This window comes from Biomphalaria glabrata, chromosome 5 (assembly GCF_947242115.1).
Source record: "Biomphalaria glabrata chromosome 5, xgBioGlab47.1, whole genome shotgun sequence".
Lineage (NCBI taxonomy): Eukaryota > Metazoa > Mollusca > Gastropoda > Planorbidae > Biomphalaria > Biomphalaria glabrata.
In genome coordinates, this window is record NC_074715.1 from 31,414,388 (window position 1) to 31,469,825 (window position 55,438).

The 55,438-nt window shown below is 35.7% G+C and overlaps 1 protein-coding gene across 1 annotated transcript; it reads right to left on the reverse strand.

Annotated features, from left to right (window-relative positions):
* Positions 1-11,543: 11,543 nt before the first annotated feature.
* On the reverse strand, positions 11,544-52,586 carry LOC106052800 (atrial natriuretic peptide receptor 1-like). Its single transcript, XM_056028324.1, has 23 exons — positions 52,173-52,586; positions 46,577-46,832; positions 37,781-37,890; positions 37,001-37,167; positions 35,681-35,833; positions 32,739-32,895; positions 31,962-32,062; positions 31,313-31,454; positions 30,401-30,488; positions 29,139-29,253; positions 28,625-28,681; positions 28,183-28,260; positions 27,895-27,999; positions 26,050-26,121; positions 24,373-24,535; positions 23,636-23,782; positions 22,707-22,875; positions 22,010-22,162; positions 15,638-15,830; positions 14,852-15,026; positions 13,279-13,377; positions 13,077-13,168; positions 11,544-12,510 (listed from the first exon to the last, which is right to left on the reverse strand). The coding sequence occupies exons 1-23, from the start codon at positions 52,495-52,497 to the stop codon at positions 12,463-12,465; spliced, it is 3,165 nt and encodes a 1,054-aa protein (XP_055884299.1). The 5' UTR covers positions 52,498-52,586; the 3' UTR covers positions 11,544-12,462.
* Positions 52,587-55,438: the final 2,852 nt, after the last annotated feature.

Consider the following 55,438-nt stretch of genomic DNA (forward strand, 5'->3'; position numbering starts at 1 on the left):
AGAGGTTAAGCACATATATGTATACTATTTAGCCTGGCCCATTTTAGAGGTTAAGCACATATATGTATACTATTTAGCCTGGCCCATTTTAGAGGTTAAGCACATATATGTATACTATTTAGCCTGGCCCATTTTAGAGGTTAAGCACATATATGTATACTATTTAGCCTGGCCCATTTTAGAGGTTAAGCACATATATGTATACTATTTAGCCTGGCCCATTTTAGAAGTTAAGCACATATATGTATACTATTTAGCCTGGCCCATTTTAGAGGTTAAGCACATATATGTATACTATTTAGCCTGGCCCATTTTAGAGGTTAAGCACATATATGTATACTATTTAGCCTGGCCCATTTTAGAGGTTAAGCACATATATGTATACTATTTAGCCTGGCCCATTTTAGAAGTTAAGCACATATATGTATACTATTTAGCCTGGCCCATTTTAGATGTTAAGCACATATATGTATACTATTTAGCCTGGCCCATTTTAGATGTTAAGCACATATATGTATACTATTTAGCCTGGCCCATTTTAGATGTTAAGCACATATATGTATACTATTTAGCCTGGCCCATTTTAGCACATATATGTATACTATTTAGCCTGGCCCATTTGAGCAGATATATGTATACTATTTAGCCTGGCCCATTTTAGCACATATATGTATACTATTTAGCCTGGCCCATTTGAGCAGATATATGTATACTATTTAGCCTGGCCCATTTGAGCAGATATATGTATACTATTTAGCCTGGCCCATTTGAGCAGATATATGTATACTATTTAGCCTGGCCCATTTTAGCACATATATGTATACTATTTAGCCTGGCCCATTATAGAGGTTAAGCACATATATGTATACTATTTAGCCTGGCCCATTTGAGCAGATATATGTATACTATTTAGCCTGGCCCATTTGAGCAGATATATGTATACTATTTAGCCTGGCCCATTTTAGCAGATATATGCATACTATTTAGCCTGGCCCATTTTAGCAGATATATGCATACTATTTAGCCTGGCCCATTTTAGATGTTAAGCACATATATGTATACTATTTAGCCTGGCCCATTTTAGCACATATATGTATACTATTTAGCCTGGCCCATTTTAGCACATATATGTATACTATTTAGCCTGGCCCATTTTAGCACATATATGTATACTATTTAGCCTGGCCCATTTTAGAGGTTAAGCACATATATGTATACTATTTAGCCTGGCCCATTTTAGCACATATATGTATACTATTTAGCCTGGCCCATTTTAGCACATATATGTATACTATTTAGCCTGGCCCATTTTAGCACATATATGTATACTATTTAGCCTGGCCCATTTTAGAGGTTAAGCACATATATGTATACTATTTAGCCTGGCCCATTATAGAGGTTAAGCACATATATGTATACTATTTAGCCTGGCCCATTTTAGATGTTAAGCACATATATGTATACTATTTAGCCTGGCCCATTTTAGATGTTAAGCACATATATGTATACTATTTAGCCTGGCCCATTATAGAGGTTAAGCACATATATGCATACTATTTAGCCTGGCCCATTTTAGATGTTAAGCACATATATGTATACTATTTAGCCTGACCCATTTTAGATGTTAAGCACATATATGTATACTATTTAGCCTGGCCCATTTTAGAGGTTAAGCACATATATGTATACTATTTAGCCTGGCCCATTTTAGAGGTTAAGCACATATATGTATACTACAGTGGCGTAGCTACCAATGTGCGGGTGGTGCGGGCCGCACAGGGCACCAAGTGGAGAGGGGCACCAAAATTCCCCCAGTGTGTATTAATTTCCTATTTCCATGAGCGTTTCAGTAAAAAGGACTAATTGTATGGACACGAACAAACATAAACTACTGTATTTTAAACATGAACTAACGATTTATAAACTAGTTATGTCGCTATTTTGTTTCATCTCCCTGACTATTTCTTCCATACAATGTAAGCTATAGAACAGTTTGAATCAAATTTACTAGATTTATTTTGGACACACGGTACATGTTGTTACTACACTGATCAATGCTCTGTAATATAAAGAAGAAGAAGAAGATAGGCCAACCTTTTTTACTTCATTGTTTAGTCCACTGGTTTAATCTAGATATAGAGTTTACAAATATATTACTAAACTCTAGCTCTAAACAATTGCCTTAGTTTATTCATTTCTTTATGATTCTTTATAATTTAATTTTGGAAATAATTCTATTGTAATGTGAATATTTTTAAATAAGCTAACCTTTGTTTTCTACGAGTTTTTTTTTTAGACTAACTAGTTAATTGTAATACTGTAAAGTGAACAAAATAATGAACAGTGCTCAAGACAGACTAGTCTGGCTAGCTCCTCAAAACCATTTTAAGCTCAGACGGAGAAATCGGCATCTCTGATTGAATTGGCTGACGGCATGGATCAAAGAGTGACTTGGAGTTAGTAAAATTACTATCAAAATACGATCCACTCTTGAGGGAGCATGTGCTTCGAACTAAGCTTTGTTCCAGACCGAATACATACATGTCTCCACAAATACAAAATAAATTTATTACAATATTGGGGGATCACGTTAAAAAACAAATCATACAGCAAGTAAAACAAGCCAAATATTTATATATGATTTTTGACAGTAGGCCTACACCTGACATCTCAAAGTTGGATCAAACTTCCCAAATTTTACGGTGCGTTGTCATGGATAATGACGGGGTGCAGGTTCGTGAGTCTTTTATTGACTTCATCGACACAAAGGACAAGCATGCTGCTGGAATCGCTAAGATGATTCTAGAGAAACTGCGTTCGAATGGCTTAGACATAATGGACTGCAGGGGTCAAGGCTATGAAACTACGGTGTCCAAAAACGTATTCTAGAAGTAAATCCCAAAGCACTATTCATTGCCTGTTTAAACCATTCTCTTAATTTAGCAGGAATTCGAGCTGCTGAAGCTGAAATCAATTCGGTAACATTTTTTGGTACACTTTTCTCAACTTCAACACACCGCTGAGATATCCTCATCAATATAACCGGAACTAGCCTTAAACGTTTAGTTTTAAGCCGCTGGAGCGCCAGAGGAGAAGCCGTCAAGATGGTTAGGAATACATTTTCTAAAATTATAGAAACTCTGGAGACAATATCTAGAAGAGATGAAAATTCATCGACTAGATCTGAAGCAGATGGATTATTAGTTGCCATTCAGTCTTTTAATTTCCTCACCTATCTTGGATTTTGGGCTCCTGTTTTAACTGAAATTAATGATGCGCAATTCTACCTTCAAAACCAAGGATTGTCTATTCGAGACTGCTCACTCAAACTAAAAACATTAGAGACATTTTAAAGTAGTAATCGAGAGGACATCGCTGAAGCCAGCATTACCATTACCGAAAGCGTGTGCTCAGATCTGAGAATCAGTACAGAACCTCAAAAACGTATTGGCCATAAGAAAAAGATGCCTGGTGAGAAAAGTGACAAACTCTGTACTTACACACAAAGAAGAACTACGAAGGGAAATTTATTCTACCTTGGACAGGATTGTTCAAGAAATAATCACCCGATTCGAGCAACTTCATGATGTAGCAGATAGGTATGAATTTTTGTCGCCTTTCCAGCTATTAAATCCTCAGGTCGAAATCAATCTCGATTTTACTCCTAGCGACATTGATAAAAACGAATTTCTGCTGGAGCGAAAGAGGCTTCAACGGTTTGTTAGTTTCATCAGAAGCCTCCGAACTTCCAAAACAAGGACCTGTTGAGGTGTTGAAATTTATAAATAAATATCAGCTAGATGATTCAGTCCCGAATATCGTCCTCATGATTCGCATATTTTTGACTATTGCGGTAAACGTCGCTTAATGCGAGAGAAGTTTTTCCAAACTTAAACTGATCAAGAATTACTTGCGATCAACGATGACAAATTTACGACTCACTAATTTGGCCATTTTTTCCATTGAACAAGAGCTTGTGGAAAAAATTGATTTCGATAAAATTATTGATACTTTTGCCAGCAAAAAAGCTCGTAAAATTCACTTGTAGTATGTTTATGTAAAAATGATTTTTTGAATTAACAATATTTGATTAATTAATACATATTATTTTGAAAAAAAAAGTAAGGTTTTACTATGTTATTATTTAGTTAGCTTTTTTTTTTTTTGGGGGGGGGGCATCAAGATGAGGTCCCGCACCAGGTATCATATACTCTAGCTACGCCACTGGTATACTATTTAGCCTGGCCCATTATAGAGGTTAAGCACAAATATGTATACTATTTAGCCTGGCCCATTATAGAGGTTAAGCACATATATGTATACTATTTAGCCTGGCCCATTATAGAGGTTAAGCACATATATGTATACTATTTAGCCTGGCCCATTATAGAGGTTAAGCACATATATGTATACTATTTAGCCTGGCCCATTATAGAGGTTAAGCACATATATGTATACTATTTAGCCTGGCCCATTATAGAGGTTAAGCACATATATGTATACTATTTAGCCTGGCCCATTATAGAGGTTAAGCACATATATGTATACTATTTAGCCTGGCCCATTATAGAGGTTAAGCACAAATATGTATACTATTTAGCCTGGCCCATTTTAGAGGTTAAGCCAGGGGCGGACTGGCTATATGGGCAAACGGGCAAATGCCCGGTGGGCTGGTACCAAATGGGCCGGTCTGGTCGCGACCAAAGAAAAAAAAATTCAATGCAGACATCTTTTAAAAAAAAAGTGACAGCAGTAAGACACAAAGGCCCGAACGCGTTTTTTTTTTTAAATATATTTTTTATATTTTTATATCAATTAACTTTGTTTGAAATTCAACAAGAATATCAACAAAAAAATACACTATACACTGTACGTATTATCATTTGCAAAACGTTAGACCGTACTTGCTGGTATGCACGAGGGGCATTGACTGCTTTGATGTCTTCGAGATTGTGTTTGGCCTAATCATTTTGTTGGTCGGCATGGGCCTTTGATGGCACTCCCATTTTTTTTTTGCTCCTTCCCTTCCCCCGTCTTTTAATGGTTCCAATGAAATTTAACCAAAAAGAGGGATGAGAGAGGTTAAGTTAGAAAACATTGATATAACGCAGCAAAAAATAGGTGCGACAATTTGTTCTTTAACAATATTTATAGAAATTAACTTTAACACATACCCACAGCCGCGAAATTGCAAACCACCCAACTTATTCACAGCTCGATATGGGTATAAAGCACTACTTTCTTCGATTTGAAAAGAAAACGCAAGTTTCTTTTTGTTTATTTTTAATAACATAGATCTAAAAATACTACACTTAAGGATTACAAAAAAAATTTAATAAAAAAATAAATCTAGATCTAAATCAATTTTTATACTATTATAATTAATGGCAAACTTATGCTTAGTATGAAGTCATTAATGATGAAAATTCTTAACAATAATTACAATAATTTATATAGCGCTGTCACATCCGATATTTAATGAAAGGAGATTTATATTTTAAATAATGGGTCATGGTATATTCATATACTTCTTCTTCTTCTTCTTCTTCTAGCCAGCTTTATTGCTGCTGAGCTGTGAGCTCTTTTGCAGACTGTGCCAAGGAAAAAAAGTGTGCTGTTTTCTTCAGCTGTTCAGCACTGCCGTAAAGGGTGTTGGTTATGTTGGGCTGTAATGGAAGTAGGGTCTGCCTAAGGTGGATTAGAGGGGCATTCAAAGAGGATATGGTTTACGGTTTCAAAGGGGTGGGCGCAATGTCTGCAAAGGGGTAGTTATGTGGAGTTTATTTTGTTCAGGTGGTAATTTAATAGTGGTGTGTGTCCTGTTCTTAGTTGGAAGATTGTAGATTGTTCTTTGCGGGGGAGGAAGTTAATACTGTCCAGTTTGTTAGGCGTAGTCATTTCTCTGTACATGGCTGCCTGTGTTTCCTGATGCCCATTGGTTGAGCCACTCCTCTTTGTGATTGTTGACTAACATTGACCTTAGGGTGAGGTAGTTAACAGGTCTATCTGGTTGTTCCATAGATGAACCTGCCTTTGATAGCTTATCTGCCTTTTCATTTCCCATGATGCCAATGTGTCCAGGAATCCACTGTAGTGTAATATTGATATTTAATTTTGATATCATCTGGTGGATTATCACAATAAGTGTTGTCAACTCTCTTGGGCTGTTTGAGGTGCTGCTGTTAAGTGCTTGCAGAGTAGATTGGGAGTCTGTAAAGACAACAATATCTGATGGTGGTTGCACTCCTTCATATAATTTGTTTTCCACTGTCTGGAGTGCTATGGTAATTGCCTCAATTTCGGCTTGGAAGTTTGAGCAGTAATCACCACAGGGTGCGCTTATCTCAAAGTGTTTATTTTTAGGGAAGACCAGGAAGGCACCAAGACCAGCATTGATGGTAGCTTTGAAAGCCGATCCGTCTGTATAAATATGGATAGCTGTTTTTTGATAGCTTTCGATTGTTTCAAGCGTGCCTACTTTGAGCTCCAGTGGATTTGATTCTTTTGTTAAGGTGTTATTTAGTAAATGTGTTTTGATGGTTGGTTGTTTGTAGTTTAGTCCGGGTGTAATGTTTGAAAACCTGGTAATTTTTTCTCTGTTATTGGGTAGGTGGTGTTTTAGGGCTAGTTCGTCAGTAAGTTGGATAGATAGATAGATAGATAGATAGATAGATAGATAGATAGATAGATAGATAGATAGATAGATAGATAGATAGATAGATAGATAGATGGATGGATGGATAGATGGATGGGTGGATAGATGGAATTTTTAGATAGATAGATAGATAGATAGATAGATAGATAGATAGATAGATAGATAGATAGATAGATAGATAGATAGATAGATAGATAGATAGATAGATAGATAGATAGATAGATAGATAGATAGATAGATAGATGGATGGATGGATGGATAGATAGATATAGAAAGATAGATAGATAGATAGATAGATAGATAGATAGATAGATAGATAGATAGATAGATAGATAGATAGATGGATAGATAGATGGAAAGATAGATGGATAGATAGATAGATAGATGAATAGATAGATGGATAGATAGATAGATAGATAGATAGATAGATAGATAGATAGATAGATAGATAGATAGATAGATAGATAGATAGATAGATAGATAGATAGATAGATAGATAGATAGATAGATAGATGGATGGATAGATAGATGGGTTGATAGATAGATGGATAGATAGATAGATGGATAGATGGATAGATAGATAGATGGATAGCTAGATAGATAGATAGATAGATAGATAGATAGATAGATAGATAGATAGATAGATAGATAGATAGATAGATAGATAGATAGATAGATTCCACTGTCTGAAGTGCTATGGTAATTGCCTTAATTTCGGCTTGGAAGTTTGAGCAGTAATCACCACAGGGTGCGCTTATCTCAAAGTGTTTATTTTTAGGGAAGACCAGGAAGGCACCAAGACCAGCATTGATGGTAGCTTTGAAAGCCAATCTGTCTGTATAAATATGGATAGCTGTTTTTTGATAGCTTTCGTTTCAAGCGTGCCTACTTTGAGCTCCAGTGGATTTGATTCTTTTGTTAAGGTGTTATTTAGTAAATGTGTTTTGATGGTTGGTTGTTTGTAGTTTAGTCCGGGTGTAATGTTCGAAAACCTGGTAATTTTTTCTCTGTTGTTGGGTAGGTGGTGTTTTAGGGCTAGTTCGTCAGTAAGTTGGATCAGAGTCCTTTCCTTTTTTTGGTTGTTTTTCCTATTTCTCTGTGTTAGTAATTTATTTGGATGATCGTCCTCCAACCTTCTGTATCTCTCAATAGCTTCTAATGCCGCTCTGTTGCGCCTTAACTTAAGAGGTTCAATATTGGAGTCTATTTCACAGGCTGCTGTGGGAGTAGTTCTCTTACCTCCACTAATTAGCCGTAAGGCTTGGTTTTGGATTGTATCTAATGATGATTGATATGTTTTGTTGGCAGCTACTTGTATGGAGAGACAGTTATCCATTACAGATCTGACATATCCAGTGTATAACTGTCTTAAGGTTTTCTTTTCAGCTCCCCAGGATGTTCCTGCTAGGTGTTTTATTATGTTTAATCTTTGTGATGCCTTTTCTTTTAAATCTGCCATAAAGTGTTTTAGAGACAGTCTTTGGTCTAGTTTTACACCAAGATATGTTGGATTTTCTTCTTTATTTATTGGCTGAGAGTCTATTTTTAGGATGTAGTTTCTTTTTGCTGTTTTGTGGCTAAAGATTGAATAAACTGACTTTTCTTTGTTTATTTCCATTTTCCATAATTTTGAATATGTGGAGATAGTTGTGAGGGCTCTATTTAGTTTGGATCTAGTCAGCACTGGATATTTCTCTGTAGTCCAAATTAAAAGGTCGTCTGCATAAAGTGCCTTATTGACCGAAATGAGGTCCGGCAGGTCATTCATGAAGATTAGAAAGAGAGTGCAGCTAAGGGATGAACCTTGTGGTAGTCCTTCTTCCAAACTTTTTTTTACTAGAGATGGCACCTTCGAATCGGGTTTGGATTGTTCTATTTTTTTAAGAATGCCCTGATCCAGCTGTACATTTTTCCATGGATGCCCATTTTTTTCATCTTCAAAAATAGACCTTTTCTCCACACTCTGTCATAGGCTTGCTGCAAATCTATAAATACTGCTGTAGTGTGCTTGTTTTCATGAAACCCTTCATTTGTTATTTTATCGGGTCCAGGGGATTTTCTTGACTTGAGGCTTTTTAGGGCAGTATTGAGCTCATGTAGAGTGAAGTATATTCATATACAAATCACGTTTTTGAGAATGTACTAGGAGGAAGCAAGAGCTTTAACATTAATAAGTGCCTCTGTAACCATTCTGCTTTCTCTTATCTTTTAATGGAATGGGTTGCCTGAGTCAGCCAGGAAACCCATTGATTTAGCATATTTTAAGTCACAGATCAACATGCATGACTAGATTGACACATGAAATGCGTAAGACGTAACAATCTTATTTTTTTGAAGAAACGTCTGTAAACTATAAGTAATACCGAAAAAAGCTTCAAACTCATTAGGCTGCTATTGTATTGTTTATAGTTTTCACATGGGCGTAGCCGGGAGGGGAGTGTCTTCAAACCATCACTTGCCTCAGACCTCATTGTCTGAAAGGAAACTTTACTTACTGACCCAGTGCAGCCAACTTAAGCGAACTACAGTCACCAAATTTCATGAGCGTAGCCAAAAGGGGTTTTGTGGTTTCCCTTCCCCCTCCAATACAAAAACTAAAGCAAAACTATAGTTACCATTTTCTACCAGTCGCTGGACTCGATTGAATAGAAGATTTGGTTTTTGAATTTTTCTTAGCAGAAGAGTAGCAGGCTAATTGCACTGTAGATACCTCAGAATATGCATTTTTAAAGCTTAAAATAACGGAAATAATGCTTGGTTCCGGGGCTTCGCCCCGGTCACCCACTTGGGCGAGCTCACAGCGCTCCCCCGGACTCACAAGCTGCCCTTTGGCGGTGTGTACTGTCTTTCCACTAATTATAGGAAGAGAGTGTTCTAGGGTAGAAAAAACTTTGAAAGAATGAAAGATCAGAACGTAATGAAGATTAATTACATATTCACACACACACTAATATATATATATATATATATTTAAATTGCGAAGTGAAGTAAAAATCCCCCCCCCCCACCGAAAATATATGACATGCCATTTGTGGGCCGGTTTATATGGTAATGCCCAGGCCGATTTTGATACCCAGTCCGCCCCTGGGTTAAGCACATATAGGTATACTATTTAGCCTGGCCCATTTTAGAGGTTAAGCACATATAGGTTTACTATTTAGCCTGGCCCATTTTAGAGGTTAAGCACATATAGGTTTACTATTTAGCCTGGCCCATTTTAGAGGTTAAGCACATATAGGTTTACTATTTAGCCTGGCCCATTTTAGAGGTTAAGCACATATAGGTTTACTATTTAGCCTGGCCCATTTTAGAGGTTAAGCACATATAGATTTACTATTTAGCCTGGCCCATTTTAGAGGTTAAGCACATATATTTATACTGTCACCATGTTATTTTGGATGGACATTCGGTGACATTGGGTTCATATTATAATGTTCTATGTAGGTCAATGTGGGTCTATGTAGGTCTATGTAGGTCAATGTAGGTCTATGTAGGTCTATGTAGGTCTATGTAGGCATTATCAGGATGTAAACTTGCACGTTCATACCTCTCTCGTGTGTGAGGAAATAACTCTTGATGTAGTAGACACAAATACTATGTTTATATATATATATATAATAATAATACCACATTGGAAATATGATAGACAATCCAAGAATAATCAGTAATAATCCTTTATAGAACTACTTGACAAATAGTAATAACTTAGTAACTGGTACACATCTCAACTGCTTTACAATTGTTGCATAGGCCTACATCTATCTGGAAACATTACAATATGTTCACTGCCAGGGGAACGATTGTTGGAAATAAATACTTACACTTGTTTTAAAAAATTAATAACAAACTTTTCCGCCCATATCTCCAATGCCTTTTTTTTTTAAAAAAAGTTCAACTAATGTGATTCAAACACTTTTGTTTCCTGTGACAGATCCACTAAGTTCTTTGAGGTTAAAAAATGTTTTATAATCAATGTCAAAAGTATTGAACAAGCTTTCACTAATGTTCACCATGTCAAAACAGTCTGGAAATCTTGCTTGCATTTTCGAGAACCATTCGATTACTTGTCTCTGTGTGTTCATGTAATTTCAAATAAATAAGTAAAATAAAATATAGAAATAGAAGAAATGTATAAATGACAAGTAGGTGAGGACGTTTGCTAGAAAAAATAAAATGTAGACGTATACAATTTATACGTTTTGTTCATTAGAAATATGGTTTAAATAGTTCCGCATATTAAATAACGCAACAATGACGGTTTAAAAACATAGTGATTGAGCATGTTTTAAATATGTAAAACATTGACACATTTCAGATCATGTTTTAAATATGTAAAACATTGACACATTTCAGATCATGTTTCAAATATGTAAAACATTGACACATTTCAGATCATGTTTCAAATATGTAAAACATTGACACATTTCAGATCATGTTTCAAATGTGTAAAACATTGACACATTTCATATAATGTTTCAAATATGTAAAACATTGACACATTTCAGATCATGTTTCAAATATGTATAACATTGACACATTTCAGATCATGTTTCAAATGTGTAAAACATTGACACATTTCAGATCATGTTTCAAATGTGTAAAACATTGACACATTTCATATCATGTTTCAAATATGTAAAACATTGACACATTTCAGATTTTCCCAACAAAACAAAGATTATCACGCAAAGAGAATTTGATTAAATATCGTATTTCTTTGTCAATGTTAAGTGTCTGTAGGCTTTCAAAACATTTGTCACAAAAAAAAAGTTTTTTTTTACTGTCTACACCTTTTGTGTTTGTGTGTATCACTGCGTGTTTGTGTTTGTGTGTATCACTGCGTGTTTGTGTTTGTGTGTATCACTGCGTGTTTGTGTTTGTGTGTATCACTGTGTGTTTGTGTGTATCACTGTGTGTTTGTGTTTGTGTGTATCACTGTGTGTTTGTGTTTATGTTAGCCGTGGGAAAACATTTGAATACACGATGAAATTTGCATTTCATTGTTATTGTAGTTATTTATAAAGTCAATGCATTTGGAATAGAATATCTGACATCTAGTTCCTGCTGCGAGAAATAAAATGATTTACTCCCCGATAGCTGGGCTTTGCTTTTGAGCTCAAGTCCTATATTGTCAATAGAAGTTCAGTTTATTATTGCTGCTAATATAAGAATATATGGATTTCTGCATCTAACATCCAAATAATATCAATATGATTAGAGATAAAAATACCCCTCTGATCATGTGAATGGAACAAAGTCAAAATACCAACACAAAATATTAGCTCTCAAATAGCTTACACTCAATCTGAATAGAAAACTACGTGGAGACAAAGCTCATTGAACCAATCTTTTGAACGTCTTTATTATAACTCGACTAGAAGGGAAGACAACTAAAACACACACAGATGTTCATAAAACTATTTCCAATGTTTAATGTCTGCACCAAACTTATTTATGCCTCATTTGCGTCTCTCAATATACAGTTCAATTGAAAACCCTAACCTGTATTCCTGGATAGCAAGATGGATAGCTAGGCTCGACGCTACGTATAGTACACAGCCAGGCAAACATGTCAAGTTAATGAATCTATTTATAATGTTAAAAATATGCTCTAGCTATACTTAGACTAAATATTCCAATTAATGTATGATTTTAAACTACTAAAACTTATAATGTACTTGAGATTCACGAGTTATTTGATTATTTAACCTATAATTTAACACAAACATCTTTCTTGTAATGGACATTTCAATAGCACATGAAACAAGTTTGTAGGTCAAATGTCCTGTGATTCCATGTGTCCAACTTCAGTCTTCTTCACCAAGTAGCCAGTAGGTCTCCATAATACCTTTACCCTGGGACAAAAGTTTCGAAACAAACAAAATTACTTGACCGATGTGTCAGACCCTATCTGGTAATAGCATACTTACATACACAACAAATAATGTATTCGTCGATGGAACAAAAGAGTGCATTTAATGTTCGAAATCTTCTATTACGAAATATTAAAAAAAAAACTCGCGCAAGTAAAAATAATAACGTTGTGAATATTAAAAAGCAACAAAAGAAAGCTGTATTACATCTTTTAGGGGGGATAATACCTCTAGCAGGTTCACAACAAATAGAAGAGACTGTGGTGTGTTGTTGTCAGTTTGTTGTTTCAATGACAGCTACTTAGTCATGGAACTGTGGTTTGAAAGCAGACCTAGATCTAGTCATCCTTTCTTATTTAACTCCCTTTTGTTATTGGGACAGACAGACAGAAAGAGAGAGAGAGAAAGAGAGAGACTGACAAAGAGAGATAGACTGATAGAATAATCTTTTTTTTTTTATCTTTATATACATTTTATATAGCCTACATCAGATGTGTCTTAATTGCTCTATCTCTTGAGTTCGTTGAAAAAGGAAAGCGAATGAATACCTTGATTTCCAATGCTCCACGTTTCTGAATAATAAACTTGCCAAAAGTTTTGAGAATGTCTGCAGTGTTAAAACTCATGTGAATCTTCAGCTCTGTCGTAATAAAAGATTAAAGTCAAATGTTCTGCAAATGATTTATTGATTTTATAATATCTACTTTTCTATTAGGAGGCTAGCTTTCAGAAAATCTTCTGAACACATACCAACTCCATTGGACTCCATTCTAGACGCAGTGTTCACTGCATCCCCAAACAGACAATATCTTGGCATTTTGAGACCAACAACACCAGCACATACTGGGCCTAAAACAATTATTATTATGTTAATAAAGTGGACCTAAGATGGTGTCAATGTTAATAAAGTGGACCTAAGATGGTGTCAATGTTAATAAAGTGGACCTAAGATGGTGTCAATGTTAATAAAGTGGACCTAAGATGGTGTCAATGTTAATAAAGTGGACCTAAGATGGTGTCAATGTTAATAAAGTGGACCTAAGATGGTGTCAATGTTAATAAAGTGGACCTAAGATGGTGTCAATGTTAATAAAGTGGACCTAAGATGGTGTCAATGTTAATAAAGTGGACCTAAGATGGTGTCAATGTTAATAAAGTGGACCTAAGATGGTGTCAATGTTAATAAAGTGGACCTAAGATGGTGTCAATGTTAATAAAGTGGACCTAAGATGGTGTCAATGTTAATAAAGTGGACCTAAGATGGTGTCAATGTTAATAACGAATAATCTATCTTGTAAACTCTCCCTTTGTTAAAATATAATAAATTTCAGTTTATGTCGTCAATATTTTTGTAGTTGATATGGTGATTTTTGTTCTAGAAAATACATTTCATTTGAAGGCATTATCCCATTGTAAAGTTGTCCAGCTGTTTACAATTAAATGAATGAAAGAAATATCTTAAAACACTGCAATGATTCATCTCATTACACTAATTAGTGGAGCAGATGTAAACAATATATATATATATATAATTCTCTTCTTCCCTCAACAGTTTGGACGAGAAGAAGTAAAGGAAAGATCACTCTTTTATTTCTGTGGATAGAGTTATCCAACGAACTTTACGAGCATTGCCTGTAGCGAAGTCATGCAGTGTATCAGGAAATTTTGCAATTTCAGGAGATTTCCAGGAGCTCCTGGTAAATTAGGCAGCCGCGAGTAATCTGTTATAAGTTATAAAATGGTTTAAATTAATAATTTACACATAGAATTAGCGCTGGGCCCACTGCGGTCGGATAGGTTGCTGTGGCCTATGGCCGCCCTGAAAAATAGCGGCGTATGCTACGCCGCCGGTCGACTAGTTCAAATAATACAATAAACCAAAACTAATATATAACTCATTATTTGCTGGTATACCAAAATCTATCAAAACCAGTTCAGAGTATAATAACTTTAAATCAACTAAATTTATTTCTTATTCATACTTTTGTTGATTTGTCATGGTGATGCTATTATGTGTATTTGTTGTTATCATTATCATAGCCATCCTTATCCGCATTGTAAATAAACGTTTATGAGAAAAAATGGCGATTTTAAAAGAAAGTATAATGCATGTAAAAAGAGTTTTAGATAAATACTTCTCAAACAAGAAAATGTTGAAAGTATAAGATAGGAATGAAAGATCAATGTTAAAGCTATTTTTTTAATCATAAAAGAAATATATATAACAAATTGTCAAATTATATTAAACAAAATACATTGGTATAATAAAAGAATATTATCTCATATGAAAACTATTCCTTCAAGGGAAGAAACTCAAGATTACCTGAATGTAAACCGATTCTCAGCTTGAGTTGATCCTCACATGTATTCAGTGGAGTAAAACCAGATACCACACTCAGCAGTGCCAGTGACATCCGGGCAATCTGGCGAGCATGCTCACTTCCATTTCTACTAGGAAGACCTGAGACCACCATGTAGGCGTCACCAATGGTCTCTACCTGAAGTGGTCAATGAAAGTTGTACAGAACTCAAATACACGTTGTTGTTGTTTTATATCATTGCCCACTATGGGGGGGGCAGAATTCAAACATTTGAAGAATCAATGTATACATACTAATGTACAAGGCATTGCATTAAGCGTAATTCTATAGATCACCCAAACATTTGAAGAATCAATGTATACATACTAATGTACAAGGCATTGCATTCAGCGTACTTCTAGAGATCAGCCAAACATTAGAGATTAGAATTAGCTAGTATTGTGGTGAATCCTGTGTACATACTAAATTAAATGTTGATAAACTAGGTGTTTTCTTCAAAGTTATATGAGAATTTGTGTGCAAGTTTAAGCAATGCGGTATCAAATTGTCCGAGCTCTTCTTTTTGTGGCCAAATTTTTGTTCATTTAGTTGGCAACATTGAAGTTTCATTGAGCGTCCTTGCCATTGTTTAGTCTATCGTGAACATCCCCAGTACGTCATTTCCTGTCTGAACCTAGCAACTCTTTTGGCTTTAGATTATAAAATATGTTTTTAAAATGTCCTATTTCTACAAGCTATGTACCCTGACAGTAATTAGTGTTGCTGTTTTTAAATTGACTTCCGCTTACTTTATACACGTCGTAGTTGCCTATGACAGCATCAAAACAAGTGTAGACGTCGTTTAACAAGTTGACAATTTGTACAGGCTTTAGGATGGAACAAATCTCTGTGAAGCCAACAATGTCACTGAAGTAAATGCTCACACAATCATAGAACTCTGGCTCCACGGTTAGACCAGCCTTCAGTCGGTCAGCAACAAATCTGTAGAGACATTACAATTATTGGGCTTGAAGCAATGTAAACTTTCTGAACTATTAAGACATGTGTCTAAAGTGAAAGTTTAAGAGGACTAGGGGAGAAATATTTAATTCTTTTTTTTTTTTAATATTGTAAAATTGTTTCTAAGGATTTGAGCAATCTAGTGCAATTTAGTGATATTTGTCTTTGAAAGAAATTGTATAGTATTTGAGTAACAAGGAATGTGACCTATATATGTACAAACCTCGTTCCTTACAAGTTGAACCCAACAGTGAAGTCTACACTTTAGGTTCTACTCTCAATAAACACAGTTCAGAAATAGGATTTACTTTAAGTTTTGCTGATTATAACTTTGCTTGTTTTAAAAGAAACACATCTGTTTAAATCTAAGCCTAAATGTTTTGGCATTTATCTAAACAATATCTATTTTTTCTATTTTTTCGATGTGTTAGATAATAATCTATCCATTTCAATGTTTTAAATACCTATACATCTATAATCTATATAACTAAACTAAGGCATATCTATATACAAAATCTATAACTATATATCTATTTCTATAAGCTATAATAATAATAATAATAATAATAATAATAATAATCTTTATTATCCGTAAGGAAATTTGTCTTACAATTTGTGCATTACACCAAACAAAAAACATTATAACTATAAGAAACCAAAGTGTACATTCACACCAGACTCACTCATAATTTACATGTGACAAAGTTTATACCAGATTGTTCTTATTTAATGATTTGATTGCCAGGGGAACAAAAGAGTGTTTGTGTCTGTTTGTCTTTGCTATCGGTGTCTTGTATCTCTTTTGTGATGGTAAAATCACAAAATCCTGACACAAAGGGTGATTCTTTATTTCGAGGATCTTGTTAGCTTTTTTATAGATGTTTGTCTCAAACAACTGCCCAAATGGGGTTTGTTTTTTGCCAATGATTTTGCCAGCAGCATTTAGGATTCTATTAAGTTTATTTTTATTTTTAATGCTCAGATTGCCATACCAGGCAGTGATATTGAAACTTAAAATATTGCAGATGTGAGCGTGATAAAACATAGCCAAGGCCTTTTCGCTAACATTAAACGAGGACAGTTTTCTTAGTAGTCGTAATCTTTGCTGCCCTTTTTTGCTGATATAATCAGTATTTGCAGTAAAATTTAGTTTATTGTCTAGGATAGTACCAAGGTATTTAAAGGTTTGCACAATTTCAATAGTCTCTCCAGCTACAGAAACAATATCATTTCCCTTCTTGTCCCTACGAAAATCGATTATCATTTCTTTGGTTTTTTTTTACATTTAATAATAAAAAATTATCTTTACAGTATTCCTCAATGTGTTCTAGTTCTTTGAAATACTCATTTACGTCTGAGCTCTCTGAGAGCAGGGCAAGAAGAGCCGCATCATCAGCGAATTTTGTGAAGGAGCAACAATAACTATCGGATTGAAAATCATTGGTGTACAAAATGAACCACAATGGCGATGTTACAGCCCCCTGGGGCGCCCCTGTGTTAACTATGCGTTCATTAGATATAACATTGTTTACCCTAACCCTCTGAGCTCTCTGGGTCAAAAATTCATTAGCCCATAGTATTATGTATGGACTAATCTGCAACGCTTTCATCTTTTCAATGAGTAAATGAAGTAGTATAGTGTTAAAAGCTGATGAGAAATCCATAAAGAGCAATCTTACATAAGTGTTCGGTAAGTCCAGATGTTTGTAGACACAGTTTAAAATATTTAGGATGGCATCGTCTACACCTTTACCCTTTTGGTAAGCAGATTGTAAAGGGTCTAACTTATTACAAAGATCATTCAGAAGAAACATTTTAACCAATTTTTCTAAACATTTAGACACAATGGAAGTAAGTGAAACAGGTCTATAGTAGAGATGGGAAACGAACCGAACCCGAACCGAACGAACCGAACTCGAACCTCACTTATGACCGAACCGAACCGAACCCGAACTTTGAAACTGCTTGGTACGAACCGAACCGAACGAACCCTCCTTTTCTTAACCGAACTAATTTTGCAATTTTTACATCCCTTTTTAATATTTTGGGTTTAAAAAAATAATTTACTTCAATATTTTATTTAAATTCTAATCATTCCATTATACTTTGAAAACTTGGGAGGGGGTGGTGGTATTTTGAAAAAAAAAAAGCGGCGCGCTTTGATTCCCATGGGTTTTTCCGTACGTGCCGACTCTCGCCTAACCTTGAATTTTCGCGGGCTGTTTGCAATATTGGTTTTGAGTCGAATAGGCGCCCTCTAATTAGATCTAGATCTAGATTCAAGTTCCTAGTAAGTAGAAAGTTGACAAATATTGTCACTTTTATTTGAGATGGCTGTTAGTTGAGAGTAGAATATTTTTTGACGATTAGGAGAGTGTAGATATAAATAAGTTCATTTGTGTTTTAGTTTAAAATAAATTTTAATTATCTTCTATTAAGTGATTTATTTTTACAAAATTTTAAAGTATTCCATATTGGAATATTATCAGTGGTGTAGCAAGGGTGGGGGAGTAGGGGGAGAAATGTAAAATCCCCCCGGGCCCCCACTTGAGGGGGACCCCAAATTAGTGTTTTTTACAATAAATATTCAATATTACGCAAAATGCAGGGGCCCCCAAAGAGGTCCAGCCTCTCCCGGGCCCCCAAATGATGAAAAATTCCTATCTACGCCCCTGAATATTTTTACTATTATTCTGTTTTTGCATTATTGATCATCAGTATTTTTAATGCAGCGTTTCTCAAACTTTGGGTCCTCTCCCGTGGGTGGGGATGGTTAGTACCTTGAATTGGGGGATGGGGAGACCCAACTTCTTGACAAAAATGGGTGTCATAAAGTGTGTGTGTGTTTTTTCTGGTGGCGGTAAGAAAAGGTTAAGCGATTGATTAGTGTTTATGCATTAAGGATGATGAAATTAGCGTAATGCAAATGTGAAACGGCAGACAATCTTGAAACATGAAAGAGTAAAGACGTTGTTTTGTGGTGACCTAGATTTTGTTTAAATATCAGTATATTTCATTAATATTACATCTCTATCTCAAGTTAAATATGTGACTATTGTAATAACAGTTAGGCTATATTGAGTTGTTCACATAAGAACTTTATTTTAAAGTTTATTAAGTTTATATATTATTATAAGGCTTGTCTTCGAGTCCGAAGATTAGTTAGGAATGCAGTTTTTCCCATGGCTGCGCAGGCCCAGCTGTGACCTACATATTTTGCCACATCCAGGACCAGCATAACCACTGTTCGCAGGTGGTCGAATTAGTTTTTCTTTTCGCGTCTGCGTTTGTCCTCGGCAGCGGATTTTCTTTTGGTCTCAAATGTGTATCACGCGGCCTTTGGGAGTGACCTCCAACTGACTAGTTCTGAGACTGCATGCAACCAGGTGCTCTCTTCTATGTCAGCTAAGGCAAGTTGGCTTCTAAGCTGGTCTTTGAAGCGTTTCCGTGGGGCACCTCTGTAACGTCGACCACCTTTTAGCTCACCAAAAAAAAAAGACTGCCTTTGGCATACGTTCGTCTCCCATACGAGATACGTGCCCTGCCCAGCGTAACTGTCGGACCATAAGAAGTCCATCTATACTCTATACTATCCTTACCGGTAAAAATATAAAACACCTATATTGGTTCAATTGTACTAGCTGTTTGTAAGCGACAAACCAACGACCAACTAACAAAGAGAGGGGACATTGAAAAAAAAAGTTATATTTTTAGTGTAACTTATCTGAATATTAGTATAATTACATGCTTGAAAATTAAAATATATTAAGTGAAGATGTCATTTTATCTTCTAATAAGACCTTGTCAACTGAAGACTGCTGTTTGCGAGGCGCGTATGCACAATATGGGTCAAAACGTTTTAAAGAAAACATTTTAAAACATCTCCACTAGTGTGATTCTTCTGCATTTTTTTGTCTCAGAATAGTCGAATTTCTTCCGTATATTGCAATTTATAATAGTGACGACTTATGTGTGAAACAAAATCCTCGATAGAGACGTCTTTACACGAAGAATATTTCTTTAAAAAGATCACGCCCATTATAGAAGGACGTGCGCAATATGTAGGCCTGCCTAGAATGTCCCTTGCATAATTCTAATGGCCAGGTCTGCCTCTTTATTATTAGATTTAATATGGCCCTCGACTTTTTTTTTATTATGATGAATAGTGCGTTCTGAAAGAAAGCACATCGATATTAGCCTTTTTAAAAAATTCGCTTAGCGCCGAGTCACGCCCAGAATTAAACCACTTGCCGACTTGAGCGAAAACCTGCCGCATCTTCATTTCTATCTCCATTAAGAAATTTTTACAACGCTTTAAATGTATGTAGGCAACATTATTTTGGCAAATGTATTGCCCATAGGCCTATTATATGTTGCAAAGTATTTGTTTTATGTAAAAATTCAAATAAAAAAGTTTTAACTAATAAATTGCATTAAACCTTATAACTTAATTTTGCTATTACATAATTTCATAACATCGAACCGAGCCGAACCCGAACTTTAGACCTGACCGAACCGAACCGAACCCGAACTATACTCGTCATCGAACCGAACCGAACTCGAACTTAAATCTGACCGAACCGAACCGAACCCGAACTTTAAAAGTTGGGTTCGATTCCCATCTCTAGTCTATAGTCATTCATTTCCTTTGGTTTGGAAACCTTTGGCACAGGTACAATTATAGATGATTTCCACACAGGTGGTATCTCATGGTTTAGTAATGAAGTAGAAAAAATATCTTGGAAAGGTTCAGCTAGTTGTTCAGCACATTCTTTTAGGATTCGCCCTTTTATTCCATCAGGCCCACCAGCTTTCATTGGGTTGACGTTTTTGAAAATGTTACAAACTTGCTCTTTAGTAATCGCTAATTCTAAGCAGTTGTTAACATTGACATCCTCAAGGGCTTTGAGTCTTAGATAATTAAAATCTTTCGTGTCGAAGCGACAATAGAAATCATTTAACTCATTGGCCAATGTTTTTTCGTCTCTTGTAGCAAGATTATTTTTAAATTTGACTTGTGCTCCTGCCATTTTGTTCATGATGCCCCACGTCTGTCTCATGTCACTTGTATTAATTGAGTCTTCCAGCTTGGTGCGGTAGTTTCTCCTCCCTTCCTCAAGAACGACGTTGAGATTTCGTTGAGCAATTTTCCTTGTCTGTCCATCGCCACTCATAAATGCTCTTTTCTTTTTTATTATTTCCCGTTTTATTTTTGCAGTGACCCATGGTTTATTGTTGGGGTATATCTTGATGCTCTTAGTACTGACACACATGTTTTCACAGAATTTGATGTAATTTGTCACTGCGTCGACCCATTCTTCCAGATTTGAAGTGGTCTCTTTAAACAAATTCCAGTCAGTGCAGTCTAGACATCCCTGTAGTTTGAGAATATTGTCTTGAGTCCATTCTTGTACGTTTTTTTGAATGATTTTTCCTTCTTTAAGTTTCGTGCGGTAAGTAGGCAGCAGTTGTATTGTTTTGTGGTCCGATGATCCTAGTGGTGGCTTTTCACGAGATGTGAATGCTCCTTTGATGTTACAGTAACATAAGTCCAGAGTTCTGTTTTCTCTTGTCGGACATGAAATGTGTTGATAGAAGGTGGAGAGGTAAACCTTCAAGGTGCATTTATTAAAATCACCCAGTATAACTACTGGTGCGTCCGGTGACCTTGTCTGAAACTCATGCACTACGTCAGCGATTATTGCAGCTGCAACTTCCGTTTTGGCTGTAGGCGGAACATAAACCAGGACAATGTAAATAACCCCAAAGTCTTGTGGCAAATAAAAAGGTCTCAATGAAAGCGCCAGTAGTTCTAGATCCGGACAGCACATTCTCTTTTTAACCGTGTAGTTGGTACAGTATTTGAGGTTGATGTACACACAAAGCCCTCCACCTTTCTTCTTCTTAGACTCAGCCGTTCTGTCAGATCTCACGCAAGAGAAACCATCAATAGCAATCAGATTGTCGTTGTCATCCTACATGAAATTAAATCTATATTGGTGTCAAGTATTTCGGAAGTCATCAACTTAGACTAGAGGTTTAGACCTAAGGCTAAATTTCACTAAACCTAAATTTCACTAGACCTAAATTTCACTAAACCTAAATTTCACTAGACCTATGTTGTCATGTTTAAGGTGCAGCTCTACTGCTATAAAACTTACGCAGGTAACATTTGTTTGAGTAACTCTTCTGACTTTTGTTTCTCTTGTCTCAGTTCATCCACTTTCTCATCCACAATTTTCTCTAGATTACTGCTGTACTTCTCTAGCCTCTGAAGTAAGTTGTCAACCAAGCCACCAGATTTGTTCACTTTTCTAGGCGAGGAAGACAATAGGACATAAAACAGTAGGAAGTGCAAAAGTTCGTCAATACTGTCAGTGATTAGTAGTTCTACTATTTTATGTGTGACATTGAGGTGCTGTTTGGATCAAATAATACGATTGACAAGTTCTGAAAAATAATGAATTCAACTAGTCAAGTAGAGCTCGGTACATCACAGTATGTTTACCTGGCGCAATAACCATGGCACATAGGAGTTTATTGCACCCAGACCCATGACAAATACAGGCCCAAAGAGATATGATCAATGAACTCTATTTTGTCAGTGTTCAATAGTTCTCAAAGTTGTATTTACGCCGAGTTTAATGACTCAATTACTTTAAAGAAGTTGTAACTAAATTGAGTGCAAAGACTTGTAAGAGTAACAACACCACTATTAGTTGCTGAAGTTTTTTTTTTGTAAATATACTAGTACAATTTGTTTCAGTCATATTCTTAGGGAGCCCCATCATATTCTTAAACCCTGGCCCACTGGCACTTTACTACGCCACTGATGTGCACACGACACTAATGACTCACTGCATGAGGCCGTGAAGCACTGCAGTTATTACACTTAGTGACGGACGTTTCTCTGGACTTTCTTGCCAGCACTGCTTCATAAGAGTCTCCATTGGAATCATTTCTGGTGGAGCAGATACTGCAGGTCTGAAAGGTGGATCTTGACATTCGATTATTTTGCTTAGAACTTCTGTTAGACATTCAAATATAGAACAATGTCGATATAGAAATTGGTTACGATAGTCATCAATAGATGGATAGATAGATAGATAGATAGATAGATAGATAGATAGATAGACAGACAGACAGACAGACAGACAGACAGACAGACAGACAGACAGACAGACAGACAGATAGATAGATAGATAGATAGATAGATAGATAGATAGATAGATAGATAGATAGATAGATAGATAGATTTAAATTTTAAAATTTAAATTATTCAAAATATAAAATTCTTACTTCTTTCTGTAAAATATTATGAAAGAATAACCTCTAAAACATGTTGATAACCCTTAGTAACAACATGTGGATAACACGTCATCGGAACAAATATTTGTTATAGATACATTTGACTTAACAGTCACAAACAATCAACTACTCTGACAACTATTTCTTTAAAAAAAAAAAATAAAAAAAAAACTTGTAGTCTATGAATGTATTTCCTTTAGAACAATAAAACATTCGGTTATATCATTGAAATAATACACGAATTTATCTACGAAGATAAACTAAATCAATTTAGATGCACTCGGACAATACGTGTTTTCCATTGTGGCATTTATATGTCCGGCTTTGGTTGATTTCTTTATTTGAAGTCTATCTAGATCTCGACAAGGGAAACAACTAATAAAATATTATGTTTCCCTCTTTTATGTTGTGTATCTCCCTTTAATTATTTTTTTTTTAATCTTATTTTTAGAATTTAATTTGCTTGACTAAAATAATACCTTTTATAGTGAGATACTCCTTATCATTACTGTAAGGTTCTTCTCTGGTCAGCATCTCTGACATAATAATGGCAAGACTGTAAACATCTCCTTGTGGTGTAGGTTTACCTCCATGCCTTAACAGCTCGGGGGCCACCCATAGAAGATCTGGAATGTAGAAAATGTTTTTTTAAGACTGCTACCGATATTTATTGCATTTTGTCATACCTCTTTGTAACTAAACGGCACGGCAGGCAATAGCGTATCAAACAGTTCTACCAGAAATAGTTGGAATTTGTGATCAAAGAATTGCAAACTCAAAGCATCTTATTTTGAACCTTGTTTTGTTTCCATTGTAAACAACCTAGAAATATATTTTATCTCAATGATATAACAGTGTGAACTACTTTTTTCTTTTCTTTTTTTTTTCTTTGTTTCCAATATTAGCCTACATGGCTTCCCCATTTTAGATGGTGTAAAGCTCATCTGTTTATATGGCCGAGGGTTACCGAAGGTGTTATGTGTCCAGCACAACGACGACCAACCGCCATTAGTTTCCAAGCATATGTCGGGTACCCATTAGGGTTGGCTGGGCTCAGGGGTGTCTTAAGTGCCTCACAATTCAAACATAATTCCTTTTAGTGTACAAATTAAATGAAATAAAAATGTCTTTGAAATAGTTTTGTTTGTTTGATTGTTTGTTTTCCTTCATTGTTATGTTTATTTTTATTAATTCAAAGAGAAAACTCTTCACTGACCTTTTTCCAAAGTTTGATTTTGGCTTTGTAACTTGATTTCATCATAGATTGTTGGAAGACCGTAGTAACCTACTTTAACTGAGAACCTGGAGTCAATCATGCAGACATCGCTGGTCAGTCGACCGTGGACTCGAAGGGGGTGTTTGTGGAGGTATCCCAAGGCCTAGAAATAAAGCAGAGAATTCGGTTTGTAGTTCTAGACAATTAGCTAAGTACTGGCTGACGAAATGTAGCCATGCTTTCAGTCATCTACTGTAGGACGTATCCGTCAGACAGAAATGGATTGCAAAGGAAAATCCCTACATACTAGCCAAGTGGTAAATACAAGCGCTGTGCTTTATGAACTAAGAGTTTTGAGTTTGAATCTTGGTGAGCTTTAATAATGACCCGGATATTTCTTGTAAAAAGTGAAATTAAAAAAAAAATTAAAAAAATTGGTCATTGTACTAATCACATGGTGACCTAGTTTAAATTTTTAAAAAATATGCCCTCCCCTTTTCAAACTGCAAGGTTGCACCGGAAAATATACTATTGGAAAAAAATGTTAGCTCTATAAAATGAGCTTTGAAGTTTTTATAATGAAATAATATATGAATTAAAGTTTAAAAGTTCATGCTTTTTTGTGATAAGTCTAAGTATCAGTAAGCAATTTAAAGCAAACTTAAAATCTTAGGTATCAAATCTTTGGCCCTGGGATCATTCTATAGGCATGTCATGTATACTACCTTTCTGCTATAGGCATGTCATGGATATTACTTTCTGCTATAGGCATGTCATGGATATTACTTTCTGCTATAGGCATGTCATGTATATTACTTTCTGCTATAGGCATGTCATGGATATTACTTTTCTATACGTAACGTCGTATGGTATGTGCATCGGAATTTCTTCCCCAGTGGCCCGAATGTAAATTCAGCTTTCCTTTGGAAGTCTTGGGTTAGAACTCATGATATTTATTATATTTATTTATTATTATAAATTTCATTATATAATAAAATTAACCTTCAAATTTTTGCTTCAAAACCATTTTTTACATAAATTAGTTCCTTACATCTGTGACTACAGATTTCCTGACGAACATTCTTTCATACCGTAATGTTACACATCTTTCCATCCCTAGATCTAAAACCCTTATTCAACTCTAAGATGATAAAACTTCTCTACGCACATATAGTTTTATACTTTAACACATGAAAATACTAATTATAGTCCATTCATTTCATATTTCGATCAAATTAACATTCCAATTTGGTTTTCTAAAGCATTTTTAATACATTCGACTCATTCGTTTACGAAAGCTGCGAAGCCGAGTTGAGATAGGCCTATATAAGACCCCCATGACTATGTCCAAGGCGCCGCCTATATTCATTCATGAATCGCGTACTAAAAATTATTTCGTTTAATTGTTCACTTTATAATCCCATTCATTTAACAAAGCTATCGCTCTTTTCGTTTTTAATAGATTATGTATCGGCTTCGGGTAAACCCATTTTCGCATGCAAAACTAATTTTATTTTCGTAGCGAAAGAGAAAAAACTTGAAAGGATCATTAGTTAAGTTTAACATACATCTAAATTCAATCCACTAGATTAGTAAACACAAACTTAGACCCGCAGGCCGCGGGTAATGTCAGGCTAATAATGCTATAAAAACTTTCTACACTAAATGTGAACTAACCTTGACGATGTCACTCAAGATGGAGAGAGAAAAGACGGTGTCTAGTTTAAATTTAGAATCCATCAATACTTCCTGAAAATAGAAATGAATCAAACAGATGGCTTCCTACCTGCACTAAAATGTGTCATCTATAAGTGTGATGAATTCAAAGACAAAGTCACTCTCAAGAGCTGCCTCAATTAATGTCCAATCAGCTCCAATGACTGGAAAGTCCTAGCCTGCGATTATTTTATGCGCTGTTTCCAAAGACGCGGTCTGTAAACGTCACTACTTCTTGTGTTTTGGCTTGCATGGCTCGGCCTCTACTGTAGACTTTTTTGTTCACCCCCCCCCCAATATTGCGTAAGTTTTGTGCTACTTTTATCTTTATTTCGTTGCTCCAAACCGATTCGTCATTAACTCCTGTGGCGTGGCGATTACAAGGAAGTTAGGCACTCAGGCTTGAGACTCTGAGGTCGTCAAGCTTGACCTGAGCATGGTCGACTGGCTTTGTCTAGGGCCATATTTGGTCGTTGTATAGGAGCCGTATTTGGCTGTGGGCAATGTGAGCCCGAATGGTATCGCTGGGATTGTGGGTAAGGTTTGCTTTTATGCTAAGCCAGTTATAATTTACGTGATTGTTATTAATGCAATGATGAAACTGGAATTAAAATTTCAATAAGCTTACTATGGACCTATGTACTATGGACCTATGTACTATGGACTATGGACCTATGTACTATGGACCTATGTACTATGGACCTATGTACTATGGACCTATGTACTATGGACCTATGTACTATGGACTATGGACCTATGTACTATGGACCTATGTACTATGGACTATGGACCTATGGACCTATGTACTATGGACCTATGTACAATGGACCTATGTACTATGGACCTATGTACTATGGACCTATGTACTATGGACCTATGTACTATGGATGGACCTATGTACTATGGACCTATGTACTATGGACCTCTGGACTTGACATTTCAAATATCTGTTATTGTAGAAGGCAACAAGTACTTTGCAATGTATGCTTTCTGGTATTTCCAATTTACAAAAAAAAAAATCTCCTATTTATCCCCCCCCCCCCCCAGCAAAAAAAAAATAACTAAAGACTATTGTGTTTGTCACAGTCTTAGTTGACATTGCATGATCTAAAGTTCACGTCATGTTAAGAGTTTAAAAGACACGTGGAAATCCTGATGTAGAAAACAGGAAGTAGAATGAATAAAGTTGACTTTGAGTTCAGTCAGTCAAGTCAAGCAGTCAAGTTAAGTCAAGTGTTATCCTTTGGACCGAGTGGTCAAGTAATATTTTAGTCCGCAACGGACAGTAGCGACTTAGAAAAGTCTGTAGTAATTTCAGTTAGAAAGTAACTTGTGGGCAGTTGTTGCCAGTGGTCTTTTGAGACATGCTATTTGATTAGTTATTCTGTTACCCGCTGAGATGCGGAGGTGATTTATTGGATACATTTGATACCGCTGCTATGCGGATAGGATTGTTTATTATTTCTTGACTTGTAGCACTAACAAGGAGTGCACTATTATTATTATTGTAGTAAAATAAACTTTATATTTGTCTGCAGAAACGGACTTAAGTCAGTTTATAATATTTGTCTTGTCACGTGTCAAGAGTACTTCAGGAGGCAAGAACCCAGCATTACACGACATTCGCATTCTGCAACGTTACACCATTTAACCTTCATTTACAGTGTTAGAATTCCAAAGTCAATGTCTGACGATATATTAATAATTAAATCCTTTTTTAAATAAGTATAATTAAATTTTCTATTACTCCCGTCTCTCTCTTTCTCCCATCTCTCTCTCTCTGGGTTGTGATTGACAGCGACTTGCCTGTAAAGATCCTTTAGGGCAATGCTCTGTGATAAGCATCTTTTTCTCCCCTTCAAGGCAGGCTCCTAGAACACGAAGAAGGTTTGGGTGGTTGATGTCTCGTATCTGTGAAGAGGTACCAGGTATATTGTCTAGGCAGGTCACTGAGAAGTGATATTGACTTAACACATCAATCTAGAACTAAAACATAGATGAGTCACTTTCTAGACACTATCTAGAGGCCTAGCCACTTTTGATACTGAGATTCTTGCTTGTAACAGAACTGAACAAAACGAACAAGTTTATTACCTCGTGAAATTCTTTCATCAGAGAACTTACGCTTTGAACACTTGCATCATTCAAGAACAGTTGACGGACTATGTTGCCCTTTCAAACAGTAGACATGGAGCAATGGTGTAGAGGAGAAGGAAGCATTTTGTCATGTATATAATATAAAATATATAGGTATATATATATATATACATATATATAATATTTATTTATATATATATTTAATTTAATTATGTAATCTGCCTATATATATAATATATAAACAGACAGACGGACAGACAGAGAGACAGACAGATAGGTAGATAGATAGATAGATAGATAGATAGATAGATAGATAGATAGATAGATAGATAGATAGATAGATAGATAGATGTGGTAGGTCTAGTAAACTGTTACAGTAAACAATAAGCTCTATGCTATCTAAACTGAGACATCACAAAACTAGAACTTCACTTCTTACCTTGTATACACAGATGGAGCAGTTGGATGTGGCCACGTCATTTGTATTTGTAGCACTCTTTTGGACAAGTTAAACATAAAAAGACAACGTTACTAGAATAAAGATATAGTTGTAGGCTCGGGGCCTAAAAGTATTTAAATTATTCTCGACAGCAATGTCACATTCCTTTCCACAATTAATTTACATTTACATCTACTTGTAGATTTAATTATCAAGCAAAATCCTCAAACTTTCCTATTTGTGGGACCTGTTATGATATTTGAGCGGGTTTTTTTAAGTTTTAGGGACCAGGCCCAATCAAAACTCAAGGCTGAGCTGTTAGCCCTTTCATTTTTATCACGTTTTGTCTTTCTTATATTGGCCACACGATGCCTGCAAACTTTAAGCATCTAAAGATCTCTGGGAGTTGGAGATTTCATCAATATATTTTGTGATAATGCAAACTATTAACTAAGACAACAGATCGTTTTCAAGAAAATGTTTTTTATTTAAAAAAAAAAAGATTTGAACTTACATGATGAAATATAGTAGAGAACGTTGACTTTGTTACAAAACTTTTGATTGGATGGAGCTCATCTTGGTTTATCTTCCACCAGTTCATTAGCTGCTTGTTTTGTGCATGTCGCATCCTTGAAAGAAGAGCTTACATTTTAATGTGCACGAAATGGTAATTCAAGACAACTCCTTTAGGTACATTAGCGAATTACGGTATATTTTCAGTATAGACAAAAATTGTTGTGTCCCCATTAAATGGATGTCTTAAAGTCAAATAAAAACGATAGGGTTTGAATTTAGAATGATGATCTATGATTACTCAAAATGAATAATAAAACAACAAGATCAAAGACAGGCAAAATAAACTGAGATGGATATTATAAATTTAGACACAGACATCGCAAAGTTATTAAGACACATCGTTCATCCCTTTCAAATCTCTAAATCGTCTCCCTTTCTTAAACATAACTTATGACAGAGCCTCTTTTCTCGCACCATTTTACAAGACTAACAATTAATGCTCCCTTTCTTCATCACCTAGGAAACAGACACACGTACACTCTCCATAACAACAAGACAAGACATCTCAATAAAAGACTGGTATCACAACAAGATTACAGACAGCATATCTACAACAAGGCATATTCCACAGAAAGATTAGATACAGACTTCACATCTACAATTTAATTATCACAGCAAAATTTGTGATGATTATCACATTTACAAATTAGACAAGTCCGAAGATTAATGAGGAATGCAATATTTCCCGTGGCTTCAAAGCCCCAGCTGCTATCTACATATTTTACCACATCCAGCGCAATCATAACCATTGTCCACAAGTGGTCGATTTAGATTTTCTGTCCTCGGCAGCGGATTTTCTTTAGTCTCAAATATGTATCCCGCGGCCTTTGTAAGTGACCTGTCTCGTTCTGAAGCCGCCTGCTGCCAGATGCTCTCTTCTATATCAGAGAAAGCAAGTTGGCGCCTAAACGGATCTGTAAAGTATTTCCGTGGGACACTTCTGTTACGTTCACTATCTCACTAAAAAAAGACTGCTTTTGGCATACGTTCTTTTCCCATAGGGAATACGTGCCCTGCCCTGCCCTGCCCAGCCTAACTGTTGGTCCATAACAATTCCCTCTATACTATTTATACCGGCGTTCGCTGTTTGTTGTGCTAACTTGCCACCGTATGCTTATGATAAAGCGCAAGAATTATTTTTTTTTATACCTACAGCTTGGTTATCATAACAGGATCTGAGCCTGGCTATTAAAATGTTACCTGAAAGCTACAAATATTCCAATGGCTGCAAATAGAAGTATGACACCGACACTGACAGATAAACCAACAGCCAGACGGTAATCTTGTTCTATGGAAGAAACAGTACAAAATAAGTATCAAGGCATTCCTTCTATTTCAACACTATCCATCAATATACATCGTTTGACTCATTGATATCATACATCGTTTGACTCATTGATATCATACATCGTTTGACTCATTGATATCATACATCGTTTGACTCATTGATATCATACATCGTTTGACTCATTGATATCATACATCGTTTGACTCATTGATATCATACATCGTTTGACTCATTGATATCATACATCGTTTGACTCATTGATATCATACATCGTTTGACTCATTGATATCATACATCGTTTGACTCATTGATAGCATACATCGTTTGACTCATTGATATCATACATCGTTTGACTCATTGATATCATACATCGTTTGACTCATTGATAGCATACATCGTTTGACTCATTGATATCATACATCGTTTGACTCATTGATATCATACATCGTTTGACTCATTGATATCATACATCGTTTGACTCATTGATATCATACATCGTTTGACTCATTGATATCATACATCGTTTGACTCATTGATATCATACATCGTTTGACTCATTGATATCATACATCGTTTGACTCATTGATATCATACATCGTTTGACTCATTGATATCATACATCGTTTGACTCATTGATATCATACATCGTTTGACTCATTGATATCATACATCGTTTGACTCATTGATATCATACATCGTTTGACTCATTGATAGCATCGGATTACAATGTCATTAGGCATATATAGTTATTTTTCTGACATATGAGGTGTGGGGCGCTATCAAGTTTTGAATGATACCCCATCACGAGCTCTGCCAATACAAACCCAGGGCAATACGTTTGCAGATCTCATCATTGAAGCCACAGACTGGTCGCCCACTCACGAAACCATCATCACCAGGCCAGTGAATCTTGTACTCATCAATCATAGTCAGACTGTGGGTCAGAGAACTGTAGTTGCCTACACGCTGTGAATGAATGCAAATTAGATCTAATTACAAGAGAAAAAAAATGTATGCCTGTAAGATCACGTTTAAATAGCTTTGGGCTGATTCCAAAGAGAAAGCTTTATTTCCTCAGAGAAAAATGTTTAGTTTGAATCAATGACTAATTATTACTTTTACGCAAGTATTTTACTCTTAGTCTGGTCTAATCTTTTCTCAAGACAAATGGGAGGGACGGGATATTAGGCAGAGGGTTGCGTGCTGTAAGCAAACAATTGCCACCTAGATTCTCTAAGGTTCTTTAAAAAGTCTTAATCGAACAAAAAAGATCTTTTCAGAAAAAAAAAAAGATCAACTATAACTCTTTGTTTACTGTACAGTATCAGATATAACCAAATGTTATCAAATTTTAACATTTTACTAAAATTTTTGCAAGTTGTAATAACTAGATACCTTATTGAAATACTAGATCCTCAATTAAATTGACTAGAGTCAATGGGGAGGGGGGGAATATTTCCTAGTATGTCTCACCATAAAGGTTCCATCGCTTTGGTCATCATCTCTCATGTCCGCCACGGACATATCAATAACTCTATTTCCCACCTCATTAAGTCTAAACGAGCCGGACACACCTGAAATAGTGAAGTGAGGATAGATCAAAGTCTGGACCAAATGGATTTTGTTCAAATTTACTTTCTTAGTTTACAGTTAGATTTGTAGAAGATGTGTGGACAATGAATAGTTCAAGCTGTCGTAGTTAGAAACTAGAAAGTCTGGACTGGAGTTACAAAGTCTACTATAGACATTTTTTGTTTGTTTGTTGTTATGTTTCAGAAGTTTCCTAATTCAAGCTCATTACAAGTCGCTAGAGAATGAAACAATTCAAACTCGACTATATCTTGACGATAGTTAACAGAGCACACAACATCACAAGGCAACATTCAAAAACCGACACAGGTCGTTTCGGCTAAGTTGTTTTGGCGCGGCCGGTTTGTTGCAGCCGTTTTGGTGCCGCCGACCATGATGTTCTCTGTTCATGTGTGACTAAGTTGCTGGAATCTTGTCTTTGTTTCTCAAATACATTGACTTATGCACGATTCTATACTTTATGTAAATTACCCAATTTGAATAAATTCTAAAGCAATTATAGCTATAAATATCTAGATTACAATTATTAGGCTTTCTGGTCAGACAATCCTGAAATAAAACTGTTTGGTCTGTTTCTTTTAATATTTTATCAATTGACTTACAATGTGACTTAAATGTCCTGTCAAACAAATTAAGCTCATAATAGTTGTTCCCGCTCACCATCATATGTTCTGTTGCACATTTTCCGAACCAAACTAAGTCCATCACTTATATTCCCGCCTTCTGCTAGAGTTTCGTTGACAGCCGTCAGGTAAACAAGGAAAGCATTGTGATAGCCAGTCAGTAGATATTGTTGCGCTTGGTTCTGGTTATCCTCCTGATCATGCAATATTACAACAATTGTATATTAATTAGTTTGAACATCTTGCGAGGAGCTTCTAATGAGGCGAATCAAAAATAAACATTCTAAACCACAGACCTTATTACAGAGAAAGACAAGAGAGAGAGAGAGAGAGAGAGAGAGGCAGAGAGAGAGAGAGAGAGAGAGAGAGGCAGAGAGACAGACGTTGGACAATCTTTGTTTTATCAATCACACAATTTCAGCGATTGTGGACAAAATTTTTAAAATTCAAATATAGCCTTAGATCTAGACAATATTACATAAATCTTCTATTGCACCCCAAGACAAAGCTCGAGTTTATACTGTTGTTAAAGATAAATACCCTTTAAAAAGCTATGCCTTGTTCGCGGTTTGATTCGCGCCAAGCGACAATTAACAAGCCAATATCTTATAAGATTTTGACTAACATCCAGGTCTGACAATACGAAGTGAAGTCGAGATCTCGGCCATATAATTTTATTTTACCATCTCCCTGGAAGTTATAAACAAAGCATAAAATGATGGCAAAAAAAAATGATTGGTATGTGCCTACTATTCGGCCATTATCTAAGGCCTAGGAATGCAACTAGAAGCAGTTATGGGCGCCATTGTATTCCGAGACATTAGGAGCCAAATACTATTCGGTAATGTTGTAATTGTTCTGTATTTAAATTCTTAAAACTGAAAATCACAAGCCTTGTTTAAGGTATAGAGAGAATTCACAGAATCCGACCATTGTGTTTTTCACAATCATTATAGAATAGATTATATATAGATAGTATATCAAAGTGAGCTAATAGGTATCGCTTCGTTGGACAGTCTAAATATGTCTAGGTATAGGAATATGCTGTAAGTAATCATACATAAAATGTTACACATACAATCATATTTGATACAATGTTAATTATTTAGTTGGCAATAGTGTTCATTCAATCTATACTGTTATAGTATATCTACTTTGTCAATTTATATTAAGCCCTACATTTTCTTTTACTTTTTTTTTTTTTTTGGTTGTCATTGCATCGTCATCACATTTCCACTCATCATTTCTTTTTTTTCTCTCTTCTATTTCCCTGATGTCCTATTTAGGCTACTGTTTGAAATAGGAATGTAAAGTGGATCTGCAACATATTTACAATGGGAATGTAAAGTGGATGTGCAACATATTTACAATGGGAATGTAAAGTGGATCTGCAACATATTTACAATAGGAATGTAAAGTGGATGTGCAACATATTTACAATGGGAATGTAAAGTGGATGTGCAACATATTTACAATGGGAATGTAAAGTGGATGTGCAACATATTTACAATAGGAATGTAAAAGTGGATGTGCAACATATTTACAATGGGAATGTAAAGTGGATGTGCAACATATTTACAATGGGAATGTAAAGTGGATGTGCAACATATTTACAATGGGAATGTAAAGTGGATGTGCAACATATTTACAATAGGAATGTAAAGTGGATGTGCAACATATTTACAATAGGAATGTAAAGTGGATGTGCAACATATTTACAATGGGAATGTAAAGTGGATGTGCAACATATTTACAATGGGAATGTAAAGTGGATGTGCAACATATTTACAATGGGAATGTAAAGTGGATGTGCAACATATTTACAATGGGAATGTAAAGTGGATGTGCAACATATTTACAATAGGAATGTAAAGTGGATGTGCAACATATTTACAATAGGAATGTAAAGTGGATGTGCAACATATTTACAATAGGAATGTAAAGTGGATGTGCAACATATTTACAATGGGAATGTAAAGTGGATGTGCAACATATTTACAATAGGAATGTAAAGTGGATGTGCAACATATTTACAATAGGAATGTAAAGTGGATCTGCAACATATTTACAACGTGCTTTTGAAACTCTCCTGGATCTCTCTGTCTTTAAGATGAATGCCTAGCATTGACATATCTCCGTCTTCTCTGGTTTTTTCTTTTCTCATTTCTACTCTCTATCTATACTTTCTTTCTCTCTTTTCTTCTTTTTTGTTTCTCCCTTACCTTTGTGTTTGTCTTTCTTCTCGATCTCTCTTTTCTCTTCTCTCTATTGTCTCTCCATTCTTCATATTTCTTTCTTTTCTTTCATTTCTTACATACCTCTCTTTGTAATCTTGTTCTCAATATTGTTTCTAAGCTGATATCAACTCACGTTATTTCTCCCACAGCCAATCTCGGATTAAGATGAAATTTTGCACACTTATTTCCTTTACCTGACAACACAAGAATCAATAAAAAAAATATTTTGTTTTTTATTTTTGAACAAGAGAAAGAAATCGTACTTGATAGATGTGGTGGTATTAGTTGAATTAGTCCCATTTTAATGCATTCAAAAAACGATCATGTAAACCAAGATACCTCCTTCTTCCCCCCCCCCCTTTTCATAATTGGTCCAGACAAGCGATAGGGTCAAAAAGCATTGGAAATATAGACAAAAACAGAAGGTAAAAATATTTCTAATCTAGGTCGAGTGTACGTATAATCACATGGCTGATCCAATCTAATTGATACAATTACACTTAATATAAGCTTTGTTTTTTTTTAAAGTATTTCTGAAATGTTTCTTTTGTTTCTTCACTTTATTTTCTCTCACTCTTTCTTTCTCCCTCATTTCATTCTCTTCTCTCTTTTCTTCCTCACTACTTCTCTCTCTCTCTCTCTTTCCTCTTCTTCCTTTCAACTTTTACTTTGCCTTTAGATCATTTTTATGTTAATTAGATTTAATTTCAAAGAAAAACAACAAAGTAATTCTGTTAATGACCCCTGGCTCGTCTTCATAAGATGAATCCACGTAGAGGTCTGTGGCATTTCCGAACATCTTATGGTTCAATTCTAGAAGAAGTTGTTCAAACTGAAGTCGTGTTGGGTTCAGGACATTGATTATCAGTGTTGTACGGAATGCGGCCTTGGCTATCTGAAACACATGAAATCCTATGGCTCTGTGAGTCAGACCAGTGTTGCTGTAGCCTGATGTAGGTCAGGTCACACAAATACAAGGATCATTCATAGACATGGAGTAATACATAGGAAGTAGAAACACAGATTCTTACAATTGTAAATAATACATTTTGAATGTACTCTGATTTAAATGAAAGGGTGTTTAGAATGTATGGTAATAAAATAATAGATGCAATCTAATAGATCGATGGTGTCAGGGTCGTCACAGTGTAGTGGCAACAGAAAGTTTATTTACACATTTAATAGGAGCATCAGGTTTCTAGACAGGAGATCCAATAATGTAAGGGTATATGTCTTGTTTCCTACTAGAGGGAACATTCTTGGACTTTAGATTTAAAAATTTACATAAAGAGTTGACGAGTTAAATGTAAATAAAAGATGTATTATGCTATAGATATATTCAAAGTAAAATATGTTGTAAATGTTAACTCTTTCTCTCCTAATCGATGAGAGCATCGTTTATTTGACCCAATTCTTCATATTGTCGTGTCGACGTTTACAAAGTCAGATGTTGTTTTTCTTTCCTCCCAATTTTGATTTAATTGCTTATAATTTAATCTTGAATAGTTTCTCTTTGGAAAACATATGGACTTTTTTCCTTGGCAACGCGTTGTTACCAGATACAATGTTTGCAAAGAGTAGGGGCCAAAAAAAAGACTATTTTCTTATATTAATTTTTCGCATGGTAGTGGTGCCATGAGACAGTGAGCTCATGACAATTAATGTATATGTTTAATATATATTATGTATTAAGTTTTGTGAAATTATGATAGCTATGGTAAAAAAAACAACCTTTTCATTCAATTCGGATCCAAAAAATATTGCCTAGATCTAGAGTAGATCTAGTTTTTAAACTCCATTATCTAAAATAAAATTTCATTTTGGTTTTAGAAACATCTTTTGTCTTCTCTAAGAAGGGCATCCATTCCCATTTACTTCTATACCAAATAGAGCATTTTCTGACAACAAACCAAAAAGTTTAATCCTAACAGCTGGTAGTCAAATACATTTGAGCAAAATGGATAATTCCGGCGGAACCTGTATAATAATTTTACGGAGAGAAATAGTTAATCAATTGATATTTTGAGGGATAAAATATCCATTAATAAGCATAATTACTCACCATATCTTGGGAATCATTTCTTTTCCACAGATCGACTTGTAAATTTTCTCCTCCGTAAATGTGCGGCACTATATACAAAAATTCTTTATTTTTAGCTGTCATGTCCAGCTGTGAAGCTAACAGCAACAGTCTTCGTACATCATTCATGTCCAGCAGAAGAATGTTCACTGGGTCAAAGAAATAGGCACACTGTCAGATAAATGGACAGTCATATGACGTAATGTCTTAGAAAAATAATATGTAGTCACATCATAAATTGATAAAAAGACAAATAATATGTGCATACATCATAAATCGCCTAAATAAATAATATGCAGAAACATCATAAATCACCTGATAAAAAGACGAATATAATATACAAACATTATAAATCGCCTAAGTAAAAGGATTAAAAGTATGCAGAACAATCATAAAACACCGCGATAAAAGACTAATAATGAGTAGTGACATCATAAATCACCTAGATAAAAAGACATAGTGTGTAGGCACATCATAAATCTAATATAATAATAAAGCTTCTCTTCGAGTCCGAAGATTAATGAAAAATGCAGTATTTTCCTTGGCAATTGTAATATCTAGCAACATCATAAATAACCTAGATTAAATGGCAATTAAGGTGGAACAACAAACAATAATCACCTAGATTGAAACATAGACGTTCTACCTACTTGACTGTAAGAAATTTATATCACAAAAATATATAGATAGATAGATAGATAGATAGATAGATAGATAGATAGATAGATAGATAATGAGAGAAGTGAGATAGAGATAGATCACCTCGATGTTTTGCTTTGGAAGACAAAAGTTCTGATTTCAACTTTGTATCTGCCACTGAAGAAAATGGCACATTAAAGACATTGCATTCAATTTTCGCCACTTGCATTTCACTGTGGACAAACCAATGAAACGTATAAGAATATTTCAGTGAGGTTCCTCGTGATGTGAAAAGATCTATTTCTAATCAGTTAGGAGGCAAGGTAAATCTACTGGTACATCATTGGGTTGCTGAAACGACGCGGGCCTGGTGGAAGTTCAACGTTGTCAGGTGTTTGGGTAAAATAAAATGTAGAAGATAGTCGTTAAGGAAAACAAAAGAACAGCGTTTTGCTTCCTCGAGAGGACATAGAAAGGAAAATATTTAGAAAAACAAAACAAAATGGAAGCATCATTCAAGAAATATGTTTTCATTATTCAAGCTCCTTTTTATTACTATATTCTTATAGCCTACAATTGAACGTCATATTGTTCAATACAATTTAACGTTAGCTAATTTAGCTTATATTTGTTTACACTGCAATGACTGCATAACTCAGTACTGTCAATGTAGCACTGTGGGTCGGCCTTACATAATATCTTACACATACAGCCGAACATATAACATAATGATTGTTCGAATTAACAAGATTTGCTTTCTAAATATTGAATCAAAAGAAAACTATGCGAGTGCATAAATATATTGATCTATATGTCTAGATTCTAGATCTATTCGTTTTTAACAACAAAATGTGCACGCTTTCGAAAGACCAAAAATAGGTATTGCGACTAGAACACATATTTAACTTTTCAAATTACATTCATTCGGGAAGATTCTTATGGTACGATGACCAGAAAAGGTCACCCTGAGGAACTGTTTCAAAGACCAAAGCAGCAATACATTGAAAACGATATGCTTCTGAGACGCTAGCGATGGATAGGTTACAACCTTCATCCAACATCACAAGACAAGCCCTCCATGGACCCCTCAAGGAAATAGGAAGAGGGGACGGCTCGAAAGTACGTGACGCCGAGACTGGATGCAAATACCATGCGGATGGGCCTGAGCTAGGCACAGTTGGATTGACTCGCTCAGAACCTACATTCTGGAGGAAGGTAGTGGGTAGCCTATGTTCCACAGTCAGAGGTGAGATTCTATGCCCCGGTGTCAGAGGTGAGACATTCATTAGACTCCTGAGCAAACATATTCCTTTATGCGTTACCTGCTGTCTATTGGGCTATTGGTTTCTTAAAGGGCAGTATTATTGAAAAACACGATTTAATCACGATTTCAAATTGTTGTAGGTGTATGAAATACTGAAGTTGGTCAAAATCAGACTTACATTGGTGCTTTTAATAGGTGACAGCCAGGCAGCACAAAAACAATAGCGAAATGTTCATACTTTAAACAAGAATTGGATAGCACTGGTTGTGACCAGAAAAACACGTGAACATAATCTCGTGTCTTGGGGTCAAGGTTTCATAGGAAATGGTGACTTAATCAAGCGAGCAGTCTCATGAACCTCTGAGAATAGTTTCACTTATAGATATAGAATAGAGTTATCCTTTGTTGAAAGAGAATTACAAATTGTAAGCAGACATATTGTGCTAATAAAAGAGCGGGCTACGCTAATCGATGACCCTTACCTACAAAGTGTAATTAAGACATAAATTATTCACACACTAACAGCTTGCAACAAAAGGCTGCTACTTTCATCATTCATTAACATTATTCCCACGTAACTTTAAATGAAGCCTTTTAGGAGAAATGTATTGGGTAAAAAGGCAACAAAATGTCAACTCAAAAATAGAGCTTGATTATAATCCCCCCCCCCGCGCTGGCCTAGTTCTTTTTTTAGCTACCCCCAAGGCCTGAAAGGGGAACTTTACTATGTAATGTGTAGGTCATAGCTTTTAAAAATACTGACACCTCGTTTTACCTGCATGGCATACCAAACAACGGACTTAGAAGTGGACTCTTCAGAGGACGCCTTTGAGTTGAGAAAACACAAACTCTCTTTGACTTTGTTACATTGGTTTTTTTTTAAATGATTTCACTGTCTGAGTGACTCTAAAAAATAGCGCGGACAAAATAGCGCGGACAAAATAGCGCCGCTAAAATAGCGCGGACAAAATAGCGCCGCTAAAATAGCGCGGACAAAATAGCGCCGCTAAAATAGCGCGGACAAAATAGCGCCGCTAAAATAGCGCGAAATAAAAAGCGGAAAATCTTAAGAAATCGTAAAATATCAATACATGCAAACAAAATACGATTCATACTAAGAAAAAATGAATAATTGCAATATATATTAAATGCACTTCAAAACCACCAAGCAGGCTTCTAGACGTGTCAGAGTTATAACAAACAAAAACTTTCACAGGGTCTTTTTTTTTATGCGACGTCACGTAGAAACTCAAAATCAGCGGCTTTTTTTTTCCATACATAGGCAATATTGCTGCAAGATGTCTGTTGAGCTCGAGGTACTTAGTCTTGGTTGCAGCTTTACTTCGTTCTCCAGCATTGTACCTCAGAATCGTATTCACAGTGTACTCCTAAAGTGAGTGATCCACTTGCAGACTTTGAGGTGATGACCGTCAATATCTTCAATTCATGATACCATGCATCCACTGAATTGTTTGATAGTGATAGATTGTCTTGTACTAGATCTCTAACATTCCACAATGCTATCGGAAATCTTGGAGTCACTCTGAGGTTTTGTCACTCGCGGCCAATAGAGTTGTCCTCCCAATGGCCCTACAAATTCCCTACATCATCTGGGCCAGCATCCTTTAGTCCTTCGAAAGCAGTATTTGCATTGGCAGGTTTAACAAATGAAATCACTAACAAATGAAATCACTAACAACATCTTGACAATCATTGGTGCATTTTTATCATCACGAGATGTAGCTGCAAGATTTTCATCTACATGAAATTAGTGACCTTCAGTGCGACTAATCGTGACACACCTAAGTTTGCCAATGTTGCGACTTGAAGAAGGTAGAGGCCTCTACTTTTTTGTCTTGCGCTATTTTGTCGCGAGTATAGTTAAAAATTGTATAGGCCCTAAGATTCTAAATATGATATTGATTTGGATTTGCATTTATGTGTAACTATGTCTAGATATGGGCTTAAACTTAAATAAGGGATAATACGAAAATAAATATATTGTAAATAAGGGAGATAATTTTGCAAAGACAAAGTTTATTATGTTAAGGAAGGAAGGTCAGTAAAAACAAAATTACATAAAGTCGAGACCACTCAGTTCGAAGTTCAACCTTTTGATTATTGTATAGAGATAGGGGTATTACAGAAGATTGGAAAGAGGTTGCCCACACAGCAGTAATCACTGTACTACCCACCCCCTCCATGCAGCTGATAGACGTAAACACTCGCCGCCTGACATCGTAAAACGCAATACCAAATTCAGACAGTCTAGATTCTATAAAAGTCTAATGAATTAGAACTAAACATCTCATTAACTCCTGATTACTTTGGAGACTTTAATTTGAAGTGGATATCAACGGACACATTGGAAAGAACGAGGCGTTGTAGCTTAGTGGTAAAAAACCCATGGCACCGGAGGGTCCAATCTGAGTTAGTGAAAATAAAGGCGGTTTGCTCGTTATGCTGGCCACATGACACCCATGGTAACCGTGGGAATCAGATGATCCTTACACTATCTGCCCAATAGATCGCAACGTCTAGGACGGGAACTTTATAATCTATTTGTTTACTTGCATTTTATTTTTAAACTAGACTAGGTTTTAGTTAGGTAGTTCCATGGAGAGTTAGGGACAGAAAAAAAAAAAAAAAGATCAACTGACAATTTGTTTAGGAGGAGAGGAAAGAAAAGGCAGTAGAATGGCGCGTTGAAGTTGAATAGTTCTCGGGAAATTTATGACGTAACGGTAGTGGAAAAACAAGAATCGGAAATAATTTAATGACATCTTCAAAGACAGTTGCACTAGAGACATGGAGTAGAGAAGACATGGATTTTAGTTGTTCTTGGACAGAGGACTACATCGACTTTGGACAGTTCCCTACTTCATTGGAATAAATGATGAAATGATCAAGTTATAATAGCTATCACTCTCATAGAGAACTCAGTTGTAGTTATTTTTTAAATTTTATTTAGCTATTTAAAACTAATTCGTGAGAATACACAAGAATAATCAACCCAAGGCATCTAAACAACAACATCAGCAAAAACCAGTTAAAAAGGAGCTAGTTGAATGTTGTCATGGAAGCCTCAGTAATTGTAAAAAGTTAGAGCTGGGCTTCACCATGCTAATCCTAATTAAAAGCAGGCAAACAGAGTTCATATCAACATGGGAAAGTGTGAATTAAATACCAGCAGCCCTGGGCAGACACTAAAAGTGACATTCTAGAATTTGATCAAAACAACTCATCAGTGTCATCCATTACTAAGTGCTCGTTAATCTCGTCTGCTTCTATCGCTGTCCATTTCAAAGTGACAACGTACAAACAAACAAATATCAAGGGAGTGAAGTCAAAATTGAAGAGGTTGAGGGTTGTTTCGTTTAAATTACACTTGGAAGTGAAAATGAAATGTAAATAGAATTCTTTTTTAGATTTTCAAAAATACCTTTGAAGTAAAAGTTCATGGACGGAGATAACAAAGATTTTCATTTGTCTACCAGATGCAGAAGCGGATAACTAGGAGTTTGCTATTTCAGTGGCTTGGGTAAAACATGCTTTAGAACTTTAGATTCAGGTCACATGCATACCAGAGGTTTTTTAAAAATGATGGGAACCATGTGTACAGAGAGCACAATAAGTGGTACTTAGCATTTGAAAAACTTACTTTTAGAATATTATATACCAACTATGTGTTCTATGGGGTCCCTGGTTTGAATCCTGGTGAAGACCGTGATATTTAATTTCGGGATCTTTGGGCGATTCCAAGTCCATCAAGCTCTAATGGGTACCTGACATTAGTTGGAGAAAAGTAAAAGCGGTTGGTCGTTGTGCTGGCCACATGACACTCTCGTTAACCGTGGGCCACAGAAACAGATGACCTTTACATCATCTAAGACTAAGACTAAGACTGCTTTATTGATCCTTACGGAAATTTGTTGTGATTACAAGGACTCGTTTCTCATATAAAGACAACACAACAGAAAAATACACATAAATACAACAGACAACATAAAGAGTTCAGCGACTACACACAGGTATCTTGGTGCAGTTCCCTGATCAATGAGTGGCGGTGATAGAGTCTGACCGAGTGAGGTACGAACGAGTTTTTGTACCGCTCCGTTTTTATTTTGATTGACAGCAGTCGCCCACTTCGCGACGACCTGACGTAGTTCTGATGGATCGGGTGGCCGTTGTCTTCCAAGATTTTTTCGATTTTTCTTAGGCACGTTTGTTCAAAAAGTTCCTTTAAATGTGGTAATGTTGTGAGTGTAATTTTTGATGCTTTTGTGAGCAGGTCAGGCAGGCACAAATGTATAGACCTATTCTCTTCTGCTCAACATTAAATTTTATACAGTAGGCAGATGTTAGCGCTACTGGGTGGGATCAATCTGTGACACCTCAGTCTACGACCAAGGGGCTAGAGTCGCCTAAGCAACCAGACATACTAAACTATACTAACTAACTAAGAAGAAGCAATAACGAAACTTTACTTCAAATTAAATAAAACAAAAAGATACTTTATTTACAGAAAAATAAAATCAATAATAAAAAATATAATATATACACTAACTCGACTAATCACTACTACTGAACCCATCAACTAACTAAAACCCTCTAAATCTACACCACTACAAACACTAACAAACTAACCAAACCAACTACCTAACTAAATCACTACAACTACTACCATAGACCACCTAGATCTACACAAACACACTACAATAAACTAGTCTAGATCTACAATATCCTACTACTATAAACAACTCATAACTAAAACTAAAACAAGAACATCTTAGTATTCACTAAGAACAGAAACAGACTATAACTAACCACTAATGTCTAAGGCAACACTACACTAGTCACTACAGAAACAAAATATGAAAATAACACTAGATTTCCTAGCCTAGATCTACACTCTACAGCAGCAATAACACAGTAGTAATATTCAGCAGCTAAAAGCAGTTTAAAACAGCAGTTAAAAGCAGCAGAGTAATACTGCAGCTGAAAGCAGTAGTAATAGCAAACTTACAGGCCGTCCCAGGTACAGAATAATAAAATAATTAGACGACAAACCACAAAGATCTTCAGCTGTCACATAGACAGATATGGTACTGACCACTGGTCAAATGTACACTCAACTGTTTTAAGACAGCATGTAGTACATCACTTTTATACTATCCCGCACTAACCTATATAAATATGCGGCAGTACAATTATAAAATCTGACACTAACCTATAAAAATAAAATATATAAAAATAGATCTAACCTATACAACAAAAATACATATAAAACTAGCTCAGGGAGCGCAAGCTCACGCTTTTTTAATGATGTTTTCTAGACGTTGCAACAGTTTAGATGAGGCCTTGCCTACAACTTATTCCGTATGTCAGCAGATTTTGTACAGTCGCGCCGTAAAATGTCTCAAGGATCTTCTTGTTTAATTTAAAACTGTTGAGTTTGTATAGAAAAAAGAGTCGCTGGGCTGTTTTCTTTGTCAGAGTTCCAAGGTGGTCTTCCCATGAAAGCTTGTTGTTGATGATAACACCTAGATATTTATATGCCTTTACTTGTTCTATAGATGTAGTGTTTATTTGCAGTTCACGTATAGTTTGTTTTTTCTTTCTAAAATCTTGGTGCACCAGTTTGTAAACTCTTCTATCGAGCATCCATACTGAGTTTCGTCTCCTGAAATAAGACCGACTATGGCAGTATCATCAGCGAATTTAATGAGTTTAACTGAGTCATAGATGCTTCTTATGTCATTAGTGTAAAGAGTGTATAGTACACATTTCATAACAATAGGTGTTAGTGCTACTGGGAGGAAATCATTTAAGCAATCTATTTTTGGTTTCTTAGGCACTGGTATGATTTCTGAAGTTTTCCAGATGTTTGGAATTACGCACGTTTGCAATGACTGGTTAAAGATATGACAGAAGATAGAAGAAATTTGCTCCGCACATAGCTTGATCAGCTTGCCACTAATTTTGTCTGGTCCAGAAGCTTTTTTTACGTCTCTTTTAAATAACAAGGTCACTTCATCCTCAGTTACAAAATTGACGTAGGGCTCTTTGGACAGAGTGTTGAAAAGTTCTTTGTGTAGATCAACAAAATCTTCTTTGTCAAAACGAGAATAAAAATAATTTAGTTCGTTGGCGAATTTCTCATCATCAGCCACTAAAATTTGTTCTCGTTTTGAGGCTCAGCCTGTTATTTTCTTTAATCCCTCTCAGCATTGTTTTGAGTTGTTCTTGGCAAAAAAATTCTCAATTTTTTCTTTGTATGTTTTTTTCCCTTCAATTATTGCTTTTCTCAGTTTATTTTTAGCATTTAGCATCTGCCCTATAGATCGCACGGTCTGAAAGGGGAACTTTACTTTATGTGCTCAAGTCTCTATATATCGAAACTATATGCATCTTTAGTAAAAAAAAAAAAAAAGTCCAAACAAAACAGAGTACACTTTAAAAGCTGGATGTGAAATTTGAGTTTCTCTTGTAATTAGTCATGCCATGGTTAGAGTTGTCATAGTATTTCTGCTAACCCTTTCATAACATCACTACGTCTATTTTGTTTTTCATCTGATCTCAATTATTCTCAGTGACTCTCAGTTTTATTTTTCTTTCCTTTTCATTTTTACACAGCTTATATCAACTCACTCTGTCTGTCTGTCTGTCTGGTAAAACGTTTGTACGTTATTTCTCCGACACCCTATTTGGGATCAAACTGAAAATTATCGCAACTATTTCTTTTACCTAACAACACAAGAATCAATTTAAAAAATAACCTGTAATTAACTATGTTAGTTGGTATCTCGAACATGAGAAGGAAATTTTACTTGACTGAAGTAGTGGCATAAGCTGAATTAGTCCCCTTTAGAGGTCGTCGTCTGAGTCTTAGTGAACATAAACATAAATACGACGAGACTATAGCAACAATACATTTACTCATCTAGCAGAGTGGTTACAATATTGGCTTGCTGAAGGTTTGAGCCATGAGTTAAAGTTCAGGTCGTTCCCCCTTTTTTTTTTTTATTTTTATAAATGCTTTTGTATTGTTAGTGTAGATCTATTACAAATTTAATTACACGACTGATCCAATCTAATTGATACAACAATGCCAAATATAAGCTTTGTTTTTTTTTTTGTTTTTTTTTTTTCTTGAAAGTTTTTTTTTTTACATTTTCTTGTTTTAAATCTTTGTTCGGAATTCAAACAATAAAACTACAAAACTAATCTTGTCGTACCGGTACCTAATGTTCATAAGAACAAATCTAGAATTACCTGATGTTCTATAAAACCAGATCTTGAATTACCTAATGTTCATAAGAACAAATCTAGAATTACCTGATGTTCTATAAAACCAGATCTTGAATTACCTAATGTTCATAAGAACAAGTCTTGAATTACCTGATGTTCTATAAAACCAGATCTTGAATTACCTAATGTTCATAAGAACAAATCTAGAATTACCTGATGTTCTATAAAACCAGATCTTGAATTACCTAATGTTCATAAGAACAAGTCTTGAATTACCTGATGTTCTATAAAACCAGATCTTGAATTACCTGATGTTCTATAAAACCAGATCTTGAATTACCTGATGTTCTATAAAACCAGATCTTGAATTACCTGATGTTCTATAAGAACAAATTTTGACTTACCTGATGTAGATTTTGCTAGTTGAATTCATCACTTTTCTGTCAATGTCCACAAACAGTGCTACTGAAGTCCAGTTGTAATTCTGACAAATTTTGATGGTGCACTTTACCAACTCCAGCTTGTCAAAGGGGTGTAAGGAAATCATGTTAGACAAAACAGCATTGTTGCGTGTCGATTGGTCATTTCCACGTGGAGTGATGACCGGGAGATTCCAAACCTTGGCCATATAGGCAAGGGGAACAACTCCTTCGTTGGATTCTGTCAATTGTATAGATCAGTTAACAACGCTTACAAAATAAAACGTTTGTTACTGCTGTTCATCTCAAACTCATTTTCTAATAATAGTATCATAATAATTCATTGTGATTGTTGAGGTACGTCTAGAGTTCATTTTATAATCATAATAATTCATTGTGATTGTTGAGGTACGTCTAGAGTTCATTTTATAATCATAATAATTAGTAACGTTTACTGAGTCAAAACATGATACTAAAATTAAGTCTTTTCACGTTTGAATGTCCCATAATGTGAAGTAGTAGACAATACATTTCTATACCACAGTGGCACTTGTTTCAACCTAGGGACCACATACATTTCTATACCACAGTAGCGCTTGTTTCAACCTAGGGACCACATACATTTCTATACCACAGTGGCGCTTGTTTCAACCTAGGGACCACATACATTTCTATACCACAGTGGCGCTTGTTTCAACCTAGGGACCACATACATTTCTATACCACAGTAGCGCTTGTTTCAACCTAGGGACCACATACATTTCTATAAAACAGTAGCGCTTGTTTCAACCTAGGGACCACATACATTTCTATAAAACAGTAGCGCTTGTTTCAACCTAGGGACCACATACATTTCTATACCACAGTAGCGCTTGTTTAAACCTAGGGACCACATACATTTCTATAACACAGTAGCGCTTGTTTCAACCTAGGGACCACATACATTTCTATACCACAGTAGCGCTTGTTTCAACCTAGGGACCACATACATTTCTATACCACAGTAGCGCTTGTTTCAACCTAGGGACCACATACATTTCTATAAAACAGTAGCGCTTGTTTCAACCTAGGGACCACATACATTTCTATACCACAGTAGCGCTTGTTTCAACCTAGGGACCACATACATTTCTATACCACAGTAGCGCTTGTTTCAACCTAGGGACCACATACATTTCTATAAAACAGTAGCGCTTGTTTAAACCTAGGGACCACATACATTTCTATATCAAACAGTGGCGCTTGTTTCAACCTAGGGACCACATACATTTCTATACCACAGTGGCGCTTGTTTCAACCTAGGGACCACATACATTTCTATAAAACAGTAGCGCTTGTTTAAACCTAGGGACCACATACATTTCTATACCACAGTAGCGCTTGTTTCAACCTAGGGACCACATACATTTCTATATCACAGTAGCGCTTGTTTAAACCTAGGGACCACATACATTTCTATACCACAGTAGCGCTTGTTTCAACCTAGGGACCACATACATTTCTATAAAACAGTAGCGCTTGTTTAAACCTAGGGACCACATACATTTCTATACCACAGTGGCGCTTGTTTCAACCTAGGGACCACATACATTTCTATAAAACAGTAGCGCTTGTTTAAACCTAGGGACCACATACATTTCTATACCACAGTAGCGCTTGTTTCAACCTAGGGACCACATACATTTCTATAACACACAGTGGCACTTGTTTCAACCTAGGGACCACATACATTTCTATACCACAGTAGCGCTTGTTTCAACCTAGGGACCACATACATTTCTATAAAACAGTAGCGCTTGTTTCAACCTAGGGACCACATACATTTCTATAAAACAGTAGCGCTTGTTTCAACCTAGGGACCACATACATTTCTATACCACAGTGGCACTTGTTTCAACCTAGGGACCACATACATTTCTATACCACAGTAGCGCTTGTTTCAACCTAGGGACCACATACATTTCTATACCACAGTAGCGCTTGTTTCAACCTAGGGACCACATACATTTCTATAAAACAGTAGCGCTTGTTTCAACCTAGGGACCACATACATTTCTATACCACAGTAGCGCTTGTTTCAACCTAGGGACCACATACATTTCTATAAAACAGTAGCGCTTGTTTCAACCTAGGGACCACATACATTTCTATAAAACAGTAGCGCTTGTTTCAACCTAGGGACCACATACATTTCTATACCACAGTGGCGCTTGTTTCAACCTAGGGACCACATACATTTCTATACCACAGTAGCGCTTGTTTCAACCTAGGGACCACATACATTTCTATACCACAGTAGCGCTTGTTTCAACCTAGGGACCACATACATTTCTATACCACAGTAGCGCTTGTTTCAACCTAGGGACCACATACATTTCTATACCACAGTAGCGCTTGTTTCAACCTAGGGACCACATACATTTCTATAAAACAGTAGCGCTTGTTTCAACCTAGGGACCACATACATTTCTATACCACAGTAGCGCTTGTTTCAACCTAGGGACCACATACATTTCTATACCACAGTAGCGCTTGTTTCAACCTAGGGACCACATACATTTCTATAAAACAGTAGCGCTTGTTTAAACCTAGGGACCACATACATTTCTATAAAACAGTAGCGCTTGTTTCAACCTAGGGACCACATACATTTCTATACCACAGTAGCGCTTGTTTCAACCTAGGGACCACATACATTTCTATACCACAGTAGCGCTTGTTTCAACCTAGGGACCACATACATTTCTATACCACAGTAGCGCTTGTTTCAACCTAGGGACCACATACATTTCTATAAAACAGTAGCGCTTGTTTAAACCTAGGGACCACATACATTTCTATATCAAACAGTGGCGCTTGTTTCAACCTAGGGACCACATACATTTCTATACCACAGTAGCGCTTGTTTAAACCTAGGGACCACATACATTTCTATACCACAGTAGCGCTTGTTTAAACCTAGGGACCACATACATTTCTATATCAAACAGTGGCGCTTGTTTCAACCTAGGGACCACATACATTTCTATACCACAGTAGCGCTTGTTTAAACCTAGGGACCACATACATTTCTATAAAACAGTAGCGCTTGTTTAAACCTAGGGACCACATACATTTCTATACCACAGTAGCGCTTGTTTCAACCTAGGGACCACATACATTTCTATACCACAGTAGCGCTTGTTTCAACCTAGGGACCACATACATTTCTATAACACAGTAGCGCTTGTTTCAACCTAGGGACCACATACATTTCTATACCACAGTAGCGCTTGTTTCAACCTAGGGACCACATACATTTCTATAAAACAGTAGAGCTTGTTTAAACCTAGGGACCACATACATTTCTATAACACAGTAGCGCTTGTTTCAACCTAGGGACCACATACATTTCTATAACAAACAGTGGTGCTTGTTTCAACCTAGGGACCACATACATTTCTATATCAAACAGTGGCGCTTGTTTCAACCTAGGGACCACACTACCACACACATTTCTATAATATTGAGGATGCTGCATAGATTTTAGATAGATTGAAAAAATGGGCATCAATTTGATATAAGCTTCTCCACGACGGAACATCTAGTAAACTTTCAACTGCAGTAACAAAAACAAAGTTATTTGTTCTACTACCAATCCGTACAGTTGCATTTCTGTTATATTAGTTCTAAATGTCATTTTACATTACATTCTAAATGTAATTTTACATGTAATTCTAAATGTCATTTTACATGTAACTCTAAATATCATTTTACATGGCGATTTTAATATTTTAATATAATTTTTAAATTTTCTTAAGTGCCCTCCTTTCCAGTCTAGAAAAAACCCTTGCTCAAGGTCGAGTACTTTTACACTGCAGCTTTTGGGTGAATCTATTGGTCCATAATTGACGTGGAAGAATTCTTTGCAGTGTCACTTCTCAAACGATTCCATTTAGCCTTTTTAACACTGCAGTTCTTGCCCCTGAAATCTGGAAACACTAAAGCAGAGCTTTTGTTTTGCTCGGTATTCATTATGGTCTAGGAGCGAAATTTCTTTGCTTTATCTAAACAAAATGTTGCAAACTACGTTACAGCCAGCAGGGAAAAGCATGGATTTTGTAACAAGGTAAAATGCCCCACTTTTCCCTAATCGATTTGAAGACATTTCAAAAATAAAAACGGAGATGTGAAGTCTAAATATGAATGTGAAATTGATTTTAAAGTTTCAATTTATTTCATAATAATTTATTGTCAAAATAAAATAGCACACTACATAATAGTTTATTAAATACTACGCTGTCTAAACTGGGATTGTTAGACAGTTGCTGAGAAAAGAATACTTGACCTATTACATTTATAATAAACATTAATTTGCTATATTAATCTACATTTAAATTATCAAGTTAGGTCAAAATAGAAACTCAATTGAAACGTTCGTCGAATCTATTGGAAGGCTTGTCATCCAGTGATATTACCAAATGATCCTGTCCTCATTAATATGTAGTTTGAAAATGCATTGAATACTCATGTGTGCGTGTGCTTACTTACATTATTACAAATCACCCTGGCTGTCTGTCTGTCGGTCTGTCTGGTAAAATGCACACGTTGATTCTCCCACGCCTATTCTCGGATCAAGTTGAAACTTTAAACAGTTACAGTTTATACATTTCCACAATTATTCACTGGCATAGATAAGACATGAATCAATAAAAAAAAAAGTACTGGTAATTAATTATTTTGTTTGATACCAACAAGGGAAATTAATCCTCCAGTATTCACAGTTACAGCTAACTCCCCCGCCCCCCCCCCCCCACCCCAAAAAAAAAAATGATACTTAAACACTATTCTGTGTAAATTGATATTTATTATTGAAACAAAATAAAAATGTAAAAAAGTTTGACGAGTTCTGTATAGTTTGTAACGCTACGAATTGCGTTATGCTTGTTTTGTAAATTTTCTCACTTGACTTTAATGGCGGAGTAAGTAACTTATTTTTTTTCCTTTTGACTTCATTCGAAACAATTTCATTCATAAAAGATTGTAAGCCAAAATTAATTTTACAATAATAAAGGCTATTTAACAGCCGACCTTGAATTTTCCCAATGTGGCCAGTAGGTTCAGACTGTATTCCCATAGATAGACCTTCAATGACCTTCAAATTATATTAGTAAGAGTATATGTATATAGTCACCAATGAATTCTAGCAGCCCCAGTTAATGATGTCTACGGTAATTAAGACGGAACAGCGCGATGAATACGTTGCGGGAATTCCCACTGACGCGTATTCAAAATAGACCTAATTAAATTTTAAGATGTTTATATTTTGAAAAAAAATAAAACGGTCAAATTAGAGTTTACTCTGTTTGGCCAATTAGCTATATTTATTTTCACAGATGTACATAAACTGTCGCATTTCTAAAAAAAAATTGTTTAAGCCGTTTTCGAGATCCGTGTCTAGCCACCAAGGAAGTGTCCACCAATGAATTTGCAAGCTAATAAGAGGAACTGTAATGAATGTTACTTACCAGTGAAAAACAATACTATTTGTCTTAAAAACTTTCCTGCTCAGCTTTTCAGGAAAAAAAAATATGTTACTTACCAGGTCCAAAGAAAACATTTACCGGCTCATGAGTGGCATTGAAGTAAAACTCCCTGGCAGCTAGAGCCCCAATCTGGGTTGGTCCAGGTTTTGTTTCCACGTGCTTATATTTGACGTCTACGACATCACCGAATGTCCACACTGCTTGTTCTAAAGCAAGCTCCAGCAAAGGTTTCAAAAAATGGACACCATACGAGATATTGTTTTCTTGTCCTCCCGAGCTCTCCATAACTCTAATGTGGACAGTTGGTTTCGTACTGTTTTGACCAAAAACAAAAACTACTAGGAGTTTGAAGAGGAAAGTGCAGCTCATTCTCCACACCATTTTACTTGCAAACAATTTATTAGGTTAGATCTTCAAATTAAAAATATTTGCAGTTTTCCCGTTGACCCAAACGTTGACCCTACAATTTCTTCTAAGTTCCAAAGTGGTTCTGAGAACTACTGGCTTAAGTTTAGGACTTGGAACAAGTCCTTTCCATATGTTTGCAGTTAGTGTAAGCGCTGGAGCGCATCAGATGAACACGTGCATAATAATGCATGCTAACAGCAACACGACTTTTTGTGTTAGTTTTGTTTTGTTGATAGTAGTCATGGCAACCTTTTTTTTTTTTGTCGTTATTGACTGATCAGCCCGAGGGAATATGTTGTTGTTTTTTTTTCACACCACAACTTTCAAAATCAAACTGGGGGCGTTGATGGGAAATATTTCAAATAGAAAGAGTTCATTTGCTTACTTCATGTAATATTCAAATGAAATGTTTTTGCGATTAAGGCATAGTTATCAAAGAAAAAAGAAGAGAGAAATGAAAACTAGTTAAATCGTGTTGTGCTACTTCTGTAGAAATGTAATGACACCTCTTGCAAATACTTTGTAACGAGTTCAGTGGGGAAAGAGTTGTCGTTATTGTTCTACTAGTTGTGTAATTACGTTTTTTGTTCATTGTCAATATGAGACAATCCAAAGTGTCATTAATGGGAGAGTTGTTTTTTGTTTAATGGCAACACAGTGACTGACTTTACGGCGTCTGGTTCACCAGCATGTACAACTGAACAACTGAATGAAGTTACGACATTGGATTAGTCGATATATACAACTGAACAACTGAATGAAGTTACGACATTGGATTAGTGGATATATACAACTGAACAACTGAATGAAGTTACGACATTGGATTAGTCGATATATACAACTGAACAACTGAATGAAGTTACAACATTGGATTAGTTGATATATACAACTGAACAACTGAATGAAGTTACGACATTGGATTAGTCGATATATACAACTGAACAACTGAATGAAGTTACGACATTGGATTAGTCGATATATACAACTGAACAACTGAATGAAGTTACAACATTGGATTAGTTGATATATACAACTGAACAACTGAATGAAGTTACGACATTGGATTAGTTGATATATACAACTGAACAACTGAATGAAGTTACGACATTGGATTAGTCGATATATACAACTGATTTTAAAAGTTGTGTGTGTATTTGAGTATGTGTGTGTGTTTGTAAGTAAAGAACGACAGACAGAGTGGTTGTTCTTACAGCTTGTGCTGATTTTTAAACTTTATTTTTAGCTCTCCCTTCAGAATCTTTTATAAAGAATAGACCCCACGCCTCTGTACGCAATATCATACCAACAGAACTTTCAACTAAAATAAATAAAAATGTGTGCTGACTTTAAGCTAATATTGAAAACAATAACAAAATAAACGACTTTGAATAAGAGAGAAACACTGTAAGCCAATCGTTGGATTTCAATGTGTTCAAAGGTTAAATATTCCAACTATTTTGTTCACCCTTGATTATTTAGCCTATAGCTTGAGTCTGCGTACTCCCCTGTGTTAATCAACCTTCTTTACTTATACCCCCTCATCAGAATAAATAGAAATATACACACACACTTTTTTCTCCTTTTAATCCAACTAGGCGTGTGTAGTTCTGTAAACTTCAAAAACAATTTCAGAATTCGACAATGTGTATTTTTTTCGCCACAATACGTAAAAGCTACAAATGCAAAGTTACAAATACAAAAAAATATACAAATAAAGTGATTCGAGTTTTGAGGTAGAGCCCGGCACCTCGCCAGGGCCGGCCTTAAATAATTGGAGGTCCTAGGTGAAGTGAATATGGTGCCCCCTGACATAAGAAAAATATAAAATAAACAGCGAAAATATAAAATTACGCAATTCATTTAAAAAAAAACAACCTAGTGAAGCCTACTCTACGACACACTGAGGACACAATCTCACTATTTCTTCTCTAAAAAAAAAAATTTGAAGTCCTGATCGAGACCCCTACCTATTCGACGATTTTGGCAGGCCTGGAATGCGCTCCTAAATGTCAGCACGATGGTTCCTGATTCGACCTCTGCCACCCCCCGCCATTCACTAGCGGATCCAGAACTTTGAAGTGGGAGGGGGCGATTTTTTTTTTTTACAAACCCTAATTCTAACGCCCAGTAAGCCTTAACCCTAAGCATAAACGCGCGTACAGCATATATATATATATATATATATATATATATATATATATATATATTAGAATTAAAAAATAAAGCAGTGTTTCTCAATCTTCGGCGAAAAAAAAAAACAGCCATGTTGAAACTTTTCTCTTGACAGTTAGGAGATCTGTGGGAGCGCTGCAAGCTCCCCCAGTGGCGAAGCCCCTACGCCAAAAGCGTTTTCTTTTATTCTTCACAGCAGAAACGCATTCTCGTGACATCTACAGCTCATTATTCATCCTATTAAAAATGACCTTTTGAATAAAGTTTTACTTAAAAAATATTCAAATATCAATTTACAGGCCCTTTTAATTACTACATTGCAAATACAACCAATTAGTACTTTAAAAAGTACTTTAAAAAAGATAAGATACCCCACATATTTAGATTAAGGCTTTGAGGATCATCACCGAAAAAAACAACGAAAAATAGGCCTAATATTTAAAAAAAACAGCCATGTTGAGGCCTTTCTCTTGACAGCTAGATGGTCTGGGGGTGCGCTGTACGCTTTTGACTTGAAAAAATATTCTAATATGAATCTACAGGCCCTTACTACAATGCAAATACAACCGATTTGTTCCTTGAAAAGATAAGATACCCCACATATTTAGATTAAGAATTTAAGGATCGCCACCAAAAAAAAAATATTCGAAAAATACATTTTGTTCAATAACTTTGTTTAGTTACAGAACTATAATTCAAAGCTCTAAACAAAAAAAAACTAAAAAATTCGGAAGTCGGAGGA

What these genes read in the sequence shown, in the direction of transcription:
- LOC106052800 (XM_056028324.1), bottom strand. Translation starts at nt 52,497, where the DNA reads ATGGTGTGGAGAATGAGCTGCACTTTCCTCTTCAAACTCCTAGTAGTT. An exon ending in CTGCAAACGTATTGCCCTGG is followed by an intron (nt 30,489 to 31,312) that starts GTTTGTATTGGC and finishes TTTCTTCCATAG; the next exon opens with AACAAGATTACCGTCTGGCT. An exon ending in AAATCAAACTTTGGAAAAAG is followed by an intron (nt 23,783 to 24,372) that starts GTCAGTGAAGAG and finishes TCTACATTCCAG; the next exon opens with ATCTTCTATGGGTGGCCCCC.